This window comes from Scleropages formosus, chromosome 2 (genome assembly GCF_900964775.1).
Source record: "Scleropages formosus chromosome 2, fSclFor1.1, whole genome shotgun sequence".
Classification (NCBI taxonomy): Eukaryota; Metazoa; Chordata; class Actinopteri; order Osteoglossiformes; family Osteoglossidae; genus Scleropages; species Scleropages formosus.
Genome location: NC_041807.1, coordinates 7,037,347 through 7,094,989, shown reverse-complemented (window position 1 = coordinate 7,094,989; position 57,643 = coordinate 7,037,347). Strand labels below are relative to the sequence as shown.

The window sequence follows — 57,643 nt, the reverse complement described above, 5'->3', positions numbered from 1 at the left end:
GAAATGTTGTTACAGATTTTCTTGTTATTACTATGACAAAAGCAGAAGATGTAGATAACGTTTAGAAGCAGCATCCCATGGACAATAACTGAAAGGCTAGGCTGAGGCTCACGTGGGGTATTAAAAACCAGTCAGCTCTAGTCCACATCATTAATGTTAGCTTTCTAAACTGTAATGATAAAGATGCACTACATCACAGTTTGAAACTATACTTTGTTTTACATATATTACGAGCACTCTCTGAAACAATTTCCTGGCATTTATTTTCATGCTGCCCCCCACCCCACACACACTTCTTCCCAGAGTCTTGTGCACATCAGACAACAGCTACGTTACACACGCTACACACAAACAAATAACTGCTTTGCTATCTAAGAGTTTGATGTGATCTTATCTCAGTCTGCATGGAGTTTACATGAATGTTCTTCCCTTATCCGAAGGTGTGTGAGAGGCAAATTAGCAAAACTAAATTGCGTTTGTGCTGCGTACTGTATGTATGCTGTAAAATGCTTGAGTTGATGGCCAGCTGGAGGCGGTCTAGGTCTGATTCAGGAATGTTGGCCCTTTCTGCCCCCAGGTATTGAGTCCAGCAATAGCCTCTGGGGCTGTACCAGTATCCAGGGGTAGGAGGGGGCCTGGCTGAGTCAGAGAGTATTATCTGGCACTGTGAGCGGAGCTACAGGTGTGAAATTAATTACTGTTATTTCCGTTGACACTTTTGTTACTGTTCACACCCTTTATTATTACCCTATCGGATGTCACAACTTGCTCTAATTGTTTTAATATATCAGACAGTCATTTATGACCTTGGATGTTACAGGTGGCCATGAACAAGACCCCACTTACCTTCCCTTGACCCCTTTTGTAAAGTTACTAGTCATTTTTCTCATCATTTGTTGTTATATTATGGCTCTGTCACACCTAGATGTTACAGGGTCACTGTACTGATGTACCGATCTCAGCTTTTTTCCATCAAGGTCAAACTATATTAAGAGCACAGATATTTCACAGCACTTTTGTAAGGTTGCTTTAGGTTGTTTTATTCAGGTGATTAAACTATTACTTAAATTACTTAAGCTAATGTGTGTTTATTTGGTCCTGTTTAGTGCCAGGCACTAGGTGCATCATTTAAAATACTGTATAAGAGTGTAACTACTTGAGTACTGGAATGGTGGAAAGCTGAGAAATGGTAGCACAGTGAGTAGTGCTGTTGTTTCACAGTAGGTGGGTGGTGTGAGAGAGTGTGGGTTCAATTCCTGCTCAGTCTGTGTGGAATTTGCATGTTCCCCCTGTGTCTGTCTGGGTTTCTTTGAGGTACTCTCGTTTCCTCCCAAAGACATGGTGTTTAGGTTCCCCATAGTGTGTGAGTGACACAGAAAGAGAGTGTGTTCTACTGATGTATGGCTGAGTGACCCAGTGCAGATCACCTTTGTGAATAAGGTGTGTGGGCTAGTAACATTACATAATATCCATTTTAAGTTACTTTGGAGAAAAACATCAGGTAAGTAAATAAATCTAAATCTTGCCATCAGCTCTTTTTTTTGTGTCTGCAATCACAATGTGGTTTCTGCTTTATGTTGTTATTCCACCCTTCCACTGTTCCACTGCCTTCGATAGTGTTCCCCGAGAAATTCTGTAGGAGATGCTTCGGGAGTTTGGGGTGCTGGGGCCACAGCTGCGGGCCACTCAGTCTCTGTACACATGGAGCAAGAGTTGTGTCTGCATACTTGGTATTAATTCAAGCCCGTTCAACGTGGCTGTTGGACTCTGCCAAGGTTAGCCTAGCATTCCAATTGAGCAACATTAGCTTAAACTAATTTATAAAACAAATATATCCATATCGGACAACCGTTTGTTTCCCAAAACATAAAATATCATATTTAATATGATGTACAACATTCAGTAAGTCATTTCATACTCACTCCACAACATTTATGGGGTTTTAAACCGTTTTATTAACCTGAAAAGTGATAAGTAGACCAGGCATGAGTTAGCATGTTATGTAACTGGTTCTGGTGGTGACTTTTATTTTTTTAACTTTTGACTCTTTTGCAAAAACCGGAGGTTCCTTATCACTGCCAGTGCCCCCTACAGGATCTATTATTGAACAGCATTCACACACTGGTCAATTACGAACTGTTCTGCAACAACGGAGCGCAACATGAAAGAAAGAAAAAAAATGTTTTCGGGTGCCATCTCTTCCCTTGTTTTCTATTCAATTTTGAACCCACTACATCAGCACCTCCAAGTCTGAGTCCATGGTTTTCTCACGGAAAAGGATGGCATACCCCCTCAAGAAAGGGGAGAGAATTTGCCCCAGGTGGAGGAGTTTAGGTATCTTTGCATCTTATTCAAGAATGAGGGGAGAAGGGAGCTTAAGATCGGCTGCCAACTAGGACCAGCAGCAGTAATACGGTCGCTGTACCAGACTATAGTGGTGAAGGGAGAGCCAAGCCATAAGGTGAAGCTCTCTGTTTACTGGTTGGTCTACATACCTACCCTCACCTACGGTCGTGAACTCTGGGTAGTGAATAAAAGAATAAGAGAGTGGATACAAGCGGCTGAAATGAGTTTTCTCCACAGGGTGGTGGGAGTCACTCTCTGTGACAGGGTGAAGAGTTCAGCTTTCTAAGAGGAATTCAGAGTAGAGCTGCTACTCCTCCGCATTGAGAGGAGCCAGCTGAGGTGGTTTGGGCATCTGGTAAGAATGCCCACTAGGCACATGTCCACCTGGGACGAGGCCCCAAGGTTGGCCCAGGACCCGCTGAAGAGATTATATCTCCCAGTTTATTAGCATATATCTTTTAATTTGCTAAATCTCTTTGACTTCTGAAGCTCAGCTTTAGAAAATCCCTTTGCTGAAGTACCCAGTGTTTGTCATACCACTACCCAGGATGCAGCTAATGGATTTAGATAATTCACCAAAATGAAAAATATTAAAGAAGACAGTCTGTCTATTTGTCACGCCACCGGGAACAAGCGGAGTGGTAACACCTGCGACTGATTGATGACACTGGGGATAAAAGGAGCTCCGAATCCAAACCATGACACGAATTCTAGCAATCGCCCTAGTGGCCTTGCAGTTTCAACGGTCTCCTTGTGATCTTCGCACCCTGCCTGGTTTCCTAGCTCTTGGTTCTTGACCCTAGCCTGTTTTCACGGACTATCGAGTTTGCCTTGCCCACATTATGACCTGATAACTCATTTAAAACATAACTGAGGCCGTTTAAACTCCTACAAAATTCAATTCTCAAAATATATCAGAGAAAACAAAACTAATTCTAATGTTTAAAAACAGAGTGAGTTCACCTTCTTGGAGGTGAATGAATTACATTATAAATAAAGGCAGGATAAAAATAACATTATTAACACTAAAGTGAATGGTCTCACTGCAGGCGAAATATGGCTGATGAAATCCACAAAATAATTCAGTTAGTAAAGAGACATTTTTAATGGTTTACTGTAAAAGTGACTGACAACCGACAATAACGTAGTGGCAGCATATTCTTTCCTGAGATTAGACTGATGCGGGTCAGTTGAGAGCGTAGTGGTTAGACTTACTGCTAAGGGGTCTGAAGGTTGCAGGTTTAAATCTCACCTCCTCCTGTAGTACAAAAAGTGTTGAGCTGGATATGGTCAATGTCAAGAAAGCTGGTGTCAGATGAAAGTGATGAGCTCAGCTCCATTTTCATGGATGAGCGCATTGTCTTCACCAATGAAGACCTGGAGAGCGATGGTAAGTCAGGTTTTGGTCTGGGGTGCACTATCATTTCCTGGCTGCTCCAGTGGCGGCATGGTGGCACAGCAAGTAGTGCAAAATAATATCAGTTCAATTCCCACTCAGTCTGTGTGGACTTGGCATGTTCTTCTCCTGTCTGTGTGGGTTTCCTCCCACTGTCCAAAGGCAAACTGTTCAGTTTCACTCATAGTGTGTGAGTGTGTGAGTGATAGAGTGAGTGTGTTCCAGTGATGTATAAACATAAGTGCAGCAAATGGTAGGTAACAAACTAGGTTTACTTAAGTCACATGTCTGCAGCCATGTGGCTTTCTCTTAATGTAATGCATAAATTGTACTGTTGCTGGGATGTATGTCGCTTTGGACAAAAGTGTCTACTAAATGAATAAATATAAATGTATGGATGAGTGATCCTTTGTAGGTAGTGTATCTAGCAGTATAAGTCACCTTAGTGAATAAGGTGTGTGGGCTGATAACACTACATAGAATTCATCGGAAGTTGCTTTGGAGAGAAGCAGCTGCTAAAAAAATAAGTAAAATAAGTAAAAAGCATCACAACACACAAATGACAGTTTTATATTCAATAAAGCACACAAATTTTGAAGACATTCGTGATAACGCCAGTCTCACCGTCTCTGTGGCACAGGTGAGAAAAACTTTTAGCCGAGTCAACATTCGCAAAGCTGCTGGTCCAGATGGAATTTCAGGGTGAGTTTTAAAAACATGCAGCGAATAACTGGCTATTGTCTTCACGGACATATTTAACGAAATGGCCTAATTCAACGAAACACCGATGAAGGGAGGTGCCCACTTGATAACCTCAATGAAATACTCATGTTGGTACCCAGCTGGTGTGGTTTGTTGGTGTGGTTGGTGAGTTAGGCTTGGTCTGATTTGACTTTGTTTGAGTTGGCTTGGGTTAGACTTGGTTTGCTGGTTTGGTATTTCTGGTGGATGTGGTTTGATGGTTGGTGGTTAGGTTTGGTTTGTTGGCTTGGTTTTGCTCTTGGTATGGGTGGATGGTTCTGAGTTGATGTGTTAGACCTGGTCTGTGTGGTTTGTTGGTTAGTTTTTGTGTTGGTGGGAGTAGGCTTGGTTGGTTTCTGTTGGTGGTTGTGCCCTGGTTTGGTTTGGTGGCTGGGTATTGTTAGTGGGTTGGCTGGATGGCTGGCTTGTTGGGTTAGGCTTGCTTTAGGTGTTTTGATAGTGGGTGTGGCTTGGTGTTTTGTAGTCGGTTAGGCTTGGTTTGGTTATTTGTTGGTGCGTTAAATCTGGTTTAGTGGTTTGGATGTTGTTGGTGGGACTAGTTTCAGTTTGGTGGGTGTGTTAGGTCAGTTGGTTTCAGGGCATGAAGATGTATGGTGGCCATGCTGGGTGTTATTCTCTGTGGTTTTAGGGTGGTGGGCGGACTGGGTCCTTGTATGCAGCCGTTGAAAATTGCGCATAGGGTATAACATCTTTTCCTGTGTATCGTGAATGCCTCCTTAAAAAGCTCAGTTGTACCCACTTGTTTCAGAAACACCACCATCATCCCCGTTCCTAAGAAGAACAAAGTGAGCTGCCTTAATGACTGTCGCCCAGTGGCACTGACCCTCATTGCAATGAAATGCTTTGAGAGGCTGGTGCTGGGACACATTAAGGACACCCTCCCAGACACTCTGGACCCACTGCAGTTTGCCTACCACCACAACAGATCCACTGAAGATGTGATATCACACACACTTCACACCATTCTGTCTCACCTGGATAATAAAAACTGCTATGCAAGGCTATTGTTTGTAGACTATAGCTCAGCATTTAACACTGTCATCCCAACCAAGCTGATCCAGAAACTACTAAGGCTGGGACTGAGTGCTGCATTATGCAAGTGGATCCTGGATTTCCTCACCAACAGACCCCAGCATGTGCAGATTGGCAGTAATACCTCCTCCCCATTTATCCTCAACACTGGCAGTCCACGGGGAAGTGTCCTGAGCCCAGTGATATACTCCCTGTTCACACATGACTGTGTGACCAGTCACAGCTTCAACACCATCATAAAGTTTGCTGACGATACCACCATTGTGGGTCTGATCACCAACAGTGATGAGATGGCCTACAGAGAGGAGGTGAGGCTCCTGGCAGAGTGATTCCAGGACAACAATCTGTCTCTCAATGTCAGTAAAACTAAGGAGTTGGTGATTGACTTCAGGAAAAAGGATACGCTTCAGGCACCCATCTACATAGGAGGGGACATTGTAGAGAGGGTCAACAGCTTCAAATTTGTTGGGGTCACCCTCGCTGTCAAACTCACATGGACTGAGCACAACCATCAAAAAGGCCCATCAACGTCTACACTTCCTCAGGCATCTGAAGAAAGCCAGGATGTCCACTACAGTCCTCACCACTTTCTTCAGGTGTGCTGTGGAGTCCGTCCTCACAGGGTGTATTACAGTACATCCTGGGGTGGCAGCTGCTCCATACGGGACAAGAAAGCCATACAGAGGGTGGTCAAAACAGCTCAGGGAATCATCGGCACACAGCTACCAGCAGTCGAGGACACCTACACCACATGCTGCCTCAGAAAGACGACGCACATCATGAGAGATCATAGTCACCCCACACGGGTACTTTTCTCTTCCCTGCCATCTGCAAAACGGCTTAGGTCTATTCGAACCCGCACTGCTAGGTACAGGAACAGCTTTTACCCCAATGCTGTAAGAATATACAACACTAACCAATGTGCCACCTTTACTAACTAGAGTTGGACTGCTCCACCCAAGCACATTGGTAAATTACACTGCCGCTTTAAGCATTCTCATTCTCGTTCTCTTGTTCTGAGTTCTCTGACTGTCAACTGGCATTATTGTTCCTACTGTTACCATTATTTATTGCTATTGCTGTTGCACTACTCACTGTCATTGTCATTGTTTTGTTTGTGCGGTATTTCTATTGTCTTCGTCCATAGTCTGTGGAGATGCATTCGGGAAGATTTTCATGATACATGTCCATGGTACTTGTATCTATGACAATAAACTTGAAACTTGAAACTTGAACTACACTTTAAATTCAGTCCCTGAATCCTGGTGTTTTTACATTTATTCATTTAGCAGACACTTTATTACCATATGGGTTTCAGTACCACCACAAATACCTCAGTATTACAGTATAAAAGATATTATTTGAAGCATATGTTATACAGTACTTATCTGCATTTAACTCATTCAGGCAGAAGAAGAAAATCCATAGTTCTTTATTGGTAATTTGCCAGACACAATATGTAATGGGCTTAAAGGAAACATATAACTGAGAGTCATCAGCATATAAGTGAAAGCTCACATTATGCGCACAAAAAATATCAGCCAATACTAGCAGATAAAGTAAAAGCAATTACATACCAAACACAGAACGCTGAGGCACACTATAACCTTGTACAGGAATGAAGGGATGCAGTCATCAGATTTAGCACAAACTGTTTGAGGTTAGGTGTGGTGGTGCAATGGGTTGGGCCTTGTCCTCCTCTTTGGTGGGTCTGGGGTTCAAGTCCTGCTTGGGGTGCCTTGTGATGGACTGGCATCCTGTCCTGGGTGTGTCTTCTGCCCTGTGTTGCTGGGTTAGGCTCTGTGACCCTGTATGGGATAGTGTGTGTGTGGGTGGTTAGATAAATAGGAACAGAACCATTTAAGAACAGTGCCTATTAGTCCAACCAGGGGTTCTAGTCTACTGAATAAAATACTATGGCAAACAATACTGAATGCTGCTGTCATGCCCACAAGCCAAGCAGCTGCACCTCATGGTAATCAAGGCCAGGCATAAGGCAGCGCTGTCCTGGCATAAAGTTGTGGAACCTTGTAACGCCCTGGCTAACAGATTCAGTGTTTAATCCCTTGTACCCTGTTCCTCGTTCTTGTGTCTACCTGGCTTTCGACCTCTGCTTGCTTTCCCTTATTCTGAGTACTGTCTTGCCCTCCCAATGATGTTTGCACCTCGACTGACCTATGCCTGTCCCTGACCACTGATTTTGCCTGCCCCACTGTGTTGCATGGAATCTGGGATGACCTCACCTGCGCTTGGGTCCGAACCACCTACTGCCTGTCTCCCATCCCTGACAGTGACAGCTACACTCATGTCCAACAACACTGGGACCAGCATCAAACAAGATAGGAATATCATTAACACAAATGTTTCAGTCAACACTTCATTTCTGAAACAACATTAATCAACTCACTGGTTAAACTGTTGCTCAGAACAATGTCTCTGCTGTTAGGAAAGGCTGAACAATTTGCAAATGAGCTGTCATCCACACTAAAATTTAATCACAAGGAGTAATTTTTTCCTACAAATGCAGTTTAATAATAAAAAAGGTGAAGGCCTTTGTGTAAATCTGAATTTTTTTGAGGACTTGGGTACTGGACTGACTGTTGACATTTCACACACAAACATTTTCTGAAACACTTGTCCCATTCGTGGTTGTGGGGAGCCAGAGCCTAACCTGGCAACACAGGGCGTAAGGCTGGAGGGGGAGGGGACACACCCAGGACAGGACATCAGTCTGTCACAAGACACCCCAAGCGGGACTCAAACCCCAGACCCAGCAGAGAGCAGGACCCAGTCCAACCCACTGCGCCACCACGCCCCCTGTTGACATCCAGTTGATAAATTTTTGGATGTAAAAATGCTTGTTGTGTCAAGGAAAAAAGTGCCTCGTTTTCAGCATTTACCATACATGACAATAAAGAAGGTCTAGTTTCCATGCTCACTCGAATTTCCTTATTCACTTTATAGGGTTCCAAGCACCTGAGGTTGCCCGTGGAAATTTAATATATAATCAGCAAGCAGATGTGTGCTCTTTTGATCTGTTGATGTAAGATCTGTTGATCTGTGGTGAGAGGATCTCTGATGGAAAGAAATTCCCCAGCGAGTTTGATAAGATAGTAGTGCTCGGGAAGCTCCCAGGTACCTTTTCAACTGACTAAATGTTAGCTCTTAGCAGAAGTGGTGACCAGAGGTGAAAACAGCTGATGGTGTCTCCGTTGCCATTATATCCAATGAAGCACTATGGTTGTTTCCCATGGCCCCAGTTTGGGGAGCTGATGAAGCAGTGAATGAAGGAGAACCCTCAGGACAGACCCACATCCTCTCAGGCACGAACTACACATTGATGAAAAATGGGAAGAAATTGTGCTGTTTGTTATTAGATGATGGTTGTTGCCAGGACTGGGTGAGGTGGGTGTGCTTTGGCATGTCACATGGGATGGGGTGGTGTTTTGTACCTCCAGGTGTTTGACAGGTTCAGTTCGGGGGAGATGCTATGCCTCATGAGGGAGGTGGCAGTGTGCAGGACACCAAATGTTGAGTGCTTCGCAGTGGCCCACAGAAATGACGGGGCATGCATTTACGTCAGGGGAGGCAGCAGCAGCCAGAGCTGGTGCTGCGTCACATCTGTGCAGCTGGAATCTGGGAAACTGACCACCCAGGTGCACAGTAAACCATTCGCTTTTCCTCCATTGAAAGCTCAGCTCTCTTAGACACAGCTTGCTTTGCTCTCTGGTTACTCATTAAGACAATGGACATATCATAACAGAACTGTAATTCTTCACACCTGTGTTTTGAAAAAAATTATTACCCACTGTCAAAGGATTTGAGCATTTTGCCCTGCCTACTACAGGAGATTGACAAGAGTCCAGTCCTGTGTGTGGCGACAGTGCGAGTCTCAGAGAGTGGCTCTGATTGGCTGGTTGCAGGAACACAGTCAGGGGCTTTGATAATAATAAGCCCAAGGGCCATGTTAATTCAACACTGTCTTCAGAGCGTCACTGACGCGGTGACTTCTCTTTACTTTCACTCGCACCTTCAGGACAGGTAGGTGTATATAAATATTGTACTCAAGTAAGACACCATCAGCTGCGTACATGGAAAAGATGACATGGTCCAGAGCCAGCGTACAGAGGCTAAGATTCCTCAGTAAACATGAACATGTGTTGTGTTACTCTTGTTTAGTAAAAGAGAGGATTCCTTGTTCAGCTCATGCCTTTATTCCTGTTAAAGCAAAAAGAAGAGCCATTTGTTAGTGGGAACTGCAGATGGAGTTCTGGTGGTTTATGAAGATTCAGAGATCCAGGTACTGTGGGGGATATGAAATACTTTGCTATATACGTGTCAACTTCTTTTGTACTTCAAATTCTTTTTCACAATAGGAACAATTCAAGTTACCGTGGTTTCTAGCTGAACATTAATAAACCAGTACTGCTGCTTGTCTTGGATTTAATTCACAGCGTGACAATGGCCAGCCACTGAAGACACTAGTGATTGGAAATGTCAACACTCCACTCATGTGCCTTGGCCAGTCAAGTCACTCACTGGATAGAACCACAGTTTGGGCCGGCTGTGGAACTCGAGTCCTGTCCCTCACGGAGGATTATGACATCTGAAAGAGTATTGAAACCAAACCCAACAACCTACATCAGTGAGTTATTTTAGAGGAACCAGTATACATTTAGCCAAAAAAGAAAGCAGGATGTTGGGGTTTGCTCACAGCAGTGTCTCCACAGTATGGAGTGACTACAGTTCTGAGCCCTTTTATACCCGTACTAATACTTACGACCTTTTTAGAGCCGTAGTATAGATATATAGATTGTTATATAAACTCACTTCAGTTTCTACTTAAATCTATATGCAGGCGGTCTCTGACTTCTGATGGGGTTACGTTCCACAAAACACATCGTAAATCAAAAATATCGTAAGTCAAAAATGCATTTAATACTCCTAATACACACCTATACGTGACAGAGTGGGAGGTGCGGATCGCTGCCACTGCTCAGCATCTCGAGAAAATATTGTTCTACATACCGCTTGCTTGGGAAGAAATGGAAATTCAGAATTTGAAGTATGATTTCTACTGAATGTTTATTGCCAACTCACCATCGTAAAGTCGAAAAAATCGTAGGTTGAACCATCGTAAATCGGGGACCACCTGTATCACATTATAGGGCAGTGAAACCATTACTAGTATTAGCCATTTAGACAAATTTATGTATAAGCTGAAATGAGGCCTGTAGAGACCTGTGCAGGACATTGTTTGAATTAGATGAAGTGAGAGCAGTTTTGGGAGAGTTGCTGTGTAAAACAGGGTAAACATCTGCTTACCCCCTCAGTGTCTGAGTGAACATATCTGTGGTTCTCCAGGCGTGGCCACAAGCAGAGCAGTGACACCAACTTGTTCCCTCTAGTGGTGGACAAACACAACTGTGTGAGCAAGGCAGGGGAGCACACAGTGGAACTGTGGGACAAGAAAAGCGAGAAAATGACTGACATCACTGACTGTGCCCAGATACTGAGGTCAGCTTTATTACATCTTGCTGCATGCACCGTATTTCAAATTGCATCCTATTTCAAGCATCTCTTTCACACAGTTCGACTGGTTTCAATATTCATTCATAGGGAGAATGAGTTAATATTTCAGCAATGGTGTACAAAATACTGGAAACACCTAAGTATTCATATGTAACAGGCAAGGTTTCCCTTTGGAGTTAGAATAGCTTCAGTGCTTGGGATGATGTCCTGGAATGTATGTAGCAGAAAAATGGACTGTTCTACTAGAAGCAAATCCTGAAACTGTCTGAAACATGAGCAAAGTGGAAATCTGCTAAATAAACTGGCAGTGAAAAGACACAATAGGGGGATGTGGTGGTGCAGTGGGATTGGCCAGGGTCTGCTCTCTGGTGGGTCTGCAGTTTAAGTCCTGCTTGGGGTGCCTGCGACGGAAGGACAGATAGGTGTCCCTCCCCCTCCAGCCTTGCATCCTGTGTTGCTGGGTTAGGCTCTGGCTCACCTTGAGACAAGCAGTTTCAGCCTGTATGTGTGAAAAGACATGTTATTCCTACTGTGCTGGTTGCACAAGCTTTAACTGGGTATAGAAATGGTTTTGAAAATTAAGCAGCATGTAAACAAATGTTCTGTGTGTTTGTGGTTCCATGCATGATGAAGGTAGTTATCCTATGCAAACTGCATAATCTAAAATGTGCAAAATCAGTGCTGTAACGTCTACATTCTTGCCACTGGGAATGCTGGAAGAATGGAACAGAGTGACAAGTGTTGTGCTCTCCATCCAGGCATAGTCTCAGCAGGAATCTGAGTACAGGGAAAGAGTGGCCTCTCCTGGGCACAGGACTCTCCTGCGCCAGTGTGAAAGCTCTACTGATACAACCCAATGCTATCCTCTGGATTGGAACCAAGGGTGGTCATGTGATCCTCCTGGAGCTGTCGACCTGTTGGCCCCTTTGAGTCCTTGGATACCTCTGCCAGTCTGTCAGAAGCTTGGCAACAGCACATATAGGTGCATTATTGTCCTTCCTTTTTTTTATGAGTCAGCTGTACTCAGATTTTCTTTATCTCCATTTCCTCATAATTCTCATCCTTTACAATGTTGCTGAGACAGTATGAATATTGTATCTGTAAATATTCTTGTTTTTGTAAAAAGTTCAATCTGTCTTCTCTTGGTCCTTGTTTTTAAATATTGCACATGTTCATTTTGTGCCTTAGTTTATTGTTGTGTCTTAGTTGACATGGCAGAGGTATGATTCCAGCACCATCCCACTCCTAACACCTTGTTTGTTTTATATGTTTTATATGTTCATCTGAAGTTGTGTTTACCTTAATGTAGTAATGCTAAACCTAAGGAACGTTGTTCTTGCACTGGGGAGAAGCAGCAGGGTACGGAAAGATAAATCCAGAGTAGAAAATGGTGAGTCCATCACAATGTGAATCTAATCAGACATTAGTCAGAGCCTCTTAGCACTGTCTATACATTTAATGATGGTAGCTCATGGGATTCACTGAAACACCGTGAATTTTTTTTTAAAAGTTTCTCTATGAACAGTTTTTCTCTTGTCATTTACAAGTTGAAATCGAAAGGCAACATTGATAACCCAAAAACTTTACTCTCCTGCATAATTGATGGTACCAGTTTTAATTATTTGGAAAATCAGTGAAAATTCAATATTTTTATTGTAAATATTATAAAATATGTGGTCTTATTGCAATAGAGTAGCATCCTGTCCAGGGTGTACTTCCCTTAGTCTTGCACCCAGTGCTTCTGGGATTGGCTTGAGATCACCATGACGAGTGATGCTCAGGATGAGCTCTTAGTGCAATTTCATGGATGGATGGGTGGATGTTGTTGTTCTCACTGTAATGCATAAAATAAAATTTATTTTGCTATTTTGCTACTGCATCACCATCTACCACGAGTACTTCTGTTATGTTCTGAAGTCATCATTTGTAACAGGAATAATATTAAGTTGCCTTTTTCAAATTCCTTCTGGCCAAATTGACCAAAAATTGTTTCACTAAATTTCACTACTGACTCCGCCCAACTACTTGTTCAGGCCATGGTGACTCCCCGTCTGGACTACTGCAACTCTCTTCTGTGTGGCCTTCCTGCTAATGCCATCAAACCTCTGCAGCTTCTACAGAATGCTGCTGCACGAGTTGTGCTTGATTTGCCAAAGTGCTCCCATGTATCTCCTCTACTCATCTCTCTGCACTGGCTTCCTATAACTGCCCGTATCAAATTCAAAACCCTGGTTACTGTGTACAAATGCATCAATAGAACTGCTCCCGGCTATTTACAGGACTTGATCTACCGGTACACCCCGCCAGGCACCTTCGCTCATTTACTTCTGCTCGCTTGGTGGTCCCGCGCACAAAAGGCAAAGCTTGGAGGTTCTCGGCTCTGGGTCCGTTGTGGTGGAATGACCTTCCCCTGTCACTCAGAACTGCAGAAACTCTGTCTGTTTTCAAGAAGGGTCTGAAAACCCACCTTTTCCAGATCCACTTTGGCCAAGATCTCTTCAGATCATCTATGGTGTAACTGTTCACGCATCGTAACTCCAGAAGCATCCCCAGATACAACCTTCATTCAGCCATTACTCTGGTACTGTACTGCTCATTTGCGTATTTTATAATACACACACACATACACACATTTTCAGAACTGCTTGTCCCAGACGGGGTCACGGGGAACCGGAGGCAACCCGGTAACACAGGGCGTAAGGCCGGAGGGGGAGGGGACACACCCAGGATGGGACGCCAGTCCGTCGCAAGGCACCCCAAGCGGGACTCGAACCCCAGACCCACCGGGGAGCAGGACTGAGGTCCAACCCACTGTGCCACCGCACCCCCTCACTTATTTTATAATATTTAATAAAAAAAAAATACACACACACACACACACCTTCAGAGCCGCTTGTCCCATATGGGGTCACGGGGAACCGGAGCCTACCCGGCAACACAGGGCGTAAGGCCGGAGGGGGAGGGGACACACCCAGGATGGGACGCCAGTCCGTCGCAAGGCACCCCAAGCGGGACTCGAACCCCAGACCCACCGGGGAGCAGGACTGAGGTCCAACCCACTGTGCCACCGCACCCCCTCACTTATTTTATAATATTTAATAAAAAAAAAATAATTTTTTTAAAAATTGGTGTGGGTATCGGGATTTGTCTGTGTCTTATGCACCTACTTGAACGATGAACTTTGGTGTAGCAAGTGGTAGGGAACAAACTAGGTTTACTTTAGACTTTCATGTCTGCAGCTATGTCGTCTTCTCTTAATGTAATGTATAAATTGTACTTTTGCTGAGATGTACGTCGCTTTGGACAAAAGCGTCTGCTATATGAATAAATTTAAATGTAAATGCAAATTTCCTTTGACTCCTAATCTGGAGATGTGTGTCTTTGTCTGTTTGTGAGTGTTTTACCACAGCTCTGAAGATTTCCACTAAAAAGCATACTGAAATTGGGGCAAAAGTGTTCATCAGAATGATTCTTAAACTTTATGAAAACTGAAGCTGAGACAGACATTTACTACATTTGTTTCAGAACATACTGTATTTTTAAAGACTGTTTTAAACCAAGTTTTTCCAGGTTCTTGTTACGTTTTTGTATGGCATTGTTCTGTACACTGAACTCGCACAGATTGTGAAACAGTTGGAAATTATTTTCCTGTTTTAGTTCACGCTATCATCTGAACTGCTTTTGTCATGACTGGCTTCATCTTGATTTGAGGACAACTTAGTTTATCCGACACTTTACATTGTCCATCATACATTGCAGCACTGTTGTGTATTTTCAGTAACGGCTGTCATCATTAGAGTTTAACTTTCAGTGAAATGCAGGCTTGTGAAATCATATTCCTTATGAAATGTTATTTAATTAGAATGGGTTGCTATATGGTAAAGATCTGGTGCCTTGGGACTGACAGTAATTATATGTAATCTGTATACATATCTGATCACATGTATAAGAGATTTATAAGAGAGCAGAACCCAGCCAAGCCCACTGAGCCACTGCACCACTGTGCCCCCCTCCCACCTAACTAAGTTGACTTAAAAATATTTATCCAGTAACCTGCTGGATCAGAATCCAGGATCTTCTAATTGACTTCACACCCAATGTCAACAGGTTTGAGTGTCACCATTTGTCACTGGAAATTCAGTTGTGGTAATTTACAAGGTATTGACATGAATATATATTTACATAATCCCCGAGCAACAGAAGAAGGCAAATTAAAATGTTTACATAATAAACATAAAATAGGACCCTTCCTTTATTTCCTTATTGATGTGTCAAACTGACACTCAAACAACATGTTTTACTTTAAGCAGTTTATGATTAAAACAAGCTGCTGTGCTACACGGTTCGAAGTACAGTAAATGTTTAAACAACATTTGCAAGATAAATGTAAATATTTCATAATTTTGTGATTATAAATTGCTGAATGGATAAACCTTTATGCAGCTACTTGTGTGATGTATACTGGTTCATATGGTGGAATGTGACAAATTAACTGCTCTTTAGAATCACATGTCTACATCCAAATCTCTCCTTCTGTTGATGTGTGCACTCATTGTATTTTTCTCGGAAATGTATGTCACTTTGGAGAAAAGCATCTGCTAAATGAATGTGTACATGCAACAGTAGCAAGTTCTATGTACACTCTCCAATACTTTAGTGAAATTATTTCTTGTTAGTAGATACTGTGTTCTCTGCTTACCTTTTTCTCATTTTAGCTTCTATTTTTGTCAGCTCTTAGAAGCACAAAACTCATGCCATCATCTTCCTTCTGAGCAGAAACAACTGTCACCTGGACAGGGCAACCAGCACTGTGAGGACCACACTCTGTAGTTTCTCCTGTGCGTTCAACACCATATGGTCCGGGATCATAAGAGCGAACCTTTGGTCCAATAGGTTGACTTGTCCACTGTGTCCTGTTGCTGATGTTTTACTACTTGATTGTTGCTGATGAATGCAGATGCACTAGCATTACCATGGAAGATGCCAACGGACTCAACAAGTTAGTCAGGAATGCTGCCTCAATCCTGGGAGTGTAGCTGGTCTCCCTGGTGGAGGTCATGCAAGCATACTTTAACAAAATTGCATGTTTTTATGGTTTTCATTAAATTCTCAGGCATACAAGCTGAAACTGTAAGATATATACTATAATTGTTCGAAGAGCAGGGGCCTATATGCTGTAATTACTGGATTTAGTGGGCCCCCCTGGGCAGTGGGGGCCCTTATAATTCTCACCACCTTTCACCCTACTAGCGACGGCCCTGTATGCAGGTCTTGCAAACAACAATAAGACGATATTTAAAAAAGAAAAGAAAAAAATAGGCAGAGATAGAAAAGTCTTTCAGGTGGGGATCCAACTAAAATGTGTAATATTGAGCAAAAAGAAAAACTTGTTAGTGGGGATGGAGTACATGGAGCAATCTTTGCAAACTTGATGATTGAAACCTTGTCTGAAGGTGTTTCCTAAGCAAATGCCAGTGAAACACCTGAGGCGGGTTTCTACAGTCTGAGGTGGAGTTAGAAGAGCAGCTTTTAGTTCACAGTAACACAAACACAAGCAGACAGTGGATGTGAACATGGACGTGGACATGGACAAGCAGACATAATTTGGGCTATTCTACACTTGTCCTTCACAGAACAGGGACCAGTACAATGAAAACTTTTTAAAAAATGTATCATTTTCAGTATTGGTTTTGGTGTTTTTGCTCGCTCTCTGGTCATTCTACTTCCATACAAGTCATTTGCATGATATTGACAGAGACACAACACGTCGTACAACCACACGTGTGTGTTTTCAAGTGCTCATAGCTGATTCCCAAAAACACAACTCCTCTATCTGGTTACCATTCAGAGCATCTATTTTGGTACAACAACAAGTAAACATGGCATAAACACTCATGGGAACATTTAAAAACATTACAGACCACAATAAATTTGTTTGACTATGTAAAAAAAATCCTTATAATGCTTTGTGCTTAGCGCCAACAGTGTGTCCTTCTCCCAGCTCCTGGGGTGTGTCTCTCTTTGCCCCTTCTGTCTTCCTTCCAAGGTGTTGAGACTCAGGTGAGGACTCAGTCCTGCTCTCATGGAGCATCACTATCCCCTCAGGAGACACAAGGAGGAGATAAATTTATTTCATAGGACAGCTGATATCGCTGATGTTGAGCTGTTGCCTTTGGCTCCAAAGGTTGTAAGACTGATTCCTTCAGCTGTAGTACCATTGAGCAAGGTACTTACCCTAAAAGTGCTCCAGTAAGGTTACCCAACTGAAGGAATCATTCAGCTTAACATTGTAAATGACTTTGGAGAAAAGCATCAGCTAAATAGAAAAATGTAACTCCTAATTTTACTGAATGTGTCCAAACTGACTAAGACCCAGTACAAATCATTGGAGAAATCGCCTCATCAACTGTGGGAGCATCCAGATTCCCTTGAAGCCTTTCTGAATTTCCATGGATCTGCTGTTTTTTTCCCCCAATTGAACTGAATTAAACTGAAGACTTTATTGTCATTGTACTGCTGTGCAATACAACAAAATTAAAGTGGTACTCCCTGAAGTCTTTAGACAACAGTATAAAACACAACACACACATACGTTTTCTGAAACCGCTTGTCCCAGGTGAGGTTGCGGGGAGCTGGAGCCTAACCCGGCAACAGAGGGCATAGGGCTGGAGGGGGAGGGGACACATCTAGGACAGGATGCCAGCCCGTTGTAAGGCACCCCAACCAGGACTTGAACCTCAGACCTAGCGGAGAGCAGGACCCGGTCAAGCCCACTGCACCACCGAGTGCCGCCCAAAACACAACACTTAAGTGTAAAAATAAAAATTAAACAGTTAACACAGTAAGATAGATAGATAGATAATGTTATGTTCATGGCCAGGAATTTGAAACTGGAGACTTTCTCCACAGCCTTGTCACTGCAGAGGACTGAGATCAATTCTTCTTTTCTTCCTGAAATCAACCACAATCTCCTTTGTCTTCCTGGTGTTAAGAATCAGATTGTTGACAGAACACCAGTCTATGAGGTTTCGTACCTCATCCCTGTTTGTGGTCTCATCATTATAATCAAACCAATGAATGTCGTGTCAGCTGCAAACTTCACAATGGCGTATGTTGTGTGGGGAGTCATGGGTGAAGAGTGCATAGAGCAGAGAACTCAACACACATCTCTGCAGAGCACCAGTGTTCAGGGTGAGATTGGAGGATGTGTGCTCTCCTAACCTAACGTTCTGGGGATGGTTGGTCAAGAAGTCCAGAGTCCACCTACAGACGGCTGTGCTTAGGCCTAGGTTCTGAAGTTTGGACACCAGTATATTGAGGATGACCGTGTTAAAGGCCAAACTGAAGTCAACGAAGAACATTCTGACATATGTGTTTGGCCCATCCAGGTTCTCCAATGCAGTGTGGAGGATGAGGCTGATTGCATCCTCTGTTGATCTGTTTCCCCAATAGGCAAACTGATACTGATCCAGAGTAGCAGGGATGATGCTTTTAATATGTGCCAGAATCAGCTTCTTGAAGTACTTGGATATAAAGGGTGTAAGTACAATCGAACAATAGTCATTCAGGCAACTCACATTTTGTTGTTTGGGAATGGGCACAATCGGTGTTTTGAGGCAGGTGGGGACAACGGCGCTGGTCAAGTAGAGGTTGAAAATGCTGGTAAAGACTCCTGTCAGCTGGTTGGCGAATTTGCAAAGTACATGGCCTGGGACACCATCAGGACCAGCCGCTTTCCTCACATTGACACTGCACAGAACCCATCTAACCTTGTTAGTGTCCAGTGTCAGCAGTTGATGTTGATCAAGTGGCAGTGCAGGCATAACTGTTTCCCTACTATTGCTGTCTTTCTCAAAGTGGGCAAAATGCTCACCTTACATTAGCCCTGGATGAACTACAGGCAGGGGGCGCGGTGGCGCAGTGGTGCAGTGGGTTGGACCGGGTCCTACTCTCCAGTGGGTCTGGGATTCGAGTCCTGCTTGGGGTGCCTTGTGACGGACTGGTGTCCTGTCCTGGGTGTGTCCCCTCCCCCTCTGGCCTTACACCCTGTGTTGCCGGGTAGGCTCTGGCTCCCTGTGACCCTGTATGGGACAAGTGGTTCGGAAAATGTGTGTGTGTCTGTATGAACTATAGGCTGCTGTGTCACCTGCCCTATAAGCCTGGTCTCTTTGGTCATCCTAGGTTTCTGGTTAAGGACCAAATGCATTTTATTAACTGTGGTAACATTCTCTGTGCAGTAATTAATGTAGGATGGAACAGATGAAGTGTATTGCTCTAGAGTGTTGTTCTCGGCAAATACACTCTACTCTGTGTACTCAGAACAGCCCTACAGAGGTAACATTGCACCATCAGGCCTTACTCTAACCATTTTGCTAGTTGAAGAAGAAAATATTACACTAACTTGATCATTTTCCTTTTTCTCTACAGTGTGATATGTAATATGTCTGCTTGTGTGTATTTAACAGGAAACTTTTCCAGATTTAAAGGTTTTTAAAGAAATTTTAAACAATTACTTGTAGTATTGGTGTTCAGAAAATAAGGGCTATGGAAGCAGTCATCCTTTATTAAAATTATCTGCCCACAGAGCTAAAGCGAGAATATTCATCAGCATATATTTTATGATTTTATGACCAAAAACACTCTTTTCTGATACCTTTAGTGTTTTCCTTGCAGATCACCATCACTAAGCTACCTAGAGATGTTTATTCAGTATTAACAGTCCTAGAACCCGCTTTACAGCCAGCTCCACACCAACTGTAAATATTGTATTGAATCAACATTTTCCAGGAAATATTTCCATGCATCTACACTGTGATGGGCTGACATCCCATCCAGGGTATTCCACTCCTCAGCCTTAGGCACAGTGATTCTGGGATAGGCTCCAGATTGAGGTGACCATGCTTAGGAGAAGGTGTTAATGAAAACGTATGGGTAGATTTTTTTTCCATATATGGAGATGTTTTCTTGGTAATATAAAACAATGAAAGAAACACATTTTTTTTGTGGTGGAGAATTTATTTATCACGCACGTACACTGTCTGAAACCGCTTGTCTCAAGCGGGGTCATGGCAAACCTGAGCCTAACCCGGCAGCACAAGGCGCAAGGCTGGAGGGGGTGGGAACACACCCAGGACAGGATGCCAGTCCGTCAGAAGGCACCCCAAGCAGGACTTGAACCCCAGACCCACCAGAGAGCAGGCCTTGGCCAAACCCACCATGCCACTGCACCCCCTCGATTTATTTATCGTTGAATTAGATGTTAGCTTTTATAGGATTTTGTTATTGAGAGAAATGGTCACTCTATAGATCATAATGGCCACACACACACACACACACACACACACACACACACACACACACACACACACACACACACAGTATGTCTACAGCAGTTCAATAGTTCATTTTTGTGGAAGGGGTAGCATTTCTGCTGTTAATAGTTTAATGTGCTTCTACTGTTGCCAAAGTTGTAAAACAGCTAAAGAGTGCTCCTTTTTTGTGACACAGGTATAAAATACCACAACAAAAGTATAAATTGGATACTTGGTTAGCAAATATACACACACACTTTCTGAACCACTTGTCCCAAACAGGGTTGCAGGGAACCGGAGCCTAACCCAGCAACACAGGGTGCAGGGGACACACCCAGGACGGGACACCAGTCCGTCACAAGGCACCCCAAGCAGGATTTGAACCCCAAACCCACCAGAGAGGAGGACCCAGTCCAACCCACTGTGCCACCGCGCTCTCCTAAATAAGAGAATATCAACAGATAAATCATAATCTGTTTTAAAAATAATAATTTGTTGGATTTTCTCAGATCGTCACATTACTCATATACCTGTTTTGTCCTTCCATACATTTTCAAATGTGCTTATCCTAGTTAACATTACAGCAGATTTAGTGCTCTTAAAAAATACTGAAAATAGAATTTAAAAAATCTGGTGTCACGTTCCTGAACACTGTTAACCCTAAACCATGTCTAATAAGAGTATACAAAAGAATAATGTGATTGTGGAACTCTACATAGTTAATATAGGAACCCAGAAATATTTAGTGGATGAAAATCAATATTTTTAGAATTAAACATCAGGGGTATAAAAGTCTTCCAGTTGCAGTGTTAGTTTAAGATGTTATGATTAAAATTCCCTTTGTTTGCATGTTTAACAATGTGATACAGGATGATAACATCCTGTTTGATCAACAAGTTGTGAAAACAAGAAAAAATAAAATATCAATGCAGTTTGTTAAATACATGAAATGTAATCTTTTGTTCCATCCATCATAATTGAATTGCTGATATAATTTACTTTTCTTGTTCTACAAGTATATGAGTAAAATATATGAAAAAAAATATTTTCACTACATTCTAGGAATCTATTAATTTCCCTTGTTTATAACAAAGAACAAAGAAAAGGCGGGCTATTCAGATGAGGTGTGTGCACAAGGAATAAAAGGCCCAGTGTGAAAGGAGGTGCTCTGCTTTCACCCGACTGTCAGTCAGGCACCATGGCAGCTCTTTGGGGGCTCACACTTATGGGCATCCTAGCAATACTCTCAGGTACGGTCCTCATAATGACTTTAATCGGTTTGTTTCAAAGTGCTTGCAGCTTATTTTGAAATACACAGTTTTTTTTTATTTTCGACTCCATTCAATTAACATAATTTGCCTAGAAATTACACAGGAGATCATTGTGATTATGGAAAAAAAAATAGTTTTTTGCGCCAGGAAAATGTAATGGAGATATATGTTGCATTTTAATTTTGTAGTAGTTGTTTACAGTTAATGTGAAACTGCATTGTCACAGGTTCATTTAGCTGTAAGTAAACACTTCATTTGTGATATTTTCAGGATTTTTATCAAAAAGTTAAACTCTCTATGTATTTATTTCCTTCAATTCTGTTCAACTACTGGGATTTCCTTGTACTGGAAAATGTTAATATAAATTTTGCTTTTTAGGTAAAGCTGGCAAAACATCAGCACTGGAAGGTATGTATATCCATAATATAATGAAGTGCAGTAGGTTACAGCACTTCCATACAGCAAACAAAACAGTAGACATTTACATTTATTCATTTATCAGATGTTTTAGTCCAAAGAAATGTCCAATTCAAATCAATCACTGCATTTCACAACAGATGAATAGTCACAGATGGAGACATGTGATTGTTGAAGCAGAGATGGACAGTGCATCTAGTACCACTGTTTTTGCCAGTATGCAAAAGTAATTGTGACCAGTGAATGTAATGCAACTATATGCAGCAGTTAGGTGATGTAGAGACAAGAGGGTCAAATGTTCAGTCCATATACAGGATATGGTATATACTTCTCTACATTTTATATGATGATGGAAATCCACAGTTTTGATGTTTCGTTTGGCGAATACTGTGAAACTGTCTATCATTAACAAACTAAAACAATGTGTCATTGATACATTTACTAGCCTGCTATTTAGTTTCATGTAACTTCTCTGAAGGCGATATTATTCTTTAAACAAAACTGGAGATGTTTGCAGAAGAGAAAGAGTACACACACACATACACACACACACACACACACACCTTCTGAACCGCTCGTCCCATACGGGGTCGTGGGGAACCAGAGCCTACCCGGCAACACAGAGCATAAGGCCGGAGGGGGAGGGGACACACCCAGGACAGGACACCAGTCCACAGCAAGGCACCCCACGTGGGACTCGAACCCCAGACCCACTGGAGAGCAGGACCCAAACCAACCCATTGCACCACTGCGCCACCACACCCCCCCAAGACAAAGAGTATTTTAAATTTAAAGTAGAAACATTTTTTTCAGTGAAAATTCTTAAGATGAAGCTTAAAGTAGGATACTTTTCAAAAAAAGATTTTATCTGTAGACATATTATTTTGCACTATAACAGTATTACAGTGCAATATTACTGTCAGAAATGCCACTATTACGAAAGTTCAGCTCAGTTTCAGCCCCTAGAAGGGCTGGTAGCCGAGGCAAACAGACAGTCAAACACACAGTGGCTGAAACCACTTGTCCTGCCTGGGGTCATGGTAAACTGGAGCCTAACCCGGCAACACAGGGCATAAGGCTGGAGGGGGAGGGGACACATCCAGGATGGAACGCCAGTCCGTCCCAAGGCATCTCAAGCAGGACTCGAACCCCAGACCCACCAGAAAGCAGGACCCAGCCAAGCCCGCTGCGCCACCATGTCCCTCCTATAGTCAAATACCCGATATGTAAATTTAACTGTTACGTTGGACCTGTTTGCTCTTCCTTTCCCAGATATTTTCTGTCCTTAGTGTTAGTAACAAAGCCTTCCCCCTCCTCGCAGTAATGGGTTCCTAAAAAAATCCCTTGTATAGTAAATACTGATAAAGACATAAATACCATTAGTTTCAGTAGTAAAGAAACTGGCACTAATTTCTATTAAATTTTATGGTAAAACATGAAATTCCTTGAAATTAATGCAATTATTTCAATAGTTGACATTAGTTATCATAACACAACATAAAATTTTCCCTTCATTAATTACTGTATAATACTGTTTGGCTTGTTGTTGTTGAGTATTATTATTATTATTATTATTATTATTATTATTATTATAGGACATTAAAGATTAAATAAATCAATGAAAACAATGCAAATAAATTCAGATCTACCAAACAAGCTGACATAGTGTCCTGCAGCACCTGGGCTGTGCAATTGGATGTGGGTTTGATCCCTGCTCAGTGTGTCTAGAGTTTGTGTGTTTGCATGATGACTCTAAATTGCTTTTTGTGCGTGTGTGTGTGTTTGTGTTATATTGCTCTGCTTTTTAAACTCTGAGTGATTGTGTGGGAGTTTAGTACAGTGTACATAGTAATCACTGTAAGTACATTGTAAGTACTTTATACCTATCAGTCACTTTGGATACAGGTATTAGTTGCATACTATGTTAATTATAAATAATAATAATAATAAATTGTCATATGATGTTATTTACACCTTTTAGAAAATGTGTGTTGTACATTAAATACACACACACACACACACACACACACACACACACACACACACACACATTTTCCAAACCGCTTGTCCCACACGGGGTCGCGGGGAACCGGAGCCTACCCGGCAACTTCGGGTGTGGGGCCGGAGGGGGAGGGGACACACCCAGGATGGGACGCCAGTCCGCCACAAGGCACCCCAAGTGGGACTCGAACCCCAGACCCACCAGAGAGCAAGACCCGGTCCAAGCCACTGCGCCACCGCACCCCCCACATTAAATACAAATAACTGCCTATTTTATATGTGGACAGAGCAGTGATGCCATTGTCTTATTTTAGCTTATTTTTGCTGTATTCTAGCTTATTTTACTGTAATGACCCGAATGATACAGAACCGTATTAGAGATAATTTCAAAAGGACTGAGGTTTTTTATGGTTCCAATCAATAAGATGGACTGCTGTATCGTCCACAACCAATGACATAAATACCTTTAAGAACAAGTCTAATAGACCAAGTGTGCATTTTCATCCTACACAGCTTCTCTCACAGTCTCACTCTTTCGTTCCCCCTCATGCACACTCCCACAACCCTTAGGTAACACGCATTCTCTCAACCACGGCCTGAGATAAGGAACAGTGAACAACCATGGCTGGATGGGAAATAACACAATAAAATGCATGAACGTAACAACAAACTTACTTAGCAATTAAATAACAAATAATACCGCAAGGTGTTACAGTATTTTCTATATTTACAAAATAATGCATAATACATTTTAACACAATTGTATCTATTAGTAACAGTAATGTTTTTTTAGAAGGATCCTTGTATAACATACTAAATAAATCTAAATGGTCCTTCAGTCATGCAAAGTAGTTTTTCTCCCATATTTTATTGTATTTGCGGTAAATAGTAACAATAGCAGAGAAGCTGTGACAGCCCTGCTCACCTATTTGTTCATGTTCTGTGGTTACTCTCCTTTACTCTGCAGCATGTAAAACCTATGGGAGTGGGATCACTCAGCCTCTTACAGGAGAAAAGTTCTACGTGCGGTCCGACTGTCCTTTCAACTTCATTACCTTCACGCACGACAAGGTGGACGTCATAGTCACTCTGACTCGTGGAAAAAGTGGCCTCATCAGCAGAGCTGTAATCAATGTGAACAATGCCAAAATCTCTCTGGAGAACGGTCACATCATTGTGGAGGACCAAAGGTCAGTAACTTCTTCTTTTTCTTTTTTAGACATGACCACTATCAAATAGAGCACCATACTCACTATTTTAAATAACAGCTGTACATATGATCGCTCAAAGGATCATTGATTTTGACCTTTAGTGCATTCCATCCTATTAACAGCACGCCAACTGAGGCATGTTTGTGTGTCCAGTCAGGGATGTATTTTCACTACTTTATATTTACACTTGACAAATGCTAACAGAGTACTCTAGAATAATAGCACCAAAGTCGCTTAAGTTTTTTGGCAAAGGTTGGTGGATTTGAGGAGATGGACAATTCTGTGAGAGAAGTCACTCAGTTTTCGTTAACCACTTATCTCGGTGGTGATATGGGATCACTGGGTGGTGACAATCCACTGCAGGGTAGCCTCACACACACACACACTCACACACACACACACACACACTATTGCAGTTTAGGAAACCTACGTGAACACAGGGAGAACAGGCAAACTCCGCAGAGATTGAAGCAGATTCAAACCTACATCTAAAAGCCCAGGTGCTGTATCATAGTAACACTACCTGCTGCGCTACCGTGCCACCCCCGTGAGAGAAGAGCAAATGTTAAGAGAGACAGTGAGCTGCACGGTAAATAAATAAAGATAAATGATTTGTCTCTGGATGACTTTCAAAGCCCTGGTTAACTCTTCTTGTGGTTCCCTTTCGCCAGCGTGTCTGTTCCTTACAATGACATGTATCGGCACATCTTCCAGTATGGCATCTACACAAAGATGAAGAGCAAGGTCCTGCCAGCAGCTTTCTCCATTTTATGGCAAAGTTTTGGGAATGAGATCAGTTTATTCTGGGTAAGAGGTCATGGGTCTTTTAGCCAAACTGTCTTGAAATCTTGGAACTGTGGGACTCCTTAGTGTCACATGCATGCGCTCAACATGAGATGATGAACAATGCTGCCATTTCAGGTGGAGCTGGACACATCTGATATCAAAGGCTTGACCGGCTTTTGTGGTGGGTACTTTTTCATTTAACGCTGCAATTGCTGCCGGAAGGACTAGAGAAGTGTCACCTTCCTCAGTGTCTCTTCATTTCACTGCAGATGGTAACCCAGCAAATGATGTACTCCGAGGAGAACAGTGTCTTGTCCAAGCAATGTATACACAGGACTCAGACCAGTCGCTACCCTCTCCAAAGGTTTGTGTTTCAAACATCTAAGACAAAATGAAACAACTTTCTCTGAGGTTAATATTGAAACTGCATTTCGTACCAGATGTTTAATTTGTCACTCTCTTTTTGTCAGGTTGATTGTCAAGCTTTGTCCTACATGACAAATTGTTTCAGTGATTTGGACTGGACAATGACACTTTGTGGGCACAATGTTGACGGCTTTGAAAAACGGCCGGAAATTTACTGTCCATTTTTTAATGAAATTGCCCACAACTGTTTGGAGTTTTATTCTGAAATCTCAGACTGGAGGATTAGAACTAATTGCCGTGAGTAGCGTTTTCACAACAGTTGCAGCGTTTGAAGTAGAAATTGTGCTATTTATGTTTGAAACAAAAATCAAGGGTAACGCTCCTGTGAATTCATTCAGTGTGGTAGTTTTAGAGAATGGAATACAGGGCCCGATGTCTCACTTTGTAATGCTTTTGGCCCTGAGATTTTTTATACCCTTTATTCCTTATACCCTCTTTTGTGGTATTCAGTGCTGATCACAGTGAACTTTATTTGATGCTTTTTTCAAACGGATTGTTGGATTAACATAGAACACATTTTAAAACACGTTTTCTTTATTCAAATGTAGCTGAACCAACTTGCCCTGGAAACCTTATATTTCAAGAATTTGGGCCCGCCTTCTCACCGATTTGCTCAAGCTCACAGTCAGATGTGGCAAATTCAGAAAATATCACCACATGTCTTTGTCCGCCAGGTGAGTGTCTTGAATGGTTTCAAAAAGTGTGTGTTCTTGACATTACTGACGAATAACTTGGCTCTCCCTAGAATGTTCCTTCATGAGATATGATTATTTTGCCACAAAACATGATTTTAAATAAATGATCATTTTTGCCAAGTTGAGCACTGCACTATATTTATTCAAACAAAGGGCTTCCTGTTATTGTTTGTTCAGGAGCTTTTCAAACCGAATGCCTCTTGCATCAAGCTCAAGCAGACCTTCATAAATATTTCACCTCTTGAAACAGCTTTCACACAAGCACACCCTCATGCACACACATACATACGCACAAGTCGATGGAGGCCTCAGATACTTTGATTTTGTGGTAAGCAGGACTACAGGTGCAGCTGAGTGTGAAGTAAACACCGTCAGTGGAATTGCTGCCTCTTAGGTACTGTTCTCAACGACCTGGAGCCTGGGAATCTCTGTGTTGCTCCGCAAAACTGTCCCTGTGTCCACAACGGCCAAGTGCTTCCACATGGTGCTGTTTTGGATGAACGGTGTCAGACATGGTGAGGAATCCGCTAAACACTGGATACTCGTGATCCTTGAGAGTGCTGTCTTGAAAAAGAGAAACTGCCCATCTTTTTGACAGTAAATGTCAAGGCAGAGACTGGACCTGCGAGAAGAAGACGTGCCCCGCCATCTGTACAATCGAAGGACGATATGTGACCACTTTCGATGGCAAATACTACACCTTACCTGGGATGTGTAAATATCATGCTGTGGTAGGTTTACAAAAGCAAAAATACAGTTGAAAGAGCAACAGTTTTGATCATTATTTAACTGCAGATGTGAACTGGCTGCCAAAGTCACTTTTCTGCTTTTTTTATCATTATTACTAGGGGAGATACTGGACTCTTTCAGTTTCCTTTTCTACCACAAGTTTTACTGTTAGCCAAGTTTTGCTGAAAATGTTTGAGGTACGTCCTGTTTCTTTATCAGCATAAATATTTCAGTCTTTTTGTCAGTGTAAAATTGTGTTACTTGCAGTCAGTTATGTTGAAATCTGCTGTTTTTTTTTCCCTGCAGACTACATTTACCTTCTCCATGGACGGTGTGCAAGCTGGTGATAAAAACATCAAAGATGTCTATCGCACCGGTTTGTATGAATAGCAGAGACTTTATTTCTCTTGTGTCATTATTCAATCACTTAGCTGTGACATTTTTCCATTCTGACCTACAGTGTTAGAAATACTATACCCAGCTACTTATAATTATGTACCCATTTGTGGTAATTTTAGCAAAGACGCTTCAGGGTTAATAACTTCATTAAAGGTACTAAATTAGTGGAGGTATTTGAACCTGTATCCTTCAGTTGCAAAGTGACAGCTTAAGCCAGTACACCACTGCTGCTCTGATTGTTCAGTTAGTTTATGTGTCTTAAATATTACATCCATGAAAGGTGTATGAACAAAGTTTTTAATGGTAAACCACAGTCATTCTGGAAAACCAGTAAAAATGGTAAATAAAAACAAATTCTGCCAGAAAGCAAAGAACAAGTAATTCTCACTCTTAAGAGTCTAGTCATCTCTGTGTATAATTTTTCCATGAACATTGTATAATCAAAAATGATCTAACGCTACATCAGCTGGTTTCTTGCATTTTCCCACCATGGTAAAAGAAGAGCACAAGAAAAACACAATAATTATTGCTATTGTAGCAAGCAATTTATTTCATACTGATGAAACAAAATAATGAGAATTACTCAGAATTTGTTACGCTGCAGGTTATACTTAATGATTGTGGAAGATGTTATCGTTCCAAGTTTTCCTCATAACCTAAGTAACGTTGAACATTTTCAGCTGTCGGTTAGTACTTATTAAATCAATAATAATATAAAATACAGTGCTTTCTCATCACATGTTTTGACTGTTATTTCATACAGAGCAGTTTCCTGATGTATGACATACTCAAATACAGTACTGTTTTTAACACAATTTATTATTATTTCACAAAATACTACCCGTGCAAGGACATTTCTTCATTTAGCAGATACTTTCCTCCAAAGCGACACCTCCGAGAGGAATACAACATTACTTACTGCCCTTTACACTGCTCCCAGAGAGACACTGTCACGTTTACCTTCTCTGGTTTGATTTTACATATTTGTATTTTAATGTTCCATTTTGACTGGGGTCCCATCCAGGGTGCTTTCCCCCCAGCCTTGTGGCCAATTATTCCGGGATAGGCTCCGGACCCTCGTGATCCAGACCAGGATAAACGCTTAATGAAAATGGATGGATGGAGGGATATTCAAATCTGAATATACTGTCTGTAACAGAATTATTTCATTTTTTGCTTCCTTTCCCCCAGAAAATGTTACGGTATTCTGGCAAAGTTCAATGTTCGTTCAACTGCACGCTTCCACTGGGATGAGTTTACAAGTTCGAGTTTCTCCAACAGTCCAGCTGTATCTGACATTACCAGCACAAGAGAAAGGCCAAACAAAAGGTATGACTTTGTCTGTGAGATACAGTAAACCCTCTAGTTTAATCGCTGTTCGCTGAAGCGGCAGTTCTTTGACTTCTTAGGAATTTGTGGAAACTATAACGATATCACGACGGATGAATTCATCTCCTTTACGTCATATCCTGAGAGCTCGTCGGAGGTGTTTGCGCAGTCCTGGGCTGAGCCAGGATGCACACCTGGTCAGAAATGCACCATCTCACAGACCCCAGGTAACGCTCCTCTTACCCTCTATCATGACTCAGCTGCTTCAGTCGACATTATATTTATTATGATGTAGAGAACCAACTTTTTTCACAGAAGCGTAGCAAAATAAGCAATCAAAGTTGTGTAACATAAACCAACAACATTAACTCTTTAAATTTGCAGCTAAATGTCTGTACCTGAAAGATCCAAATGGAAAGTTTGCTGCGTGCCACAGCATGGTAACAGTTGACAGTTTTGTTGAGGTAAGGCACTCTTCTCCACAATATGTGTCTGAGACCTGTGGCATCCCATGAGAAATACTAGTGTTGCCACGGTTAGTATAAGGACAACGCCCAAGGCAGGCAGGCGGGTCCAAGTGTAGTGGTTTCACATATAAATGGTTTACCTGGACCATGTGACAGGAGCAAACCATCAGGCAAAGTGAAAGTGAACAACAGTGTGCAAGATCTGCAAAGGACTGCTCTTCAGCTCTCCATCTGTTTCTATTTATATTTATTCAATTAGCTGATGCTTTTCTCTAAAATGACTTACAGTATTAAGGTTACAATTAGTTACCCATTTATACAGCTGGGTCATTTTTACTGGAGCAATTTTAGGGTAATTACTTTGTTCAAGCATAGTACAGTCAGAGATTGGGATTGAATTTGCAACCTTTTGGGTCTAAAGGCAACAACTCTAACCACTACGCTACCAGCTGTTTGGCAGGAACTTACTGTGAACACCGTATGATATAGTACACAGGTGGAAAGGAGCCCTCGCTGAGGCCCATGCAAAGACTGGAAACCAAAGATGTGACACGGTGGTCTTGTTGACACACACATGTTCCTTTTTTGGGTATTGACAGTCCCACAGCTGCAACAGACCCTATGTGCGCTGCTGACAGTTATGACTGATGGAGGCTGTCGCACTTCACTTTGGGTGGCTCTGTTCTCTCATATCGTCACTGCCGCATGTTGCGTGTGCCAAACATTTTTAAGTCAGACTTTGTGAGCCAGATATGGAGCAAAACATATGCAAGACAGTCTCACAGTGTGTACTGAGCATGTGATGGAGCTGAAGCTGCGTTGCCTTGGTTGTCAGTCTGATGCCAGTGGTTTTCAAAAGGTGTAGGAACTTGGAATGAGGTCTTAAGAGACCTTGTGGACTAAAGAGCGAGATGAGATGGTTACACCCAAGAATGTGTCTGCAAGGAAACAAGAGTAGAGACACACTTGGGCTGTGTTCCTGTACCTGTACAATGTGTCGTGATGTTTGCAGGCCTGTGAGCAGAGCCAGTGCGGCTGTTCCGGAAATAAGGAAGAATGCCTTTGTGTGGTGCTGGCCAACTACGCCCAGGCTTGTGCCAAACAGGGGGAAACAGTGGAGGGCTGGAGGACAGTCATAGATTGCAGTAAGTCCATCCGCTCCATGCTCAAACTCTGCTTCTCTCTATGTCAGAATTATGAGAGAACGCGGCCTTTTCTGCGTTTCAAACATTGTTCTGTCATTTTGAATTGCAGCGACTGAGTGCGACCACAACCAAAAGTTTGAATACAACATGCAGGCTTGTAACCGTACCTGCCGGTCTCTGTCGGAGCCGGACCCCACCTGTGAGGGGGTCAGTGACCCGGTCGAGGGCTGTGGCTGTCCGGAGGGAACGTACCTCAGTGAAAACTCTAAATGTGTGCCCAGGATAGAATGCTCCTGTTACTATGGGGGAAAGGTGTTCTCAGGCTCTGAGCCAGTGGAGGTCAATGGACAAAAATGGTACGTTTTGTGAAGAATGTCATTCAGAAACACGACTACCTACAAAAATGTAACCTCTGGGGTTTTTCACTGATAGTACGTCAATAGCTATTGGAACTAATGTGGTACTTTTATGGAATTACATCATATTGCAGAAGCTTACAATCTCTACTGCTTTTTCTAGCACATGTGAACACGGAAAGCCTGTTTGCACAGAGAAACCAGGTAAACTTTGTCAGATATGTTTATGAAGAATATGGATTTGATTTAGACTCATGTAATAATTACACTTTGATTTTGTGACACCAAAGAGAGGTTTATAGCCAAAGTAGGAAGGATTTGTTTCAACTTTGTAAATTTACTGCATCCATTGACTACTTTATGTAAGCTTATGAGTATGAAGTGCAGGAAGTGCACTTTTACTGTGTTTTACCGTTTCTTAGCTTGCCCTCTGCCAAAAACATACAAGCACTGTTCTGGACTTCAAAGAACATGTGATGCCTTGACAAAACCTATGGTAAGTTGAAAACAACACAGAAACAGTAACAACAACAACAACAATAATAATAGAGTCCTTGTAAACAAACTCTTTCCAGCGTAACAATGTGCCAACAAATGTCCATTTCTAGATTGAGGACAAGCTTTGTCAGAGCGGCTGTTTTTGCCCAACTGGCCTATATGAAGACCATTATGGCAATTGTGTTCCACGTGAGAGCTGCAGTTGTGTGTCTGGTGAAGAAAAATACAGATCTGGAGATGTGGTAGAAGACAATTGTAAAACATGGTGAGTATGCAATTTTCTGCCCCAAGAAGAAAGCAGAGCCTTCATATTTCCAGATCAGAAATCTTCCGATGACTGATTTTTCTTTTGCTTACATGTGTGATGTTTGCATTTATAAATAATTTTGTAATTCCTCAACAGGTTGAAACCTGAATCCCCACTCTGAATGAACTGGGAAGCAATACATTTCTTAATTTATCTTACACCTTTCTCCAAAGAAACTTATAGTTATTTACTCAGTTGTGGAGCTGGGTAATATTGCTGGGGCTGTTTAGGGTTAGTACCTTGTTAAAGGGCCCTACCAGTAGGCCTTGAAGCTATAACCTCCAGGTCTAAAGGCAGCAGCACTAACCACTGCAGTACCAGATGTTTCATTAATGATAGCAGTTGTAAATATGTTACTTATATGGTATTCCTTCTGAACTTTAATGTAATATCATAAAGCTGTGAAAATGTGTATAACACAGCGGTTTCCACCCTGACTCCACAGCACTTGCAAGGGTGGGAAATGGAACTGTCTCTCCCAAGAATGTCCCGGGAAGTGTCAGGTGTACGGGAATGGACATTATAAGACCTTTGACTCCAAATGGTACCACTTTGATGGGCACTGTCAGTACACTTTGGTTGAGGTAAATTTCACAGTGATTACTACTTCTGGTCTGGGGTTCTTGCTTTATTCACAATGTTTCGGGAAACATTAATACAAGATGATACCATGGGACAAGCGGTTCTGAAAATGTGTGTGTGTGTGTGTGTGTGATACCAAAGTCTTTGCTGGTTGTGTCAAAGCAGTTTTCCCAGGATGCAGTAATGTGGGTTCCAGATACCTTCTGGTGCTGCAGTTCTAGCCTGATGTGCTTGTAGCTTCTTTACAGTTCAGATCAGAGGATGTCATATTGAGCTTGAGCACTGAACTTGTGAAATATCAACTTCATTTCCACGCTTTGCAGTAGTTGTAACAATTTTAAAAACTGCTGTATTAGAGTGGGAATGACAGACTGTTTCCTGACCTTTAGTGTCTCCATAGAAGACAGATTTGCAGCACAAAATTTCACTAATTCATCAACAAATATGAGTGAGATGCAGGATGACCTGCTAAACCTTGAGGGACACACTGTGGGCTAATTCAGTATTTGCTATGGAGGAACACAAGGCCAGAAAAGTATTAAGAAGTTGATTTTCAGCTGAGGTCCACAAATTTCTGATAATGTGGCTTTACACAACTGATGCTGTAAACGCTTTGATCGACACAGTCATTCACTTCACCACAGACAGACAGAACTGCAAAAAACTCAGATGTGCAATGAGTTCTCATGCTGTTGCAAAACAGGAGGGTTCTGGTTTGGTCAACTTTCTTATGATGCCTTGTTGCTTCGCAGGACTCCTGTGGCAGATCCAGTGGGTCGTTCTCCATCACGGCTGAGAGTGTTCCATGCTGCGATGCAGCCCTAACGTGTGCTCGCGTCATTGTGATCAATCTTAAGGTGCTGGACCTGTGTCACTCCACATTGCTTTCACTTCTTCTTCCTCTTCTGACTCTTGTCTGACGTTTTCACAAATTGCTGTCGTTTGAACAGGGTGAGGTTACACTGACACTTGAGGACATGAATGTGAAGGAGAACCTTCTTCAGCCACAGTCCTCTGAGAACGTGGTCCTGTACTCAGTCCACACTTTTGTCCTATACATTGAAATATCCATTCCCAGTATGGGCTTGACTGTCATCTGGGACAAGAATACCCGACTGACCATCATAGCTGACGAAATGTTGAAGGTTGGTAATTCAGTTATTTGTTGTAAAATTGTAGCGTGTGTACTATAGCACAGGCAGGATTACTCCTCAGCGAGAGTACGTTAAAAATGAAGGACCTTCAAAATATCCTGAACTCAGAACCTGAATTCATTCCTGTTGATTAGAACTTAATTAAAACTAATTTCAGCAAGGACACCTTACAAGTATAGTGTTCCATGTTTTGGAATAATTAGTTTACCATTAAAATTTCATGCATTAATAACTTAATATAAAATGTAAATATAAAATATTAAAATACTGTATAATTAATAGACATTATATACAATTTCTAACATACAGTTAACTGTATCAGTTTAATTACTAAAAGCATAACATTTATTCTTTATACTGCATTTATGAAAGCAAATCACTAAAAAGTAACTTACAGTACAATTCTCAGAATGATTAAAAAAAAAAAAAAACACACACATATATTGCTAACATATGGAAAAAAGTAGTGACCCTGACCTGACTGAGTACACCACACTGAGAATGAATGAGACTTTGAGAAAATACAGCCAATACTTTGTTTGAGGGGAGACATCAACACAACTTAAATTCAGAATAAATGAGTGCACATTTTTCTGAAAATATGGGCTCCCTGTGTGATCTTCACCTCTGACCTTCTTGGTGTGATTAACAGCAAAAAGTGTGTGGACTGTGTGGGAATTTTGATGATGATGAGACAAACGACCTGCAAACACGGTCACTGGTTCAAGTGACCAACGCGCTGGAGTTTGGAAATAGCTGGAAAACGACCACCCCACCCTGCTTAGATGCTGTAAATGAGACATTTCCCTGTGAACGCTTCTCTTACTGTGCTGCGTGGGCAGAGCATCGCTGCAAGGCCCTCATAATGGACACTTTCACAGAGTGTCACCAAAAGGTATGCTGTCCTGCTCTTATTCATAAAAATGTCTGCTGCTTTCACTCGTGTAGTCTGTGTAATGTAAAGCTATTCATTCATTCATTAAGAAATCGTAACAGGTCATGAGAACTTATCAAAAGAGTCACGAGAAAGAATCTTTAAGAAAGTAACATTGAACGTTCTCAGATTTCAAAACACTTCTACTGTCAGTACAACTGCCACAACCTCTGACTGCTGTAATATATGCCGTACATGTACATTTATTCATTTAGTTGATGCTTTTCTCTAAAGCAACTTATAATGTAAAACTACTTACCCACACAGATGAGCAATTCAGGGTAAGTATCTTGCTCAGCAGTGTTACAGCTGGAGTTGGGATTTAACCTCTGACCTTTGGTTCCGAAGAAAGCAGCTCTAACCACTATGATACCAGCTGCCCTATGTGTTCCAGACGTTTGAGTAATGCATTTCTGAGGAGCCCATTTTTCCCACCAGTCAATTTCCTGTTTGGCAGGAAATGATGCTTCTAACCAGGGGATGCAGTGGTGCAACTGGTTTGTCTGGGTCCTGCTGTCTGGTGGGTCTGGGGTTCAAGCCCTGCTTGGGGTGCCTAGCGATGGATTTCTCTACTCATGGTTGTTTTGTGGTCATCCTAGGTGGACCCTCAGTACTACTTGGAGGCTTGTGTGAAAGAGACGTGTTCCTGTCAGTTTGAGGGGAAGTTCCTGGGTTTCTGCACTGCTGTGGCAGCCTACGCAGATGCATGCAGTAGAAAGGGCACCTGTGTCAAGTGGAGGACACCAGACCTGTGTCGTACGTATTGCAGTGAACACAACGACATGTACTCTTTCTCAAGTGCCCAAGAAATTAAAGTTACTTACTGACACATTCAACAGAGAAAGGTTGTATATACAGTTGCTGTTACCTAATATGAATTACCCTTCCTTGGATAGCCACATACAGTACATTAACTACATCAAGGCAGGTTATGAAATGTATGCACCTTGCTAAATAAAAACCACCCAGGTCTTTCTTGTTGCTTCCATCTGTCACTTGGCGATGAAATCCACTTTGCTATATTACCTGTATTGCAAATAGTCCTATGAGCCCTCATCCATGGCGTTGCTTGTCAATGGGGAAGGGTGAGACTCATGTGCATGTCTGTGTCCACTGTAGCGGTTTACTGCGACTACTACAATGAAAAGGATGAGTGCACCTGGCATTACCGAGCATGTGGGCCCAGCCCAGAATTACTGACCTGTGGGAAGCCATTCAAATTCTCTGAGAGCCTTGAAGGTAACAGGTCATTTCCCGTGGCTTCACATCCTGGTTGTTAGTCCTGTATTATCACTTACAAATAGCAAAATGTTGTTGAAGAAACTGAACTACAGTGTCAGAAAATGCTTCCATGTCTTCAAAGGTTGCTACCCACAATGTCCCCCGGATAAGCCATACTTTGATGAGAACACAAGAAAATGTATGACGACGTGTGAAAAACCTACTACAGCAACACCTACTACAACAACGTCCACAACAACAAAAACGACCACAACAACACCGACTACAACAAGGACCACAACACCTACTACAGCAGAAACAACCCACACAATAATACCTTCCACAACAACAGAAACAACCCCAACAATTTCAACTTCCACAACAACTGAAACGACCTCCACAATTACAACTTCTACAACAACTGAAACGACCCCAACAATAACACCTTCCACAACAACAGAAACAACCCCCACAATTTCAACTTCCACAACAACTGAAACAACCTCCACAACAACATCTTCCACAACTGAAACAACTCCCACAATTACACCTTCCACAACAACTGAAACAACTCCCACATTTCAACTTCCACAACAACTGAAACGACCCCCACAATAACACCTTCCACAACAACAGAAACAACCTCCACACCATCTTCCACAACAGAAACGACCCCCACAATTACAACTTCCACAACTGAAACGACCCCCATAACATCTTCCACAACAGAAACAACCCCCACAACATCTTCCACAACTGAAACGACCCCCACAATAACACCTTCCACAACAACTGAAACAACCTCCACAATATCTTCCACAACTGAAACGACCCCCACAATAACACCTTCTTCAACAAGTGAAACAACCTCCACAACATCTTCCACAACAACTGAAACAACTTCCACAATTACACCTTCCACAACATCAGAAACAACCCCCACAATTTCAACCTCAACAACAACTGAAACAACCTCCACAACATCTTCCACAACTGAAACGACCCCCACAATAACACCTTCCACAACAACAGAAATAACCCCCACAATTTCAACATCCACAACAACTGAAACAACCTCCACAACAACATCTTCCACAACTGAAACAACTCCCACAATTACACCTTCCACAACAACTGAAACAACCCCCACATTTTCAACTTCCACAACAACTGAAACGACCCCCACAATTTCAACCTCAACAACAACTGAAACAACCTCCACACCATCTTCCACAACAGAAACGACCCCCACAATTACAACTTCCACAACTGAAACGACCCCCACAATAACACCTTCCACAACAACTGAAACAACCTCCACAACATCTTCCACAACAGAAACGACCCCCACAATAACACCTTCCACAACAACAGAAACAACCCCCACAATAACACCTTCCACAACAACTGAAACAACCCCCACAATTACAACTTCCACAACTGAAACGACCCCCATAACAACATCTTCCACAACAGAAATGACCCCCACAATTACAAGTTCTACAACAACTGAAACAACCTCCACATCTTCCACAACTGAAACAACCCCCACAATTACAACTTCAACAACTGAAACGACCCCCACAATAACACCTTCCACAACAACTGAAACGACCCCCACAATAACACCTTCCACAACAACTGAAACAACCTCGACTACATCTTCCACAACTGAAACGACCCCCACAATAACACCTTCCACAACAACTGAAACAACCCCCACAATTACAACTTCCACAACAACAGAAACGACCCCCACAATAACACCTTCCACAACAACAGAAACGACCCCCACAATTTCAACATCCACAACAACTGAAACAACCTCCACAACAACATCTTCCACAACTGAAACAACTCCCACAATTACACCTTCCACAACAACAGAAACGACCCCCACAATTTCAACTTCCACAACAACTGAAACAACCTCCACATCTTCCACAACTGAAACGACCCCCCACAATTACAACTTCAACAACTGAAACGACCCCCACAATAACACCTTCCACAACAACAGAAACAACCCCCACAATAACACCTTCCACAACAACTGAAACAACCCCCACAATTACAACTTCCACAACTGAAACGACCCCCATAACAACATCTTCCACAACAGAAATGACCCCCACAATTACAAGTTCTACAACAACTGAAACAACCTCCACATCTTCCACAACTGAAACAACCCCCACAATTACAACTTCAACAACTGAAACGACCCCCATAACATCTTCCACAACAGAAACAACCCCCACAACATCTTCCACAACTGAAACGACCCCCACAATAACACCTTCCACAACAACTGAAACAACCTCCACAACATCTTCCACAACTGAAACGACCCCCACAATAACACCTTCTTCAACAAGTGAAACAACCTCCACAACATCTTCCACAACAACTGAAACGACCCCCACAATAACACCTTCCACAACAACAGAAACAACCTCCACAACAACATCTTCCACAACTGAAACAACTCCCACAATTACACCTTCCACAACAACAGAAACAACCCCCACAATTTCAACTTCCACAACAACTGAAACAACCTCCACAACAACATCTTCCACAACAGAAACAACCCCCACAATAACACCTTCCACAACAACAGAAACGACCCCTACAACAGCTTCCACAACGGAAACAACGCCCACAATTACAACTTCCACAACAGCTGAAACATCTGCCACCACAGTACCTTCAACAACGACATCAACTGCAACAACATCTACGACTACAACTTCAACAACAATATTAACCACTGCAACAACCCAAACTACATACAGTACTACCACACCAAAACCAACAACAACTGGTGAGTTTTGTTACAGCCTTCATATTGTGCAAGAGCTGAAATTTTTATTGATTTATGGAATGGTGCATCACTGTTGAAAAGGGGCAGTGTGTATGTATCAATACAGTAACAGCAGGCTTCTCAAGTATTCACTGCTTTGTTGCTACTGTGCATGTTTTTTTTTCTCTAGTCAAGTGGATGACAGACTCAAGCCATTGTAGCAGTGCAGAATGTTATGAGACTGGTGTAATTAATTTCAGCCACAACTGTCCTTTAATTTGCTCAGCACATAATAGAACTGGTCTATTTATTAAAAAAGAATGCATGTTTAATGAGTGTATTCAATGTGTGTGTGTATATATATATATAATATATATATAAATATATGAATATATTTATCATACACACACATACACACACACACATATATATATATATGTCACCCCTTCCTCTCTCTAGTTTGTGTGTGTCCAGAAACAAGTCAGCCAGAATGTCCTAGAGGACTCTTGAAAGAAATCTCAGATGGGTGTTGCAAAAGATGGACATGTGACTGTAAGTACAATCTGATTTTTTTCTCTGTCAATTTTTTCCTTCCACCAAACAAAACTTTATCATTGCCTATAGTCATTACCATGTATCGTATAATTTCTCTTCTTATTACTCAATTGTCTTTCCTCATGTTATTCCCCATTACTCTTTATTTACTCTTTTGTACTGGTCTAGCTTAATTAAGGACACAAGAATGCAGTCAGTTCTAAGGGTTCAGAAGTGTCATGCCGGCCAGCAAGTAAGAGTGACAGACTCAAGTGCAGTGCTCGAAGGGCTTGGACAGAAGAGAGTCAGTGGACAGGCAAGGGAGAGACATCATCAATAGGAGTAATCAGGATCATAGTCGGGAAAGCCAGGCGAGAACTCAAGAAACCAGAAAGCAAAAACCACAGCCCACACCATGGCACAGAGGGCAGCAGTTGCTCTGGAAGAAGTTCCACATGGACAGGCTTCTGGGGTGCCCTTTTATCCTCTGATCACTTGACAAGCCGCAGGTGGCGCCGATGAGGCAGCGGGTGTGACAAGAAGCAAACTTCTTAAGGCAAATTTCAAGAAAAACTTTTCAGTTCTAACTTGAGTTACTTTTCAAACAGTAGGCCTTTTAAACTGTTTTTTTTTTTTTTTGCAGCTCAGAATTTGCTGCTGCACATTTTCCCTGAGTATTTTTGTGCTTTCCCTATAACATATTTCTCCTGAAATTCATTTCATAACAATCTGCATAGCAAAAAATTAGTTTGGCATACAGTTTAGAATGACAAATACTGAATAATGACATTCATGTCTAATTTAGATTACAGATCATTGAAAGCTTTATTGTGAGTTGTATTTTCCTAATACCCAACCCAAACCCAGTGGAATACTAAATACTCCATCTTTCTCCTCAATGAGTTAACAATTTGTTAAAAAACTTATTAAAGTTTTTCAGTTATTTAACCTTTCTATCTTAAAAGGGAAAGCATTTATTTCATGTGACATTGGTATTGATTTTATTATTACTGTTACATGATTAATTTTGAGTGCCCTGCTATATGGAGATGATGTGGTCTAGGAATGCACCGTTCTTTTTCTCATTTACATTTATTTAGCAGATGCACTTCTCCAAAGCAACTTCCAATGGCTACTATGTAGTGCTATCAGCCCACCAACCTTATTCACCAAGGTGACTTACACTGCTAGATACACTATTTACAATGGGTCACTCATCCACACATCAGTGAAACACTCTCTCTGTCACTCACAGACTATGGGTGAACCTGAACAGCATGTCTTTGGACTGTGGGAGGAAACCCACGCAGACATGGGGAGAACATACAAACGCCACACAGACTGAGCAGGGATTTAACCCACATTAAACTGATGCTCAATATACTTCAGTTGCAATATTGTACATATTTGTTTTTGCTTTAAATTCTGTACTGTAATATCAGATGAAGGCCTTAGTAAAGAAAATAACTTGGAAAATAATAATAAAAGTAATCATCCTTACATCAGTCAGGGCTCTTCTTTGTCAAAAGCCCTGATGGTAACTAATTGTATGCTCATATTTTAAAAAAAAATTCTTGTGCGGTTAGTATGTTGTTCTTCAGTATTTGACACATATGTAAATTGTATTTACAATTTGTTGTTGCTTGTGTTTAATGAGTCCATCACATCAGTAACAGACAGAGTTGCTAAGTGTCACGCCCCCCCTCAGCGAAACGAGGGACACCTGCAGCAGATCAGGGAGCGACCACATAAAAGGACGCTCCAGAGCACACACAAACATGGAACCTTGTTTAGCATTCTCTCTTGCTTATGGAACTTACCTTTGCTCTCCTGAGTCCCCGCCCCCCAAATCTTTTTCCTGAATTGGCTCGACTTTCTGGTTATACGACTCACTGCTTGTCTTTGGATTACGTCTCTTGGATTCTCCCTTGGATTTCGTCAGCACAGCGGTGACCCTTTCCCTGTTTTGTGACTATGTCTTCTGGCTTAACCCTTGAAAACCTTGCCTGTGCTCCGTGCCTGAGTCTGCCACTCCGACCAGGGGAAAACCCTGTGACACTAAGACTGTGAGGGGATTACAGGGTGTAGAAAAGGAATTTGACCCTTGAGTCAAATGCTTTACTTTTTACTTCCACACCTTACTAACAAGTCACTCTTGTTGCATGTGACAAATGGAAAACGGAAAGTATGTATTTCCCCTGCCTGACATGGTCTTCAAACATGACTCAAAAGTTCTCTCAATTTCTTCACAGGTCAGTGTGATGTTTATGGAGACTCCCACTACATCACCTTTCAGGGAACACCTTACAATTTCTTTGAGAGCTGCACTTACATTCTCATGAAAGAGAAGAAGCCTCAGTACAACTTCCTTGTTGCTGTGGACAATAGCAACTACAGCCCAGTCCTTTTGGAGTCATTGGTTAAAAGGGTCATTGTGACATATGATGAGAGCAATGTTGTCTGTGAAATTTCAGCTAATAACCCAAAAATTGCGGTAAGCTTTTCAGTCAAACATCCAATCAATAAATAGATAAATGTTGATCACATTATACTATGTTACTATGTTATACCACATTAGACTTGTCTTCAGCATGTTCTTGTGTTAAATGTTTGCTTACAATTTTTCTTGCAGTGCAAACTCAGTGGAACCAGCGTAATCCCCCCTACTGAGAAACAAGGAATAAGATTTCAGACAACTGGAACTCAGGTTATTATGTACATGGATAAAATCCGGTCAAGTGTCACAGTCACAAGCGAAAGAGGTGTTATTGTGAATGTGGCAATGGAACACTTTGCTAATAACACTGAAGGACAATGTGGTATGTTTTCTTTTCCATTAATTTGTTGAATGTGTGTGCTTGTGGGGCATACAACTGATTTGTATTCTTTAGATGTGTGTGTACAAAATGGCAGTGGTATTGTGGCTTGGAATCATAAATCTAGCTATACATGTGTAGTATTAGGATATATGTATCACTGATGAACACTGATCACATGTTTCCTTCTTTTTTTTTGGATCATACATTTGCATGTTCATGTACCTTTGAGTGTGTCTGACATATGTGGCCCTTTGGATATGTGTGTGTGACTAAACCCTCATTCCTTGTTGCACAGGTGTTTGTGCTGGAGGATCCTGTGTGCGCAAGGGTGGTGCACTTGAGAATGACAATTGTTGTCCACAGACAGCTTCCTCGTGGGTGTATAATGACCCTACTAAGCCTCACTGCCAACCAAGAGAAGCCCCCTGCACCCAACCAACTCCTAAACCTCAGTGTAATGTAACCGGCACCATCTGTGACATCCTCAAACATAAGTAAGCATTGCTTATTTCTGAAGCCTATTTGTATTCGTGACTGCAGATTCTGTGAAAACAAATAACACATACCACATATTGAAAGTTGCTTTTCTCAAAAACATAAGTACTAAAAATATAGAAATTGTTTTTTTTAGAGCATGTACTGTGCCCATAACAAGTACAGAAATAAAGTAATGCTAAGGACATGCATATGCTACCTTTCCTATCATGTTTAAGGCTTAAGGGACACTGTACAATTCCACCCACATTTTGTTTTTTTCATTGTTCTCAACATTTTGTTTGTGATTTCAAGCATTCTATCAGAAACTAAGATCTTGTAACACATAAGAGGTGACAAATCCAGTTCCCAAGTCCTCTGGCTGCATTTAGAAAGTCAGCATTTCTGAAATAATTCACACTTTTCACTAACTCTTGCAATACCATGGTGAGACCATGCTGTGTTCATCTTCTCACCAGTGAAATTTGCTACAGTGGGACACTGTGATGAGGTTTTCTCAACAATATGGTTGAGAAGACTAAAAGTGTAGCTAATTGTCCATCTGTGTTTAGCTCTTTGGTTTTTTTGTCCACCAAGAACCATACTGCTAATTCACACCTTTCTCTTACTTTAACCATAAGCTCAGCAGAAAATAGGAGGCAGATATGCTGTTAACTTGACAATTCCAGAAATAGAAGGAAATGGATTAAATTACTACATCTTAGAAGTCTTCAAATAGTTGTGGATCACAGCACAGTGTGAATAACAATGGCATATCTGTATAACTACAAAAATGTTTTGGCTACACATAACACAAACTTTGTTATTATGTTAGAGTGTTCAGCTCCTGTAGAGAGAAGATCAATTCAACCATCCTGGATGTCATTGAGGAAAGTTGCAGGACAGACAAGTGTTTATCAAACAGCACAACCGAGAAAGGTCTCTGCTCATCACTAAGTCAAGCGGCTGAAGTGTGCAGGGCAGCCAATGTCTGTGTGGAGTGGAGACACCTGACCAATGGAAACTGCGGTAATAAATCCTGTTTTCCTTTTCCTTCTGAGTTAAAACACCTTGATAGTGGAACAGAATCCAGGGATTCTGTCACGGTGTCTCCCCGGAGCGGGTGTACTGGACCCAAGTGCAGAACACAGGAAGGTTGTTCAAGGGGCAATCCAGAAGACATGGTCGAGGAGACAGGCAAGAGAAACCGATGTACTAACGTAGTCCGAAGGGAGAATCCGAGAAACGTAATCCAGAAGACAGGCAAGGAGTTGTGGCAAACCAGGAAGTCGAGTACAAGGAGCAGGGCCAGGGGGCGAGGAGGCGAGGAGCGGGGCGAAGAGCAATTGCTAGCAGCGCGAGTGAGTAACAAGGCTGAACAAGGTTCCGCAGCTTCCTATGGTCCGGGCTGCCCTTTTATGCACCCGGAGCCCGATCAGCTGACTGGATTAGCGAACTCCCATTCCCCTTCCATTATCTGTGAGAGGGTAAAAAGCTGGTCCACTGTTCCATGGCCAGGATGGAATCCACATTGTTCCTCTTCAATCTGAGGTTCAACTATCGGCCGGAGTCTCTTCTCCAGCGCCCCGGCATAGACTTTCCCAGGGAGGCTGAGAAGTGTGATACCCCGATAGTTGACACACACTCTCCGGTCCCCTTTCTTAAAAATAGGGACCACCACCCCAGTTTGCCAATCCAAGGGCACTGTCCCTGAGGTCCATGCAACATTGCAAAGGCATGTCAACCATGACAGCCCTGCAACATCCAGGGCCTTAAGCACTTCCGGGCGGATCTCATCCACCCCCGGTGCTTTGCCGTTGTGGAGCTTACCAACTACCTCAGTGACTTCCACCAGGGAAATGAACTCTGACAGCCCGAAAGCCTCAGGCCCTGACTCCTGTAAGGGAGGCATATCACTTGGGCTTAAGAGTTCTTCAAAGTGCTCCTTCCACCTCCCTACAATGTCCTCATCAGAGGTCAGATTTTCTCTACTCCTGCTGAACACAGCCTGAGTGAAACTCCTCCGACCCCTTCCGAGCTGCCAGATGGTTCTCCAGAACCTCTTTGAAGTTGTTTTCCATAGCCTCTCCAAACTCCTCCCATGCCCTGGATTTTGCTTCTGCAACCGCAGCTGCTGCTGCCTTTTTCACCTGCTGGTACCTGTCTGCTGAGTCAGAAGTCCCCAGAGCCAACCAGGCCCTAAAGGCCTCCTTCAGCTTGACCGCTTCCCTCACCACCGGTGTCCACCAGCAGGTTCATGGGTTGCCACCCTGGCTGGCACCAACAAGCTTTTGGCCACAGCTGTGCATGGCTGCTTCCACAATGGAGGTTTTGAACAGGGTCCATTCAGACTCCATGTCCCCTACCTCCTCCGGGACATAGGAGAAGCTCTCCCGGAGGTGCGAGTTAAAATCATTCCGGACAAGGTCTTCCAACAGTCGTTCCCAGCATGCCCTCGTTAGATGTCTGGGCCTACCGGGTCTGTCCATCAGTTTTCCCCGCTATCTGATCCAACTCACCACCAGATGATGATCGGTTGACAGCTCAGCACCTCTCTTCCCCCGAGTGTCCAGAACACGTGGCCTCAAGTCAGATGAAACGACTACAAAATCGATCATTGACCTTTGTCCCAAGGAGCTCTGGTACCAAGTACATTTATGAACATCCTTGTGTTCGAACATGGTGTTTGTTATGGACAAACCATGGCTAGCACAGAAGTCCAATAACATTTCACCATTCGGGTTTAGATCGGGCAGGCCGTTCTTCCCAATCACCCCCCGCCAGATTTCCCAGTCATTGCCGATGTGAGCGTTGAAGTCCCCCAGCAGGGCTATGGAGTCTGTAGGTGGAGCCCTGTCCAGAACCACACCCACCCTCTCCAAGAAGGCTAAATTCTCTGAACTGCTGTTTGGTGCATAAGCACACACAACAGTCAAAGTTTTCCTCTCTGCAACCTTAAGTCGCACTGAGGCAACCCTCTCGTCCACCGGGACAAACTCCAACTGTATGGCAGGTAGCCGGGGGCTTGTGAGTATCCCCACACCCGCCTGGCGCCTCTCATCCTGTGGAACTCCTGAGTAGGAGAGAGACCACCCCCTATCGAGGAGTTTGGTTCCAGAGCCAACACTGTGAGCGGAGGTGAGCCCAACAATATCTAGTTGGTATTTCTCAACCTCCTGCAGCAGTTCCAGCTCCTTCCCCCCCAGTGAGGTAACATTCTACGTCCCAAGGACCAGTTTCTGTTGCGAGGGGCTGCGACGCCATGCACCACGCCGCCCCCTCCTGCTGTCTGGTACACATTGCACCTGACCCCCATGATGGACCTTGCAGGTGGTGGGCCCACATGGCCCCCCCACGATGCCTTTTCGGGCTGAAACCAGCTGGGTTATGTATAAATAAACTAGGAAACATTAATATCATGGACAATGTGTAACTCATGTGAACATAATATGATGTTCCAGCACAGATGCAGGCATGTGATTCCTCGTTTTTGTTGTCACACATTACACAAATAGCTGCCGCAACTTGCACACAATTTACCCAAAGCACACTGTGTCTTCAGACCACTTATCCACGGACACATGAGGATAACATGCATTCTCCGCACACACTGATCCAACGGTCAAACTCATGCCTGAAGAGCAAAGGTACTGTGTCAGCAGTGCTACTTGCTGCACCACTGTGCGACTGAATTGAATTGTATCTTAATCTCTCTGTTTTAGATGTATCATGTAGCAATGGACTGATCTACCAAGAGTGCAGGTCCAAGGCTGATGACTATTGCGATTGTAGGTAAGAGTGTTTACCTCTTTGAAGGGTATGACGATGGGTTATGTCATTGAATTGAAAATGTTTTATGTGACGCCAGTGGCTCCATTCCTAGTAAGACCTGCATGTCCTTTCTCAGAAACCGCGTTAGTGGGATGAGCTATGACACCCCAGTGCCTGGGTGTTTCTGCCCTGAAAACACGATGCGGGCAGAAAAATACAAAGATATATGTGTCCACCAGTGCACAAGTAAGTGAGACTCCACTGCTGTTCTCCTACTAGTTGAATCATTACATTTACATTAGTCACAGGTTTGATCCCCACCTCCGGCTGTAGTACCCTTGAGCAAGGTACTTACCCTAAATTGCTCCAGTAAAATTACCCAGCTGTATAAATGGGTAAATGATTGTAAGCATGTAATAATTGTGACCTTAACATTGTAAGTCGCTTTGGAGAAAAGCGTCAGCTAAATTAACAAATGTAAACGTAATAAATCATTAATCTGAATTGTGTGGACCTCATACAAATTCTCATATTGATATTGGCGGCATTGCTATATCTTTAAAGGTGCAGTTATTTTTTACTGCTGTAACATGCAGAGAAAGCAGAAGTCACAACTGTTGAAGTTAAGAAGATTCATAATCAATTTAGTAGTGTGTCTGTGTAGCTGTCTGCATGCTAAAACATACTAGATACCTGTAGGATTGACCTGTTTTAGTAGAGTACATGTGCCTGTCTTAAGGAGGGTCAAGAAACTGATCTTAAGGTGAAACAGGTTTCTACTTAAATGGAAATACTGTACACACTCAAATATCTCAATTCTGTTCTCAGCCTGCAAGGGTCCACTTGGAGAGCCCAAGCAGGTAAGCGTCCTGGCTCTTACGATTGAGTGAAGTTTACGGTAGTTTACTTAAATTTTATTATTTCAAAAATTGATTTTCAAGTATAATACGTGAAATGTAATGCTGAAATTTTAAGTCCTTGTTTTGGGCTGACAATAACAAAACTGATAATCTGAACGCATCCAGTCAGATCAAGGACATTTTCAGATGCTAAACGTCTTTTCTGAGCCATCGTGCCAAGCTTTAAAATTGACTGCAGACACACTAGAGAAATCCTCTTATTTTACTTTCCATTGTTATGTGTTCTGCATGAGGAGACTTTTTTGTGTTCTGATGAATTTGTCCCTCTTAGCCTGGTGAAACCTGGGAGTCCAAGTGCAACATATGCACCTGTAATAACATCACAATGACAGAGGAGTGCACACCCAAACCCAAACTAGCACCTCCCACCTGCAAGGACAACGAGATGCTGATCACCTTCAACAGCACAGACTCCTGTCCCATGGCAATTTGCGGTAATACATTTACTCTCTAGATGTATCTGTATATCCATGTGATAGTACAGGACACGTTACTTCGGTAATCAGAAGAATTTTCACTGAATAGGGGATTGTAAAAAAAAAAAAAAAAAAAAGATTCCAGAATGAGAACAGATGGTATCTGAACTCTTAATACAATTTATTTTGTTTTAGAAATGGTTTTATACCACTGATAAACATTCTGTTCAAAATGTGTCATTCTGAGAACACTGTACTGATTATTACAGCATTTTTTACATTTCTTTGCAGTTGAGAAGACTTGTGAGTACAACGGGACAAAATACAAGGTATTCAGAAAGTCACTTTAATGATCCTATGACATGTTGAGTGAGCAACAGGGCTAAACACTGGAAATGTGTGTAGTGTGTGTGTGTGTGTGTGTGTGTGTGTGAGAGAGAGAACAAAGGGACTATGACATTATGACGATGTACAAAATTGTCTGTATGTTTTAACAAAGTGTGTGTGTGTGTGTGTGTATGTCAGTAACATATGAATCTGTTTCCTTCCAGGTCGGGGACCAGTGGAAAGGCAACAACCCTTGTGTGTCCTACAGCTGTCAGCTGGATGGCATTCAGATTAAAGAGAGAGTGTGTCCACCTCTGACATGTGCACAGGTACCGTTCTTTACTGTACCATGTTTCACACTGCAGCTGAGAGGTACCAATCCCCTTCTGTGGCGGGTTTTCTTTTTCCTTTGCACTTGTCCTCTAACGCTGCGCTTGTTCCTTTGTAGGCACTCAGGAAGTGGGACGACCAGCACTGCTGTTACATCTGTTCAAACCTCAATGAGACATGCCCTGAGAACATCTGCAACACATGCTGCTTTTCACAAAAAATTGTGCCGTAATGTAAACCTGCAGTGCTCTGGTCATGTAGTTTCCCTCTGATTCTGACACTTCTTTCCATGCATACATACATACATACATACATACATACATGTGCCATTCCTGTGGATGTCTGGCAACATCTTACCTGTTAAAGTTACCTTTCACGTGGGATTTTCTCAAATGGCTTTATGTTCTTTGGGTTCCAGGCATAGCTGAGAGAAATCAATCAAGATTGCAGTAATTTAAAGAGCATTGTGTCAGTGATTGGTTTTATAATTACTCTTGTGGTGGTGGAACTCGTTGAATCTTATTGGTTTAATGTGAAATAATTAAATGATCTTTGCAAGCATGTTTTTCTCTGTCATCACTCATGATTTGACCAGTTTCCAAAACCCCTTTGACACATACATGACCTCACAGATTTGAGAAATTATGCATTTAAGACACTTCTTTTTTTATATACACTTTGCAATTATAGTATAATGGACAGGCGTCCCATCTAGGGTGTACCTTACTTAGCCTTGAAATACAAAAAAGAGACATTTGAGAAATGTTACAGATTTTCTTGTTATTACTATGACAAAAGCAGAAGATGTAGATAACGTTTAGAAGCAGCATCCCATGGACAATAACTGAAAGGCTAGGCTGAGGCTCACGTGGGGTATTAAAAACCAGTCAGCTCTAGTCCACATCATTAATGTTAGCTTTCTAAACTGTAATGATAAAGATGCACTACATCACAGTTTGAAACTATACTTTGTTTTACATATATTACGAGCACTCTCTGAAACAATTTCCTGGCATTTATTTTCATGCTGCCCCCCACACACACTTCTTCCCAGAGTCTTGTGCACATCAGACAACAGCTATGTTACACACGCTACACACAAACAAATAACTGCTTTGCTATCTAAGAGTTTGATGTGATCTTATCTCAGTCTGCATGGAGTTTACATGAATGTTCTTCCCTTATCCGAAGGTGTGTGAGAGGCAAATTAGCAAAACTAAATTGCGTTTGTGCTGCGTACTGTATGTATGCTGTAAAATGCTTGAGTTGATGGCCAGCTGGAGGTGGTCTAGGTCTGATTCAGGAATGTTGGCCCTTTCTGCCCCCAAGTATTGAGTCCAGCAATAGCCTCTGGGGCTGTACCAGTATCCAGGGGTAGGAGGGGGCCTGGCTGGGTCAGAGAGTATTATCTGGAACTGTGGGTGGAGCTACAGGTGTGAAATTAATTACTGTTATTTCCATTCACACTTTGTTACTGTTCACACATTTTCTTATTACCCTTATCAGACATTACAACTTTCCCTAATTGTTTTAATGCCACATCCACGTTGTCGGCATAATGACAGGGCACACCTGGGGCTTGACGGAGATGGAGGCATAAAAGGCAGAGGCCGAAGGAAGTCGGATGCAGAACCTTGTTCGCCAAACCGCTCACTCACCGAGAGTCAGCCTTCGCCTTCGCCCTTGTCCTCATCCCGTGTCCCTTCTCCTTCCTGAACCCAGATCAGTTTTCTTGTGTTTTGACCTTCTGCCTGTTTCCTTGACCACATTTCTGGATTGTCCTTGTGTATGACATTCGTTGATCAAAGACCTTTGCCTGTCCCTGACCACTCTTCCTGTTCCTTCTTGAAATAAACTCCTGTCTGCTCTGCAATTGAATCCGACAGATCCAGAATGAACTGTGACATTTAATGTATTGGACAATCATTTATGATCTTGCATGTTACAGGTGGCCATGAGCGAGAGCCCAGTTACCTTCCTTTAACCACTTTTGTAATGTTACTAGTCACTTTTCTCATCATTTGTTGTTATATTATGGCTCTGTCACATCTAGATGTTTTAGGGCCGCTGTACTGATGTACCGATCTTGGCTTTCTTTCCTTCAAGGTCAAACTGTGTTAAGAGCACAGACATTTCACAGCACTTTTGTAAGGTTGCTTTAGGTTATTTTATTCAGGTGATTCAACTATTCCTTAAACTATGTAAGCTAATGTGTGTTTATTTGGTCCCATTCAGTGCCAAGCACTAGGCGCATTATTGAAAATACTGTGCAAGAGTGTGGCTACTTGAGTACTGGAACACACACCAAGGATGGGATGCCAGTTTGTTGCAGGGCACCCCAAGAGGGACCCAAACCCACCAAAGAGCAGGTACAGGCCAAACCTGCTGCGCCACTGCACCCCCCTTGGAGAAAAATGTCTACTTAAAAATCAATACATTTACACTTATTCGCTTAGCAGAATGTATTTACGTTTAAGTTCTTGGAAGAAATGTGAACTTTTTCAAAAAAATTCTTTTTATAGGACGGGGGCGTGGTGCCGCAGGGGGCTTGGCCAGTCCAAAGAGTTCGAGTTCCGAGGCGTTCGAGTTCCGAGGCTCCACTGTAGTTGTCATATACTGTACTGTGGATTGTAGAATATGCTGCAATGTATTTACGTTTAAGTTCTTGGAAGAAATGTGAACTTTTTCAAAAAAAATCTTTTTATAGGACGGGGGCGTGGTGCCTCAGCGGGCTTGGCCGAGTTCGATGAGTTCAAGTTCCGAAGCGTTCGAGTTCCAAAACGTTCGCGTTCCGAGGCACCACTGTAGTTGTCATATACTGTACTGTGTATTATAAATATACTGCAATGTATACAAGTTTAAGTTTTGGAAAATATGTGAACTTTTCTTTAAAATTTATTTCTAGCACGGGGGCGTGGTGCCTCAGCGGGTTTGGCCAAGTTACGAAGCCCTCGAGTTCCGAGGCTTCATTATAGTTGTCATATACCGTACTGTGTATTATAAATGTACACACGATTAAGTTCTTGGAAAAAATGTGATCTTTTTTTAATATTCTAGTTACAGCATGGGACGTGGTGCTGCTGCGGGCTTGGCCGGGTTTGAAGAGTTCGAATTCCAAAGCGTTCGAGTGCGGAGGCTCCTCTATAGTTGTCATGCACTGAAGTGTGTATTGGAAACTGTGCTGCAATGTATACACATTTAAGTTCTTGGAAGAAATGTGAACTTTTTAAAAAAAAAAATCTATTTATAGCACGGGGGCGTGGTGTCGCAGCGGGCTTTCCCGGTTGGAAGAGTTCGAAGGCTTCACTATAGTTGTCATATACAGTACTGTGTATTATAAATATGCTGCAATGCATACACGTTTAAGTTCCTGGAAGAAATGTGAACTTCTTTTAAAATATCTATTTATAGCATGTGGGCGTGGTGCCGCAGCGGGCTTTGCCGGTCCGACGAGTTCAAATTCAGAGACGTTTGAGTTCCGAGGCTCCACTGTAGTTGTCATATACTGTACTGTGTATTGGAAACTATACTGCAATGTATTGTAACAGCGCTGAGGGGAGTAAATGTGTAAATAGTTGGCATTAGTGTTTATGTGTGTGTACATAGTTGTGTGTGGTTTCTGATTGGTTGTCGTCCTATTTATGTTCAGTGTTCAAGAGTGGGATTCTGGGGAGTCCCGGGGGGAACCCCTTAACCATGGGGTGCAGCAGGGGGGCTGGGAGTGACCCAGGGGGATTCTGAGGTGTTCTGTGTTTGGTACTGTCTGAATTGCCTTTCTTTAGACTCCTGCTAGGGACATGTACGCTTTTAATGAAGAGCATGTTTGTAGTGGGAGGGGCATGATTGGGAGGAACGGCCTCCCTAATCTGAACCCGAGGGGTGAGTTGTTATTGGATTTCTGTGCTAGTCTCGGTTTATCCGTAACGAGCACCATGTTCATGCATAAGGGTGTCCATCAGTGCACTTGGCACCAGGACACCCTAGGTCGGAGGTCGATGATCAACTTTGTAGTCGTTTCTTCTGACCTTCGGCCATATGTCTTGGACACTCAGGTGAAGAGAGGGGCTGAGCTGTCAACTGATCACCACCTGGTGGTGAGTTGGATTCGATGGCGGGGGAAAAAGCTGGACAGACCTGGCAGGCCCAAACGCATAATGAGGGTCTGTTGGGAATGTTTGGCGGAGGCCCCTGTCAGAGAGGTCTTCAACTCCCACCTCCGACAGAGCTTCAACCAGGTCCCGAGGGAGGTGGGGGACATCGAGTCTGAATGGACTATGTTCCGCGCCTCTATTGTCGGGGCGGCGGTTCGGAGCTGCGGCCATAAGGTCTCCGGCGCACAGGAGTACTTTGAGGATCTCCTCAATCCCTCCGACACGCCTTCTGTAGAGGAAGCTGAGGCTAGGGACTTGGAGGGGGACTCGTCCATTACCCTGGCTGAAGTTGCTGAGGTAGTCAAAAAACTCCTCGGTGGCAAGGCTCCAGGGGTGGATGAGATCCGCCCCGAATTTCTCAAGTCTCTGGATGTTGTGGGGCTGTCTTGGCTGACACGCCTCTGCAGCATCGCGTGGAGTTTGGGAACGGTGCCTCTGGACTGGCAGACCGGGGTGGTGGTCCCTCTTTTCAAGAAGGGGGACCGGAGATTGTGTTCCAACTACAGGGGGATCACACTCCTTAGCCTCCCTGGGAAAGTCTATGCCGGGGTACTGGAAAGGAGAATCCAACCGACAGTCGAACCTCGGATTCAGGAGGAGCAATGCAGTTTTCGCCCTGGCCGTGGAACACTGGACCAGCTCTATACCCTTACTAGGGTGCTGGAGGGTTCGTGGGAGTTTGCCCAACCAGTCCATATGTGTTTTGTGGACCTGGAGAAGGCATTCTACTGTGTCCCTCGTGGCATCCTATGGGGGGTACTTCGGGATTATGGGGTTCGGGGCTCGTTGCTACGGGCTATTCGTTCCCTGTATGACCGGAGCAGGAGTTTGGTTCGCATTGCCGGCAGTAAGTCAGACCTGTTCCCGGTGCATGTTGGACTCCGCCAGGGCTGCCCTTTGTCACCGATTCTGTTCATTATCTTCATGGACAGAATTTCTAGGCGCAGCCAGAGAACGGAGGATGTCTGTTTTGGTGGCCGCGAGATCTCGTCTCTGCTTTTTGCGGATGATGTGGTCCTGTTGGCTTCATCAAGTCAAGACTTGCAGCATGCACTGGGGAGGTTTGCAGCCAAGTGCGAAGCGGCGGGGATGAGAATCAGCACCTCCAAATCCGAGGCCATGGTTCTCAGTCGGAAAAAGGTGGATTGCCCCCTCCGGGTTAGGGAGGAATTGCTCCCTCAAGTGGAGGAGTTTAAGTATCTCGGGGTCTTGTTCACGAGTGAGGGAAAAATGGAGCGGCAGGTTGACAGACGGATCGGTGTGGCGTCCGCAGTAATGCGGTCATTGTACCGGTCTGTTGTGGTGAAGAGGGAGCTGAGTCGTAAGGCGAAGCTCTCAATTTACTGGTCGATCTATGTTCCTACCCTCACCTATGGTCATGAACTCTGGATCATGACCGAAAGAATGAGATCGCGGATACAAGCGGCAGAAATGAGTTTCCTCCGCAGAGTGGCTGGGCACACCCTTAGGGATAGGGTGAGGAGCTCAGTCACCCGGGAGGAGCTCGGAGTAGAGCCGCTGCTCCTCCGCATCAAGAGGAGCCAGTTGAGGTGGCTTGGGCATCTGTTCCGGATGCCTCCTGGACGCCTCCCTGGTGAGGTGTTCCGGGCATGTCCCACTGGGAGGAGGCCTCGGGGCAGACCCAGGACATGTTGGAGAGACTATGTCTCCCGGCTGGCCTGGGAACGCCTTGGGGTTCCCCCAGAGGAACTGGAGGAGATGTGCGGGGAGAGGGAAGTCTGGAGGGCTCTGCTCGGACTGCTGCCCCCGCGACCCGGCCCCGGATAAAAGCGGAGGAAGATGGATGGACGTTTGTAGTAGCTCCGTGGGTGGATGCTACAGTATACACGTTTAAGTTCTTGGAGGAAATATGAACTTCTTTTAAAAAATCTCTTGAAAACACGGGGGCGTGGTGCCACAGCGGGCTTGGCCGGGTCCGACGAGTTCCAGTTCCGAAGCATTCGCGTTCCAAGGCTCCACTGTACTTTTTATATACTGTACTCTGTATTGTAAACTAAAAAATGTTTGCGAATTTAATGCTAAACTGTTGTAAAAATGCTACAGTAAAAAACCGTATTTTCCAAAATATCCAGTAACCATGAAATTTACAGTGAAAAATTGGAATTTTGTTTTTTAGAGTACTACATTTAATTTAACAGTAAATAAATACGGTTTGTTGTTTTAAAATGAACGTAGCAACGTATTATTCACCGTTTAAAAAGATAAGCCCTTACAAGATCTTTGCACACACTCCCTGTCTGAACTCCTTGTCCCTTACGGGGAGCCCGAACCTAACTCGGCAACACAAGGCGTAAGGCTGGAGTGGGAAGAGGACACACCCTGGACGGGACGCCAGTCCGTCACAAGGCACCCCAAGCGGGACTTGAACCCCAGACCTACCAGAGGGTAGGATCTGGTCCAACCCACCACGCCACCGCTCCCGAGGAAGAGCTTATCATTTTCGTATAATTATATAGATTTTTTTGGCTTTCTGTGCGGTGTGCACTTAAAGGACATATCACAGGACACAAGACATAAACAATATAAGATAAGAGAAGACTTTATTGTCTGTTTTCACAGAAATTTGTCTTGCTTCACCAGCTCAGCAATCAATTTACCTCAGACATCACAGAAAACAATAAAAAGCCATTACATAAATACAGATCCACTATGTGTATTAATATGATTTTTGTGCGATAACATCAGTTGACCTTTTCTGTGTAAAGTTACAACCAATTTTTCAGCTTTCCAGTAAACCGTAAAACAAGTGTAAAATCAATTTAAACTTTACAGTTTAAATAGTGCACATGCTTTAACAGAAAGATTAATATAACTACTTTTATCAAATCCAAAACAGCTTTCCTACATTGATCATAACCAACTTGGATTTTATTCAGATGTGAAAAACATGATTTGTTTGTGTTAAACAAATTTTGAAAGTCAAAACTTGAGTAATTACAAAGTTGTGAATTATGAATCTGTCGAGTCCTATTTTCATACACTTTTGAATACAGAGGTAAAAAAAAGCATACAGAACAATCCTCATGGCAACAAGAACCTCTTCTTTTTTTTTTTTTTTTTAATTAGCAATGATCTTTAGATCAGAGATTGTGCAACAGCGTATATTACAAGATGCACTTTATAGAACACCTTTTTTCCCCATTTACCAACCATAATGTTGATCTCATGGAACATTTTAACTTTTATCATCACCTTGCGGGGGCGTGGCAGCACAGTGGGTTGGACCAGGTCCTGCTCTCCGGTGGGTCTGGGGTTCGAGTCCCGCTTGGGGTGCCTTGCGATGGACTGGCGTCCCATCCTGGGTGTGTCCCCTCCCCCTCTAGTCTTACGCCCTGTGTTGCCAGGTTAGGCTCCGTGACCCCGTACGGGATAAGCGGTTCAGATGGTGGTGATGATGAAAACTTGAAAGTCAAGTTTTTTGTCTCTGCACTCTGTGATATTTCAAGGTGAGAAAACAAATTCCACCATCAGTGAAAAAAATGACAGTTGAGCATCATCCAATCAAAATACACCGCGCGCGCGCTTTGGCTCCAATTGGCGAAGAGTTCGATAGGGTGAATACATTTTCGCGCGCTGCACAACCTAAGTGTCGCAATTCCCGCATTTAGCAGTGGTAATAGCTTTTCGGAGCTCACTTCTGAATCATTCAGGAACATGGTATTGTAAGATGAATGTGATAAGCCAGGACAGTTATAAGTTATTTGGAATTTATAGTTTTTAACCGTAATTTTTCCAATGTAAACCTTTAAATTAGACATTTATGAACTGTAATTAGTACAACATAAACCTTTACATTAGACAGTTATGAACTGTAAAATAAACAGTACACTAGTGCCATCCCGTACAACCTAAAATGTTGCTACCGCATTTTTTACGGTAAAGTTCTGACAACCACAGCAGCTGGTTTTTTACCGTAAATTTTACCGTTTTTTTTTTTTTTTTTTTTTTTTACAGTGATATGCTGCAATGTATACACATTTTAAGTAGTTGAAAAAATTTAATTTTTTTTTTAAAAAATTCTTTTTATAGCACGGGGACGTGGTGCCGCAGCGGGCTTTGCCGGGTCCTGCTCGCTGGCGGGTCTGGGGTTCGAGTCCCACTTGGGGTGCCCTGTGATGGACTGGCATCCCATCCTGGGTGTGTCCCCTCCCCCTCCAGCCTTACGCCCTGTGTTACCGGGTTCGGCTCCGGCTCCGGCTCCCCGCAACCCGAATGGGACAAGCGGTTCGAGACGGTCTGTGTGTGTGTGTGTGTAATAAGTCTTTTAAATTTGTGTTCCTTAATTTGTATGCTGAAATTATTTTAAAGTTTTGCAGTGGTGGACTGGATACCCTTCCTTGATTTCAGTGAAACAGTTTTTTAGTTTGTGGTTCAGTTTTGTGTTCCGGAGAGAGTACTTTGTTATCAGAGGTATGCGAAAATGGGAGCCCGGCACCCCCGCGCACTGTCACTGTTCTAATGATTTCAGTGTTTGTGATTTTATGTGGCCATAAAATCGTCTTGTGTACCCTCTTGGTCGGAGAGCCTGGAACAAAACTGTGGCTGCATTCTTGAAGTGAATTCTTTCTGAACAGATTCTGGGGAACTTGATCACACACACACACACACACACACATATTTTCAGAACCACTTGTCCCTTACGGGGTCACGGGGAGCCAGAGCCAAACCCAGCAACACGGGGCATAAGGCCAGAGGGGGAGGGGACACACCTAGGACAGGATGCCAGTCCATCACAAGGCACCCCAAGCAGGACTCAAACCCCAGACC

The 57,643-nt window shown here is 42.9% G+C and overlaps 2 protein-coding genes and 2 long non-coding RNA genes across 4 annotated transcripts; all 4 read left to right on the top strand.

Moving 5' to 3' along the window:
* The first annotated feature begins 9,499 nt into the window (after positions 1-9,499).
* LOC108934896 (uncharacterized) lies at positions 9,500-10,128 on the top strand. Its single transcript, XR_003797269.1, has 3 exons — positions 9,500-9,577; positions 9,764-9,836; positions 9,991-10,128. It is a non-coding gene; the product is annotated as an uncharacterized LOC108934896 (long non-coding RNA).
* A 12,766-nt stretch (positions 10,129-22,894) lies between these two features.
* LOC108927226 (mucin-6-like) lies at positions 22,895-35,190 on the top strand. The gene is made up of 23 exons (XM_029249956.1): positions 22,895-22,906; positions 24,984-25,258; positions 25,951-26,086; positions 26,201-26,246; positions 26,335-26,429; positions 26,536-26,728; positions 27,040-27,165; positions 27,581-27,701; positions 27,785-27,917; positions 28,035-28,112; positions 28,222-28,291; positions 29,506-29,643; positions 29,724-29,870; positions 30,028-30,107; positions 31,123-31,255; positions 31,365-31,611; positions 31,775-31,815; positions 32,034-32,107; positions 32,220-32,374; positions 32,862-33,000; positions 33,751-33,855; positions 33,949-34,143; positions 34,805-35,190. The coding sequence occupies exons 1-23, from the start codon at positions 22,895-22,897 to the stop codon at positions 35,153-35,155; spliced, it is 3,090 nt and encodes a 1,029-aa protein (XP_029105789.1). The 3' UTR covers positions 35,156-35,190.
* Positions 35,191-35,656: 466 nt separating this feature from the next.
* LOC114909384 (uncharacterized) lies at positions 35,657-36,770 on the top strand. Its single transcript, XR_003797268.1, has 3 exons — positions 35,657-35,842; positions 36,206-36,325; positions 36,450-36,770. It is a non-coding gene; the product is annotated as an uncharacterized LOC114909384 (long non-coding RNA).
* A 2,104-nt stretch (positions 36,771-38,874) lies between these two features.
* LOC108934895 (mucin-2-like) lies at positions 38,875-49,259 on the top strand. Its single transcript, XM_029248148.1, has 13 exons — positions 38,875-39,134; positions 39,573-39,665; positions 41,900-42,141; positions 42,280-42,466; positions 42,762-42,960; positions 43,776-43,969; positions 46,663-46,732; positions 46,848-46,957; positions 47,540-47,571; positions 47,903-48,065; positions 48,339-48,376; positions 48,599-48,703; positions 48,823-49,259. The coding sequence occupies exons 3-13, from the start codon at positions 41,986-41,988 to the stop codon at positions 48,934-48,936; spliced, it is 1,368 nt and encodes a 455-aa protein (XP_029103981.1). The 5' UTR covers positions 38,875-39,134; positions 39,573-39,665; positions 41,900-41,985; the 3' UTR covers positions 48,937-49,259.
* The last annotated feature ends 8,384 nt before the right edge of the window (positions 49,260-57,643 follow it).

Coding starts and splice junctions, on each gene's coding strand:
- LOC108927226 (XM_029249956.1), top strand. Junction 26,729..27,039: donor GAGGATTAGAACTAATTGCC/GTGAGTAGCGTT, acceptor ATTCAAATGTAG/CTGAACCAACTTGCCCTGGA. Junction 27,702..27,784: donor GATGAACGGTGTCAGACATG/GTGAGGAATCCG, acceptor TCTTTTTGACAG/TAAATGTCAAGGCAGAGACT.
- LOC108934895 (XM_029248148.1), top strand. CDS start 41,986: ATGAAAGAGAAGAAGCCTCAGTACAACTTCCTTGTTGCTGTGGACAAT. Junction 42,142..42,279: donor CTAATAACCCAAAAATTGCG/GTAAGCTTTTCA, acceptor TTTTTCTTGCAG/TGCAAACTCAGTGGAACCAG. Junction 47,572..47,902: donor CACTTGGAGAGCCCAAGCAG/GTAAGCGTCCTG, acceptor TGTCCCTCTTAG/CCTGGTGAAACCTGGGAGTC.